A 56,510-nucleotide genomic window follows, 5' to 3' on the forward strand; every position below is an offset into this window, starting at 1 on the left:
CTTGCTAGGCTAAGCAGAATACCGAGACTGAAAAAATCATAAAACTAAATTCTGTCAAAAAATTATAATATGGCACAAAATATTACTGCCGCAGACAAAATTGCATTTTATGTCACAAAATATAATTTTAGGTTACATAATATCCCTATGACAAGGCCAGAGGGGAGGCAGGAAGTGTCCAACTTTTTAGGTTCCTTGTTTTGTCACTAGGTGGCAGTATTACATATCACTCAACTTTTTGGACAGATCCATATTATCAATGCATATCTATATACTTGAAGGGATTTTCCAGAATTTCCATATGGATAGGCCATGAAGATCAGATTGATGGGGGGATGGGTGACACCCCGCACCCCCTCTGTTTAGCTGTTGGGGACCGGTAACAGCGCTGTCTAATGTGTAGTGGACGTGGCTGGTTACTACAGCACTGCTCCTATTTGTTTCAAGGGAACTCAGCTGCAATACTAGACACAACCACTAGACAGAGGTGGCGCCATGTGTTTCTAATCCTGGATCACCCCTTTAACGAATTGTGTGGGAACACGCCGACAATAAACCGAGCCCCCACGTGTTCCCACAGAGCATTGTCTGGCATGTGAGACTCCATCAGTCTCCGGAGAAGATAAGGGGTTGTCTTAGGTGGGCAGTTCCTTTAAGGCCCCATTCACATGACCGTGGGGCCGCCGTGCACATAGTGCCGACAGCAAACTGCAGGTCTGTAAAACACGGGCACCTGCAGTGTGGACCCCACATCGCTGTGCGATTCGCAAGATACGGCAAAAGATAGGACATGTCTTATCTTTTGCGGAGCCACAGATTGGAAGAGCTTCCATGTGCATCCATGGGCTTCCTTATCATGCGCTATCTTTTGCCGTATCTTGCGATTGGCAGACCCATTCAAGTCAATGGGTCCGCGCTGTGATGCAAAGTTCACGGGGCCAGTGCCCGGGTTTTGCGGACCTGTGGTTTGTGGTCCGCAACACTGGGACGGCGGCCCCACCGTCCTGTGAATGGGGCCTAATACGCATCACTGCACCCCAAAACAACAGCCCTGGCCAAAAGCTATAGTTTTGGGGAGATTAATCAACGTTATCGCCCGATGCGTTGTTTTACAGGATGGCGGAAATTTAAAAAAATTGCGCCAAAAAGCGCACGTGGCATAATAACTGACTTATGTTTAATGTATACAAAAAAGTAGATGTTACGGATGCCATTTGTCACAATAGAGTTCCATTGTAAAAAAAAAAGAAAAAAGGATACTTTAACGTTTGCAGATTTTTTTTTTACTGCGCTTATGCGCCTTTTTGTTTTTCAAACATATACGTTAAACGTAGGGCAAATACGTGATGTGAACCCAGCCTAAGGCTACACGCGCACGACCGTTGTGTGTTTTGCGGTCCGCAAATCGCGGATCCGCAAAACACGGATGGCGTCCGTGTGCGTTCCGCAATTTGCGGAACGGCACGGACAGCCTTTATTATAACTGCCTATTCCTGTCCGCAAAGCGCAGAAAAGAATAGGACAGGTTATATATTTTTTTTGCGGACCACGGAACGGAGCACTCCGCGTGCTGTCCGCATCTTTTGCGGCCCCATTGAAGTGAATGGGTCCGCATCCGAGCCTCCAAAACTGCGGCTCGGATGCGGACCAAAGCAACGGCCGTGTGCATGAGGCCTAAATCTGACGTCACTCTCTAGGCATGTTACTTTATTACACCGCCTGATGGCTGGCATAACTTCTGCCGAAAAATTGCGCTTATGCTATGATTGCTTGTAACTAGCTCCTTTTTGTAGAAATTTGCTCCACTTTTGGCTACATGCACACAGCCGTGTTTTGCAGTCCGCAAATTGCCATCCGTTTTTTTTTTTTTGCGGGAACAATGCCTAAAACAGACAAGAATAGGACATGTTCTATTTTTTTATTTTATTTACGGGGCTACGGAACGGACATACTGATGTGGACAGCACACATTGAAATAAATGGGTCTGCATCCTATCCGCAAAAAAAAAAAACGGAACGGATACGGAAACAAACAACGTTCGTGTGCATGTAGCCTTTAGGTGAAATTTGCAACAGAATTTAGGAAGATTTAGCAAAGATTGGGGGCAGGGATTTCATTGGGAGTCCCCGTCGCCAATATTATATATATATATATGTTATTATATATGTATTATTTTATATATACACTATATATATATATATATATATATATATATATATATACACTATAGATAGCGTTACATCACAGTAGTCACACTCCCCCTGCAGAGGACACACAAGGCTGCTCTCCTGCCCCAGCCACAGAGGAGGGGTTTGAAGACAATACCTTTAAACAGTTGAGAATCCCAGCCATCTGATTGGCCAGTGGGGGCACAGGGTACCTGGCAACCGACAACCAATCAGATGTCAGAGTTCTGTTTAAAGGACTGAGCTCCCCGGGGAGGTAAGGTGGCAGAGCTAGCAGTTCAGCGTGCGGTGGGATCATCTATCAGGAAACATCAGCCCCAACCTGCTAATCCTTCCCCGAGGTGAGACTGTCTTATCTTTTTATATGTCTTTTTACTTTCATTTTTTTATCCTTTACAGTAACTTTTTAATTCCTATAGACATAGAGTGAAATGTACCTTGCTTCCTATTGCTGGGGTGGAACTACAAGTCTCAGCATGGCAGGTTAATAGGGCGTACTATGAATCATGGACAGTTATGCCAAGGAGAGTTAACATGATAAGCCACAAAGAGTTCAGTGACAAACTCAGCTCTGCTACATCTCCATCAAATAGGTAGTAAAGGATCTGGAAAGATAGGCAATAAAAAAAGAAAAAAAAGAAGGTAAACTGGGGGGCAGCACAGGTCCGGGGGGAGGTGGACACCTGTTTACTGCTATTATAGCTGCTTCATCCTGATCGAATTGCCAGGTGACTTGATCCTGTCACACACATCCCCGGGGACCGCCATCTCCTGCACTATCAGCTGTTACAGGGAAGACCAGATAATGCAGGACGCAGGTGGACGCCGATCTACCTGTATATAATCTGCATTGATCTTCATGTCAGGTTACATAATCCTTCATTTTCCACAATGGCAAAATACGTATTATTTTATATAGGATTTATATATGTAATGTTTTCTGTAGAGATATAGTGAGGTGTTCTCTAAACTTGGTTCAAATCATCTTGATCTGGAGATGTAATATTTGTGGCTGTACATAGGAGTGCTGGTAAATCATATTCTTGTCAGAGGTTGATTAAAATGACACATTCAGCTCTGCTACATCTGAGCTTTCTAATTATACTTCTCGTTACATTGACTGTAATACACAGCACAGTTGTATTGTATCCCATACTATCTTACCATCATATCCCGCTATCCCAATGTTGTAATATCTGATCATATCCTACTTTCATCATATCAAATGATTATATCCCACTATAGTTCATGTCTTCCTATCCTATCCCACTAGCACGTTATAATATCTTCCTATCATATCCTATTATCATGTTATATTATTGTACTATCATATCCCATTATCATGTTATATCATACTGTCATATCCCATTATCATGTTATCATATCTTTCAATTACATTACATTCAATTAAATCCCAATCTCATGTTATAATTTCATCCTATTATGTCCCATTATCATGCTATAAAATCTTCCTATCATATCCCAGTATCATGTTATATCATACGATTATATCATATTATTATATCCTATTATATCATACTGTCATGTCCCACTATCATGTTGTAATATCTTTCTATTACATTACATCCCAATCTCATGTTATAATTTCATCCTATCATGTCCCATTATCATGCTATAATATCTTCCTATCATATCCCACTATCATGTTATATCATACGATTATATCCCATTATATCATACTATCATGTTATAATATCTCACTATCCTGTTGTACCGTCATACTACAATCCTATCGTATCACCCTGCCTTGGTATCATACTGGTGTAGAGGGGCTGGCGGGGCTATGATACTGGTGAGGTTTGGGACACTACTATGATAAAGTTATAATAATGGGGATATATACCTTTGCATGATGTAGGGGAACAGGACTACAACCTGCAGAGGCAGGACAGGCTGGTGACCGGGTCACTGATTTACAAAGTCATATACGTTAGTATACAGGGATTTGAAGGTGTTCTTTTTTTTTTTTCTTTGGGATAAAAGACAGCCGAGTATCATCCCTACCATCATATCAGACTATAATTTATTATCCTATTATCATGTCTATCATACTACCATGCCAGTAGATCATATAGTAATATAACACAATCATACATCACATTGCTTCTCAAACTGTGAGGTATGCCTCCATGATGAGGCGCCATCCAGTTGTTGGTGAGGCACAGAAGTAATTGTAATATAATACTTTCCCTAATCTATAATAACGGTCACAACAGGATTAGATAGGAGATAGACTTGTCATATATGTAGTATGGTGGTACATATGGTGCATGTAGTATGTGTAAAATATCTATGCTATGTAGTGTATATGGTAGGTGTAGTATATGTAGTACTTGTGGTGTACATTATATCGTCTATGTCAGGCATACTCAACCTGCGGCCCTCCAGCTGTTGTAAAACTACAACTCCCACAATTTTCTGCTGTAGGCTGTTCAGGCATGATGGGAGTTGTAGTTTTGCAACAACTGGAGGGTCGCAGGTTGAGCATGCCTGATCTATGTAGTAGATGTGGTATATGCAGTATGTGTACTTTATTTTATGTAGTGTATATGGTAGTTATAATATATGTAGTGTTTGTGGTATATGTTATATAATCTGTGTAGTACATGATGTAGTATGTGTAGTTTATCTATTTTATGTAGTGTATATGGTCGGTGTAATATTTGTGGTATGTTATATAATCTGTGTAGTACATGATGTAGTATGTGTAGTTTATCTATTTTATGTATAGTATAGGGTAGGTGTAATATATGTAGTACTTGTAGTATACATTATATAATCCCTGTGGTATAACGAAAATGTATTTACCTGAAATTTCCTTTTCCTGTAGTCCGCAGGCAGCACAGTCACAAATGGGTTAAAGCCCCCGATAAGTAGTAATGATCAATTAATCAATCAATCAGGTGGCCCTAAAGCTGAGCAGGAGGAAGGAGCCAGTGTATTTTTATAGAGCAATATTGAGTTTATTAAAGGGAGGGAAAGCTGTGCTGCCTACTGACTACCGGAAATGAAGATTTCAGGTAAATAAACTATCCATTTTTCTGGAAGTCCTACGGCAGCACGGTCACGAATGGGAGCTACTAACCAGTGGGTAGGACAGAAGACTACATCCATGTATTCTATTATGAATAGAGGCCTACGGAGTGAGGTTGTCCAGCCTGTAATTCCTCATCAAGAGCGAAGGCATTGACCATGCGGCAGCGTTGCAAATTTGTTCCAGTCTTATGTGCCCCAGTTTAGCCCAGGGCATGGTAGTTGAGCAGGTAGAGTGACTGATGAAACGGGAAGCACTTCTCAGTAGATCCCCTGATTCGCCATGCTAGCGGTATTACGTGCTCTCTGGCCCTTATTGGGTCCTTGGGGCTGAAGAAACAGGGCCTTGGGAAAGTTACATACACCAGCATAGGCTTCAGCGAAGCACCGCACCCAAGGGGGTATACAGACAGGGTGCTAGGAAAGCTTATGTGGTATATGTAGCATATTCGGTAGTATATGATGTGGTATATATGGTATATGGAATATATAATAATACTAATAGCATATCATACAGATGATATAGGAATGAAGGTTTTCCTAAAGACTGTATGGAGGCTAGAATGTCCTCCACCATGGAGTACACCTGCCTTATGATCTTGTGTAAGGTGATTCCTCATTATAAGCGATGAAAGGGTTGCTGCTGTGTGAACATGTACGGACGCTCCCTGGGTGACCACGGCACGCGCACAGGTAGCAGGAACAAGCGCTATTTGTTCTCAGAACGTTAGAACAAACAGTCTCTGGGGTGAGGTCCTGGGGGAGGTGGCGCTGCTTAGCCTGCACCCACTGCGGGAAATTATCCGGCTATATTTACAGTCATTAGGGAAGAGGCAGCTAAATGAAGAGCAAAAGGCAAACAAGAGGTGGCAGGGGCGTGAGAGAGAAAGGCCCGCAACCTGCACCATATAGATGTCATCCTATAGATGAGTCTGATCTTGGAACCCATTCAAGAGCCAGTGTGACTGCTACCTCTGCACCCCTATAGCTATGCCTCTATAGTTCTTCATAACATATGAGAGAGTTGAGTTCATCAGTATCAAATCTCTGCTAGAAATAACCCCAACAAACAGAAGGATCACCCAAAAATAAGCTGCATAAATGTTCTTTGAAAGGGTGCCTACCAGCAGTATCAACTGTATTAAATCAGGTATACTGCCTGGTAGGGTGGATCGTGCTGATTACAGTGATACCTGTCTTGTGAAAATCGGTTGTGGCGTTCCCAATAAAAACGACTTTTGTTCCTTATGCATTTGAGGGCTTCAGTGCACTGAAGGGCGGGGCATAGCCCCTCCTGCACCTCAGCTTTTCCCCTGCTGACCACGCCCCTCAGTACACTGAAGCCCAAATTTGCATCAAGAATAAAGGTCTTTTTTCTCAGGAACGCCACAACCGATTTTCAAAAGACAGGTATCATTCTGATCAGCAGGGTCAACCCTATCAGGCAGTATGCCTGGTTTAATAGGGTTGAGCCTGATAATAAGTGCTCTTTAAAGGAAATTAAAGGAGCATCCAAGCATATGGACTGCATTCCAGTGGTCTAGCTGCCTGAGCATTAATGGAAGGAATCATCGTTAATTATATTCAGGTCTGTTATGGAAGTAAAGATGATGGGAGTTGCTGTGTCTCTTAAAGACATATTTCTCCTCTTGAGGAGAAACATATGATACTGTTTATCCTGGGCATCCTGGTTCATGCTGACAATCTGTAGATCTACTGTGCTTATTACACAAGAACATCAGTGCCAAAAAGAGCAAGGACCATAGATGGACATGGACTGTCATATGCTGTCAGCTATGTCTAATATTTTGTGATAACTTTATTTCAGATCTGCCCTTGGCCTTCCTTAAGGGACCATGCCAGTCCTTTCTTCCAGTCACCAGGCTTCTCACATGGAGAAGGACAGTATCCGAGAAGATGACAGCTTGACCAACCTTCAATGGCTACAAGACTTTTCCATTTGGAACTCAGACTTGTCTTCCTTTGCTATTTCCTGCCCTCCTGCAACTAACAAGACCCAGGGTCCATGCAGCCCCCCAGCCGGAGATACGGCCTCCTTCCAGGCTCCTCGTGCAGGGAGACAGAAGTCCACCATGGGATCCAATGCCTGGCCTTCATTGCCTTCATCTGTACCAAACCCTATGCAGGAGGTGGATTATAGAACAAATCCTAATGTTAAACCGCCATATTCCTATGCCACACTCATATGCATGGCTATGGAGGCCAGCCAGCAGAGGAAACTGACCCTCTCCGCCATATACAACTGGATCACCCAGAACTTCTGTTACTATAGGCACGCTGACCCGAGCTGGCAGGTAAGAATAGTTTGGTGCGCATGAGGCAAAGGGGATGATCGTTCCAGCCAGAAACATAACTCAAAGCTCTTGGGCCCCCATGTAAAATCTATAACCTACCATGTGACTACCGTATGTGGCCCCCTCAAGCACCAAGCCCCAGGGAAAACTGCTACCTCTGCACCTTCTATGATACACCTCTGGCTCATTAGCTCCTAATAAGATTGTCCAAATTGTGGTCATTAAAGGTGGAGTAAGCCGAGGACTGCTGGGACCAAGCACTGCTACGAATTCTGGAGCTGCCCTGTAGTCTCAAGTAGCCCCTGATGATCATTCATTGTAGCAGCTGAAACGTTTCGGTATCAAGGGTTGGGTGAGGTAGATGCATAGCTGTGGGCATGTGGCAGAGTACCAAAGGTTGAGGTGGTCATATACCTTTAGCTGGTGCTGGCCAAACACCCCCATATACGTAGTAACTCAGTTCGTCCAAGCTTGGATGTGTCCTCAGTGGGGGAGATGTTCAACAAGGTGAATCCTTTTGCACCTTGATGTGTGCCAAACGAACATTGGCCATACATCTAATACACATTAGATGATAGGCTGGTCCCACCAAAATTGATGGGTTTGGCTGACAAAGGTCTAATGTGTATGCCCAACTTTATTCAGGAAGGTGTCCCATGATGGAAGTAGTTTCATAACTGCTGTATAAGTCTCTTCTTGGTCATCTATAGTCCATGACTAGTTGTCAGCCCTACTAGTCTATAGCTCTAGAGAATCAACGTAGAGTTATGGGTGATGGTTTATGTGTGATTCTTCATGCCAATCCTCAAGATACACCAAAAAGTCCCTTGAGGACCTTCTATATTTGGATCACATGTGGTATTTACTGATTCAGGGACGCTAATTCCACCTGCAAAATCAAGGCATGAGATGTTCTGAGAAATTGAGGAGCAGAATTGAGAAACACTGGCCTATACTGTATATCTATATGTGCAGGTGTGTAACATATGAAACTGAGATTATTGTCGCCTAAGATTGAATTTATGGAGAAATGTCCTTTACTTTCTTTGCAGAAGACATGAGGTCTAGGATATTGGTGACCTTAAAGGGATTCTGTCACCTCCCCTAAGGCAAAAAACGATTTAAAACCAGCCATGCAGCACAGCTTACCTGGATTAGGCTGTGCTGTTCAATCTTGAAATCCGTCCAGCAGTTAGTTCAAAAAACGAGTTTGATCAATGAGGAAATGCGTCCTGAAGGTGCCCAGAGGGGCGTTTTTTTCTTCTGAGAGAGCCCAGTCCCGCCCCTTTTTCAGTGCCCAGCCCGCCTTCCTTTTACTTCCTAACTGCCGCCTCCAGCCTGCCACAGCCTCCCCTTCCTCTCCTCCCCCTCCCTCTTGCCGAACGAAGTCTCGCACAGGCGCAGTACCCACTGAGGGCTGCGCCTGTGCGATCATCAGGAGACTGAGGGCGGCAGCTTCATCTTCGTCACTGGGCATGCGCCGAGCCCAGTGACGTCCGATGCTCGCTCTTCCCTCAGCAGGGAAGAGCGAGCATCGGACGTCACTGGGCTCGGCGCATGCCCAGTGACGAAGATGAAGCTGCCGCCCTCAGTCTCCTGATGATCGCACAGGCGCAGCCCTCAGTGGGTACTGCGCCTGTGCGAGACTTCGTTCGGCAAGAGGGAGGGGGAGGAGAGGAAGGGGAGGCTGTGGCAGGCTGGAGGCGGCAGTTAGGAAGTAAAAGGAAGGCGGGCTGGGCACTGAAAAAGGGGCGGGACTGGGCTCTCTCAGAAGAAAAAAACGCCCCTCTGGGCACCTTCAGGACGCATTTCCTCATTGATCAAACTCGTTTTTTGAACTAACTGCTGGACGGATTTCAAGATTGAACAGCACAGCCTAATCCAGGTAAGCTGTGCTGCATGGCTGGTTTTAAATCGTTTTTTGCCTTAGGGGAGGTGACAGAATCCCTTTAAGTATCAAAATTTGGGAGGCAATAGCTATACCATAGCATCAACTAAGCACCAGAAGATGCTATGCAAAGTCTGTGGGTCATATCATTATACAGGGGCATGCATCTGCAGCCCCTTAAGATGTTGTTACAACCTCTCCAAATCAGATGGGTAGGCCCATGTCAAGATCTAATGAAGGTTTAAATGCAACCACTCCTTCCAGGTTTTGGGTTATACAGCAGCTATGTTTCTACCCTTACTTCACTATAGTACATAAAAGGATCTCAGTGTATTGGACATAAGAGGAGTTTTGTATGGGGGCATAACTGACCTGCACATGTTGAGGTGGGAATCTCCCTGTGTCTATGACACACTGCATTATTCATGACCAGCTTCATCTTTTGGTGAGGTCTGTGCCAGGTGTCTGTCCATAGTCATGTGAAGGCTACCTGCCTGCTCTCAGCGACAGCTGCATAATAGGGCACTTTGTCCTGGCTGTAAGGGACACCTGAGCAGGTAGAGAGTGGGGGAGGTCAGAGATGACGGGGTCATTCATCTACTTTTCACGTCATACTTCATTAACCAGGCCTGAGGTAGGCATTGCACCAAGTATAGGGGAACCACAACTATAGTGGCTTGCATAGACTTGTAGTACTACAACATCTGCCTCGGTACATTGTTTTAGACATGTCTATCCAGTTCAAATTTAATGATTTATTTTCCATTTTTAGAATTCCATCCGCCACAACCTCTCTCTGAATAAATGCTTCATGAAAGTCCCCAGAGGCAAGGATGAACCTGGGAAAGGTGGATTTTGGCAGATGGATCCTCGTTATGCTGATATGTTCGTCAATGGCGTACTGAGAAGGAGAAGGATGCCAGCGTCTCATCTTGACCCTCCAAGGTGCAATAACGTAGCCGTCCACCATCCCTACCAGTCATCTGTTCGACCAAATAACCGCCAAACCCCACATTCTTCTTGTAGCTACAAGCAGCATAGGAGGCAAGAGAAGCCCAGTCCTGTTTTGCCAGCCCTGAGAACACAGGAACGACATGCGGACAACTTCTTTTCTTCTGAAAATGATCATCTGCATGGAAGCAACTTTGATGATCTTGATCTGCAGACAGCCTTAATATCAATGTATTGGGAAGGAGACCTGGGACCTTCCGGGATCAATGCTTCAGTGGTGAACACTTCCAGTATGGAAGTGGCCCAACAGGAACCTGCCATAATGGATAGCCAATGGTTCCTGCCTCCAAACCACCACCCAACTTGGCAAGAGTTGAAAGAGGAACCTGTGGCAGATCAGTGGTACATAGACAGTGGTTATGTTGAAGATGTTCTTTACGAGTGCCCACCATGGGAACGGGTAGAGACATTATGACCGGATGCTGGAACATAAGTCCTAAAGAAACCAATGGTTGGATTTCACATTTTAATGACTGATGAGAAAACCAGAACTGAGGTACTTCTCAGGTTTTTTTGTCTCGACCTTTCACGGTTGGAGAGCTGCATTTGAGGTGAGTCTCAAGAGAACTCACATTGGTGAGGGCATGAGGTCAGATTGATCACCTATTTTGCAAAAACGAAGGGACTTTAGCCATAAGAGGACACACAGACCTCTACAATTTTTGCATTTTATGACCTGGGCCTGGCGTTTATGATTTGGATCTTCCCAGGAGAACCACCCTGGAAAACTGAGAAGTCACAGCCATTTTTTACATCAAGCAGAAATATATTTTTTACAAATCCTTTAATCTGATAGGTTATATATAAGAAGAGGTCTACGAGCAGATGACATATTAATGGATCTAATAGATTTTATGAGGACAGTACAAGGATTTCATATGTGAAGGATACGTGAATCTAGATGTAAGGCCTATGAAGAAGGCCTGTCTGACATATGCAAAATAAATGAGATGTAATAAAGCAGCGTCCTTTCGTTTTCTGAAGCTTTTAATGCCCATTATCCTTTACTATTATCATCAATGCTGCCCTACACCATCATCTAGAATAAAAAAAATATTAGAGGGGGGTGTCCCATAAAAAATATTCTAAATTTTTCAAACCAGCACCTGGATCTTAATACTTTTGTAATTGCATGTAATTAAACATTTATTATAGCTACTGAATTATTCAATGAAATCTATCTGTATAGTGCCACCTGCTGTTTGCTCTTTTTCTAATTTATCTGTTCTGCTCACTGAGGTGGACGCACATGCTCAGTTCCATCTTTCAACTGCCACCAACTGCAGCAGAAAGGACACATTCCCTGAAAAAAGACACCTCCTCCCCCTTCCCGAGCTGCCAGCTTTAAAAATAAATCTAACAGAGCAATTGGAGCAATGAATTAGGGAGATCTCTGGACCCATGTGAGGTACAGGGCTGGTTCTGGCTTTGTTAGAGATCATCATGTATTATATGATGTCCGATTTAGATTTTTTTTTATGTCATGGGATAACCCCTTTAAATCAAACAAGCCCTTTAATTGACTTTATTTCCTTGAAAGGAATTCTTTACTATGAATGATCTGCACTTGTTAGAAGAGGCCCTTGATGATAAGCTGATCACACTGAATCCTTCTGCTGGCACCCTCAGCGATCAGCTGTAATCTGTTTCTAAACAGAGTAGTATGTGTTCAATTTCCCTGCAGCGCCTCTAGAGGGGAGATTAGGAATTACACAGTATCCATTCAATAAATTGTCTGCAGGACATGGACAGGTCCTCCAGAGTGAAAGACGATCATTATAGTCGCTCTCCACTCTGGCCAAGAGATGAGGATCCTAAGCAGAGGACCCTCTACTGACTCTGAATCCACTAAGAAGGTATAAAAAAGGTGTTTTGTAAACTGGACAATCCCGTTAATAATGGGAGTATTAGCTTAAAGAAAAAGGTCTTTTTTTTTATTATTATTTTTTTTATCCTATGTCAGCTAAGCCCCATGTAAGTGAATTGTGCAATACCAGTTATAGCCTGTGGACAAGAGTGGCGCTGTTTCTGAAAAAAAAAAAAAACATTTATTTTTAATCTCGTACAACTTTATTTTTACCATTAAACTGGCCATAGACATTAGATGTGTATCAGCTGAACCTGCTGACTAATGGGTATGGTGGCCTACCCCCATGTCTGATGTCAGGGAGAATAAGGATTGGGCATGTTGGATTTCAGATGCCCCTTCCTTTTGCCCTCGGGAAATAAGCCACTGCCCAAGATATCTGGCGGTGGCTTTCTCCCTTCTCCCCAATCACAACATGTGCATTCTCAGCAAAACTGAGCATAAATATGTATGGGGAGGATCGGGAGAGATATAAATGACTAAATCTTTAGGGCAAAGGATGACCATTGAGGATGAATGTGGCTTAGCTCCTGGGAACCAGTGCATATCTGTAACATTGACCCCCTACCATGTGCTATTTAGAATACTGATGAGAAGATGGGCCCCCTCAGACACCAGGACCTACCAGGGTGCGACTGCTAGGTATGTTGAGGATAAGCAGCTTCCAGACATCTTTGGCTCTGCTTATCTCACCCTCTTTAACCAGAAACGGCGCGGGTCATGTCTGGTATTGCAGGATTCACTTCAATACGGCTGAGCTGCAATACCGGACACATCCTATAAACAAGAGTGGCGCTGTTTCTAACATTACGTACGAAGGAGGGCAGCATACCTTACTAAAATAATGTGCCTCCTTGTTTCTAACCATGAACATAGGGCCTGTAATATTGATTTGATATTGATGCTTCTCTCTACGTGGAAACCATTCAATAAAATAGTGCCGCAACGGAAAAAAACAACCGTCCCATGACCCATTGCAGCTCTGTGTTGAACATATGTGCCGGATTATCAGATTTTTCTGGATTAGGGAATGCCAGACTAAAGGAATTTCACTGTAAACTGATCAAAAGGAAATTGGTCAGCGACGGGGCCTATTTTTTCAGCGCAACTGTGGCGGGTCGCTAATGATTATCTCACGCACAGACCCCATCACTGGAGGACGCGGTTTGGGAACCTCCCCGGCCGGCGGTGCTGTTTTATCAGGTTCCCAGCGTAATCCTAGATGTGTGTGCGATTAGCTCTTCTCTCAGCAGATGACAGCTCATTATTTCCAGCAGGGGCTCAGTTTTCCATGGTATAATTAAACAGGGGAGGGGGAGGTATGGAGGTGTAGGAGCTGGATACAAGGCACCCTGTGACCCCTGCGACCTCACATTTAATGAGACTATGTGGGAGTCCGAGAGGGTTGTCAGATCCCCAAGTCACTGAACCTATGGGTTATCTGTAGTCTTTATCAGCGTCTCACTTCATGCACTTGTACGTATTCCCCATCAAAGACTCCCTTCATGGTCAGAAAGTCATGAAATTTATACTGATGTAAAGTAGAACTGGCTTAGTTGTCCATAGCAACCAATCAGATTGCAGCTTTCATTTTTCAGAGCTCCTTTGGAAAATGAAAGGTGGAATCTGATTGGTCGCTAGGGGCAACCAAACCAGTTTTCCTTTACACCAGTTTTGATAAATCCTGAATTCTATTCACAAAGGCAGATTTGGTATCTCTGGGGACACAAGCAAAGTTAGGTCGCAGGGGCCCCTCAGCTAAGCTCCACTCCCATCATCCCACTAAGCAATACTCCCATCATCCCACTAAGCAACACTCCCATGTTGCCTATTTGGCCATCAGTATCAGATCTGTGTGGGTCCAACACTGGGCACCTCTGCCAATCAGCTGACTCGCAGCTGACCCCATGTCACCACGAGGCCGCAGAATTTGAGCAGTTCCATTGACTTCTACGCAGTCCAGTGTTGGGCCTCATGCACACGACCGTTGTTCTGGTCCACATCCGAGCCGCAAGGGTGCGGACCCTTTCACTTCAATGGGGCCGCAAAAAATGCGGACAGCACTCCGTGTGCTGTCCGTATCCGTTGCTCCGTTCCGTAGCCCCGCAAAAAAAAATATAACATGTCCTATTCTTGTCCGTTTTGCAGATAGGCTACAATGGGCCACCGGTTCCGTTCCGCAAATTGCAGAAGGCACCCGGGCGGCTTCCGTTTTTTGCGGACCGCAAAAAAAGGAACGGTCGTGTGCATGAGGCCTAACAGACACATGCTCCCATACTCATCCGTGCTCCTCCATGCCTCTGTAGTCTTCTGGTTGAATGAAGTGGTTCCCAATTTAACTTACTCTGATGTAAGCGGGCAACGCTGGTGAAATGGATCCGAGGGGGGGCGTTCCCTAACACACAAGCTGTGAGCAAAGACGAGCTTGATAAATATTCTAAGACTGAGTGAATTATGGATGGGATCCCATCACCTGTCAGGGAGCCGTCACGCACCTGTCGGGCCCATGCTCATCCCTCCGCTCCGTCACGTGCTCCCGGCTCAACCATCCCGACTATACGGCCGCTAACGTAATGGATCCAGCTGCCGGGTGAATTATAGTTATAGCATGGGAATGGCGTGGGGTTAGGTGAAGCGGGTGGCAAATAGGTAGACCGCTGCCCCTGCCAATGGTGATGCTCTGCTAAGATACACCCCTGGCTGCAGGTATCTAATCAGACAGACATGCCAACAAAGACTGCAGAGAGACTGGCGCCATGTTCCACAGTATAGCGCCATCTTCACCATGGCGGGTGTGAGTTTTCGGGACTGGGCCAATACGTAAGGTCTATAAAGTATGGCACCCATATTACAGGTGGAGGTGCATGTAGTGATACAGGCAGGGAACAGAATACGGTCCAGGCAGACGGTAGCGTGTGGCGTGACCGGGCATCCGTAATTTCCTGTCCTCTTCCTTGTGTTACACGTAAAGAATAAAGTCCTGTAACCTCATCTTTTAGCAGCGTGCAGATCAAGTATCGGTGGCTTTAACCCTTTCACAAGTGAGCTGGGTGTAGCATTCGAGTAAAGGAAACCTTCATAGTAGAAGGACTTCTTGACAGGCAGGAGATGCTGGGGTTTGTAGTTCCACTGGATCTGGAGAGCTATTGTCTGTTCGTCCTGATCCTCTTTGTTCATGAATAGAATGCCAGAGCTGCCGTAAAGACTGACACGAGCGATTAAACATTTGAACGCAACTCTTTTCATGCGCCATTCAGGGTGCCTAAAAAGCCAGATAACAACCCCCAACAGATAGAAAGATAGCTGGCACAGATAAGAAATGGCAGCACATGATCCAATTAACCAGCTCCTGCCTGGTCGCCGGCATTCCACCACACTGGTAATCCAGGGCCGACACAGGGTTCGGCCATTCGAACAGGTCCGTCAAGATTTTTAACCCTTCGCAGTACCATCTAGGAATGTTCAGCATGAACAGACCTGCCCGGGGACTTGGGTGGCTGACATCCCCCCCCTCCCATTATACCTCCCAGGGCATTGTGACTGGCAGGGACACAAAGTGCACTATCACCCGGGCCTGCCGAAACATGTCCCCTTGTGTCACCACATGCATTCCTCCACTCATGGGCTTAACTGTTTGACGGCCGAGGAGGTTGAAACACATGGCAGTAACAGACTGAAATGTCCAGGCTCCATGGTGCAGTCTGATCTCATCTGGAAGGCTCTATAGGGGGGAACGCCGCTTTTAGAAAAAATAATAATAATAATGCACACTGCAGTCTAAGGTATAGGATATCCCATCACTTTACGATCAGTGGGGGGGGTCCCAGACATCCTGCATGAAGGGGCTAGGGCTCTGGTTTAGCACTGCATCCAGGACAACGGCGGCACAGTCACTGCATCCAGGCTCCGGAACAGCTCCATTCAAGTAAATAAGACCGCCTGCAGTACCCCACAGCGCCAGGTGACCGGGAGTTCTGCCGTTATTGTCTGCATTCAGAGAGTAAGATACCCAGGACCACAGCCTAGGAGAGCGGGGGGCGCCACAAGTCGCTTCGCTTGTGTTGGCAAAATCCTTGCACCGGCCCTTCTGCCGTTACACCGTGAAAGCTTACAACAGGGATCAGCAACCTCTGGCACGCCATGTGTTCTGAAACTACAACTCTCAGAATGCTCCATTCACTTCTATGGGAGTTAGTAGAAAAGCCAAGCATGTTTGCATGCTGGGAGTTGTAGTTTTACAGCAGCTGGAGTGCTGATCCCTGACTTAGAAGGAAGCCCAGCGCTAAATCAGCACTTCATTCTCAGAATCCCATACTTTATATGATGCAGATACCTTTGTTTAAGGAATAATGAATCACCAGATCGGTGGGAGTTGGACCCCCTGCTAATTAGCTGTTGGAAGGATGCATGCTCCAGCGAGTACATCGGCCTCTTCCTTGCCCATAGATGTCACGCGGCCCTGCTGCTGCTCAGTTCCATTCAAGTGAATGTGATGAGCTGCAGTACCAAGAACAGCCACTATGCAATTGATGGCGCCATCCTTGGTACTCTATGAAAACGCGTTAGCACTAGTTTTAGCACTGTGGTCCATAATAGTTGAGGATGCTGGGAGTCGGACTGTCCCCAATCTCCTATTGAAAGCCTGACAGCTCATCAATATTCCACACTCAGAATCAGAGAAACATTGCTGCTTTCTCAGAAAAAAACAGCGCCATTCCTGTGCACAGGATGGGTCTGGAATTGCAGCTTGTCTCCAGTGAAGTGAATGGGGATGAGCTGCGATTTGCCAATGTCTTCTTATAGGCTGCAGGTGAAGACTGAGCTTGCTCTGACAACCCAGCAGCACTGTCCCCCAGGTGCAGACACTGTACGCAATGGTTGTGGCTTAGTGGGGCGATAGCGTGGAACACCTTTGGCCTGGCAGTATTCAGGTAAGGGCTCATGCACATGGCAGTGTTTTTTGGTCCGCAAAACGCAGATGCTGGGCTACTGCATGCCGCCATTTTTTTTTAAACTTCTGTAGAATTGTCCGTTTTGCGAACAAGAATAGGACATGTTCTATTTTTTGTTTTTTTTGCGTGGCTATGGGGTGGATGCGGACAGCACATGGTTGAAATGAATGGATCCGCATCCAATTTGCAAAAAAAATAAAAAAAAGCGTTTCAGATGCGGACCAAACATACAGCCGTGTGCATAAGCCCCAAGTGAAACTAGGGCTTCATGACTATGTGCCGTGCGTGGCCTCTGTTCCGTGTGGCGTTTCGAGTAATACCCAAAAAGAACGCAGCAGGCAGCCTTCGGTTCTAGGGGATTTTATTATCTTACAACACATTTGTCATAAATAGAAAACATCCAAAAAGGTTTCACCACGACGACCGCTCCGGTGATGGCGCTAAACCCAAGAAAAAGAACGGAAAGATTGTGCACGCACGCTGGTTCGCACGCACGCGGTCTAATCTAACATACAAGACATACACATGTTCATGGACGACTAGGTGGAGGAAGTGTGTGAATATATACCATCTACATAATGACGACTGGTATGAGCCACGTATAATGTGTATGTGGAAGTGTGCAATAAATATACTACACACACAATCATATAATGGAGAAGAGGGGCAGAGGGGCATAGTCCGCACCCAGCGTATTCAGGATCTAGGCAATGCAGAACATATGGATAGGTCAAGGCATGGACTACTTAAAAAAATAAATAAAAAAAATGTCCTCTATGTGCTGTTAATGTCAGGAAGGGGGCCTACATCATAAGCTGGTCATAAACATTACATTTCCATCAGAGGAACTCGCCGATTTCGTCGGGATCTGGCCGACCATCTAATGCAGGCATCCTCAAACTGCGGCCCTCCAGCTGTTGCAAAACTACAACTCCCAGCATGCCCGAACAGCCTACAGGTATCAGCCTACAGCAGGGCATTGTGGGAGTTGTAGTGTTACAACAGCTGGAGGGCCGCAGTTTGATGATGCCTGGGATAGAGGGTTCAAATTTAACAAGAGTAAACCTTCTCTCCACCAACACCATCTTCGGGGTACACATCAGATGAATGTTGGCTGAACCCGCCAATTGTGTTGGGAATGGACAACCACCTCTGCACAAGGGGAAGGGGAAAGAAAGGTCAGCCATGTTGTATTTCAACAAGTCCAATCCTTTTGTTCTAAAGGAAGATAAGTTGTCACCAGGGGAGGCCGACAGCAGCTTATTCACCGCTCAACTTTGAGAGCACATGCATGCTCAGCCGAGCGTACAAGTGTATGGGGGCAGGATCAGCTGTCAATCACATGAGTATTCAACCAAAAGCTATCTAAAGTATATGGCCAGCTTAAGGCTGTAGTCACATAGCCATAACAAGATGTCCTCTTTAGTAAAATCTGGTTCACATCCAACAGGGAAGAAAGGTATAAAGGAAGGCTTGATTGTTTGGATCTGGTCCCAGTTTTGGCCCAAAAAAAAAAAAAAAATACCTGTGTGCGTACGGTATGTGACCACAGTCTTATCACCAGTGCCAGAGTCACGCCTACCCTCTTTATGCCAGTCTGAGATTTGCTATAAGTCAGTTTCTGGCATAACCCACGAGACAGAGAAATCTGCAGATTGCTCAGTACAGTACACGCATCATCATGGCTACCTACCCGGCAAATGTACGTCTGACAAATCTCACCGTCGTGCGTATACCCTTTCCATCGTCCGCCGTCTAAATATTTGTTTTAAAAGATTAAAAAAATGACAGAATGGAAGGGGTTAAAACCTGCCAATGATCTACCCAGACGGCACCTGCAAAGCTTCTCTGAAAAATAGATAAAAGCCGAAACACAGGCTGGAGAGAAGTGGGCATACATAGCCGAGAGGGCCCCTAAGCAAATATCAAAATGGGCCTCCTACTGTGCCTGTTTTTTGTACCCCCCCCCTGCGCTGGAGAGTCGCGTCCTGCATACGTTTTTCACCATCCAATTACAAAGGCCATGGGACCAATCAGGGCTGGGCCCCCTCTTTCTTTAAGGGCCCCAAAGGCCACCCTCCTAGGAAGCCGCTGGTGAGATAATAATACCAGTAATTGCATGTAACTTGATTGTGACACGGTATAGATCCTACACTTAGTATATGTACTTCTATGAGCAAATACGTGTATGTGAAAAAGTGCAAATTCAATTCTAAAAAAATAAAGAAAAAATTGGAGGAGCTGAAAGAGTCGCTCATTACATGCGGCAATTAACTGTAATAGTATAAAATGTACCCTGATGGATTACGTAAGAGGCAAGGCTAGATTACAGCGCTTCTTCATGGAAAAATCTGGGCTGAGACAAGATGAATATCTGACGGGTGCCGTTCTGCTTTTAGACGATGACAGTCCTGCTTTAAAATGAACAGTTCTGTCATGTCTGGTTGCTATGGACATGGTGCCTAACAGCACCAGCTGTCATGCAGCATGTCCTTAACAACTAGTCTGTTTTAGGCTATATTAAACATGGCCGATATTCCACAGAGTGCCATCTGGCGTTAAACCACGCCCCACTGTTTTCAACGGGAGTCCACAGCGCCGTTCATGTGGTTGCGCATTACGGGTGGCTTTCCAGACCATGCCAAGAATGGATATGGGAAACCACTGCAGCAGTCTGCTCGCAGTTTAGCGCCATTCAGTTTTTAAACCATAATCAGGTCCACAGCACTGAAATTGTAAAACCGAGATGGTTTTGGTTGCGGAATATGCAGCGGATTTTGACCGTTAAAATCTGCCATGTGAACACAGCCTTAGGTCTATGCCCTGCATGCAAATAAACTGGGCCGGAGAAAGGGCAAGGAAGCATGGCAGCTATCAAACCATAGCTTTCTCCGTCTTAATTAAATTTTTGTAAAGATAAGAAAGATATGGGTACAGTGAGGCTGCACTACAGTTGGAGAAGCACTAAAAATGGCTCCCACTCTTACCAATAGGGTAAAAAAAACAAAAAAAACATCTTGGCATCCGACTCCAAGGTCATTCATATGACCCGTCTCCGCCTTTTGTTCTTTCTGGATGTCATGTTAATAGGAACCCAATGTACATACGTCGCATCGGGACTGCTTCTCAGACCGTACAATCCTGCTGCCACACACACGACGCAAAAGGAAGACATCAAGGGGCAAGGTGATTCTGTCCTCTACATAGCAGAGGCCGCTGCATAGTTCTCTCCTCCACCCGTCACTTGCCATATAGGTGAAACTCTGCAACCGCGTGGACACCAAAGTCAACTGATTTATAAAGAAGAAAAAAAAATTGTATATAAAAAAAAAAAATTACAAATAAAAAAAAACGAAACATGCAGCTCCAGGCTACAAAAAAAGAGGGCAGAATGTAGGCTGCTTCCTGCGTCGCCGGAGAGAACGGGATCTCCTTTTAAAGTCTGTTAGGAAACGATGAGGGTTATAGCAGCCAGCCAGAACTAACAGTTACGGTAAAGAGATCCCATTAGAAGTTCCTGCGAATAAAAGTTGTGTGCAGGATAGATTGCGGCCTGCCGAGGGAGCAGAAGATGCAACGGACCCTGTATCCTATGATGGTGTCGCTCCTCGAGAAGCCAGAGTGCAGTCACGGAGAGGTGCAGCCAGGTGGCGGCTTAAATCTACAGGAAAAGGGGGGGATAAAAATAAATAAAATCAGTAAATGATAGCCCCCGTTCATCCATTACAATGTAGTCAGCTCACCCGCCTGTTCCTGTAACTCCCATAGACCAAACTCATCCAAACATTACTGCCAGGCGAGGAGCTCCTCTAAGTCCTCATACACACAGTGTCCCTATGGCTCCGTATGATGGAGACGCAGGCACTCTGTGTGCCACCCCATACGCCTACTTACCTGAGAAATCCAAAGGAACGTGCCACCATTTTTTATTCTCACCGATTCCGTATACCTCTATGAGATCAGAGGCAAACGGAGGCACAGTATATGACCAGGGTGCTGTATTACAGATCCAAATCTGTAGGGATAGGTCCCTTGTTTCAATGGAGAGAGAGCAATCTATGGGGTTATGTCAACCTAGGAGGGAGTCCAGCTTGTCACTCCTGATTAATGGGCCTCTATCAGATCAGATTTGTACCTATGACACTGGCTGACCGGTTACATGTGCACTTGGCAGCTGAAGACATCTGTGTTGGTCTCATGTTCATATGTGCCCGCATTGCTCAGAAAAAGGAGGTTTTAATATATGCAAATGAGCCTCGAGGAGCAACGGGGGCGTTATCATTACACCTAGAGGCTCTGCTGTCTCTGCAACTGCCGCGCCCCCTCCACTTTCGATAGGGCCAGGCAGCGTAAACATCATCCCACCTGGCCCTGTCAATCAAAGTGGAGGGGGCTCGGCAGATGTAGCGAGAGCAGAGCCTCTAGGAGTAAAGGCAACGCCCTCATTGCATATAATAAAACATTTTTCTCAGCAATGCGTGCACATATGTACATGGGACCAACACAGATGCCTTCAGCTGCCAAGCGCACATGTAACAGGTCAGCCAGTATCATAGGTACAAAACTGCTGACAGATGCCCTTTAAAGGGGTTTTTCCACGACACTAATAGGCCGATTACCAGCAACCCTAACGATCAGCTGACCAATGGGGCTGTGACACGTCCGTGAGCGCCATCCTCCTTTAGGCCTCCTGCACACGACCGTATGGCTTTTTCAGTATTTTGCAGTCCGTTTTTCCGTTTACTTAGTGTTTCCGATTCCGTTGCATGTTTGAATGGAACGCACATGGAGTACCTTCCGTTTTTTTGCTAATCCATTGAAATGAATGGTTCTGTATACAGTCCATATATGGAACGCGAAAAACTGAACGAAAAAAAAAAAAAAAAAACGTTGGTGAGCAGGAGGCCTTATTGTTTACTAAGCACAGCGCCATAGATGTATCAGTGAACCGGCCAGGTATTGCTCAGTCCTCATCATGGGTCTGAGCAGCAATGAGCTGTAATGCCAGGCACAGCCGCTGCTAAATGTACGGAGCCTGGTGAACACTGAAGAAGATGTCCGCAGCTCCTTCGCTTCACCGATTGGTGGGAGGTATCCCGGATAACCCTTGTAACATGTCGGCGTGGCCAGGTCTACGACAGTCACACACCCACAGAAATGTACTGAGCCGCGCACTATGTCAACTCATATCTTGCACGGTCAATATTGATTGAGCCCAGAAAATGGCTGCCACCTCATCTTCAAGCACGCGATGAGAAATCTAACTGCTATGTAAGTGGCAGCATTCTCCACCGTCGGTGTGACATACCTGTTGTCACATGGTGCGACTGTATTCAATGCCACTCTTGGCCGAGATGCCAGACCAGGGGAGTAAACTACGCAGCAGAGTGTGAGCCTGGCGGTAGATCCTCTGCGGGAGCGAGCACGGGCTGAGACCGGCCAGAGCAGAACCCAGGTGCTGCAGATAGTCAGTGAAGAAACGTTAAGGAAAGTGGAAGAAAATATGGCTGATAGGCGACAGCATGAGACTGATGGATACTGCCCCTCCTCCACGCCAGGCAGTCGACAGGATCCTCCAACTATTATCTAATTTTACGTCTTACTCTACAGCTGGTCATACACATTAGGCAGCGTTTGGCCGACAGCCCTCTCTCCCGACCCTGCCATACACATACATACTCAGCATGGCCGAGTGTGCATGTGTTTTCAATAGGGAGAGGGGAAAAAGCTGCTGCCAGACACAAGAACAAAGGATCAGGTGTTGGAATCCAACATACCCGACGCCTATTTGCCACAACAGCTGCCATCGAGGGAGAATTGGGACGCCCCCACAAAAATACCATGACATTAAAGAGGTTATCTGGCTTCAGGAAGAAAACAAGGAACCTCCGGGATCCACCTGAGGTAAGTACTTAATTGACAGATCTCACACTGCCACTGTTCTCCTGGCCGCAGCAGTAACGTCAAGTCGATAACATGGGACTGCTGCAGCCAGCACCTGGGTTCATCAGAGGCCAGCGAGTGGCTGCAGCTGCCATGTGTTGTCGATGTGACGTCATCGCTGCAGCTGGATAAACGCAGCCCAGGCTAGAGAACCGGAGCAGCCCCTGAGATCTGTCAAGTAACTACTTACCTGCTCTTTATTTCAGGCAGATCCTTTAAAGGATCCGTTTTGTGCCCTGGCCATAAGTCCCCATGGCATGAAAACCCCCTGGATAATCTGAGAAGACAGCCGCGAGGGGTGCCCTTTGAAGGATATATCACAGTCCAGGGTGGGTGCCCTCCGTTGAGGTATAGCACGTATGTGTAGGCATCTTGCAGCACCCCACGGATGGAGTAGTAGTACGGCAGATAGTGATGCTGATGGAAGTGTCGGTTCTCGTAAAAGCGGATGGCGTTGCTGTTGGTGGTCAGCACATGCAGGTACAGAGCTTTGCACAGGTCTTGGGCTGTGCTGGAGATGTGGCTCTTCAAGCTTTCCAGCAGCAGGGAACCTGATAAGAAAAGTCTGTTAACTAGAAGTCAAGACAACGACACCTTCCCCTTCTACAGTGCTTTATATTTAGGCAAATTGGCCTAAAAAAGACGGGTGGCCGCCCCTTCCCCGTGAATCTCAGACCACGCAAGACGTCTCACCAATTCCCTGTTTCCTGAAATCCTTCACCACGCCCAGACTCAGTATGTACGCCACTTGTGTGTCGCTGGAGAAGCAGGACGCCAAGATGTCCCCATCCTAGAAGCACAGAAGTCAAGGGTTACGCTACAGGATGACACCAAGAGGGGGAAGATAAAATGGTGGCAATCCATCAAACCCACCTCTTTGTGCACTTTGGTCCTGCTCTTTATTTCCGCTACAATCATGCCCACTATTTGCCCATTGCAGGTGGCTGCCAGGGAGAAGAATTTCTTGTTTGATGTGATGTCTCTGTACCAGGAATCCGGGTACCTGTGGGTGAACACGAAAAGGTAAGACTTCAATATGGTTTCGAGTTTGGCATGTTGCAACGTCACCCCCATCTCCCCCCCCCCTTCCAAGGAACATACTTACTCGATGGGGAACCAGTCGGCACATAGTTCCTTCACTGAGTCTATGTCATCATGGCACAGGAAGCGCAGGACCGTGTCAGCGAGAGCAGCGGGGGAGCCCTCCTCGCTCATTCACACCTGGCAAAGAGGGCAGAAAAGATCCCATTGAAAGAGGAGCTTTGACCCAAATTTCACAACTTCGAGGCCATCTTTAGCTTACACATTGATCGGGCACATACCTCCACTGCACATGGACATCCACCAGCCGGGCAGGCGGCGTTGCCTGGCAGCGAGACAAGCGAATACTTTCACCTGCCCTTGCGCATCACCTGGACTTCCAGGAAACCAGCGCGTGCGCTGTGCGTTTCAATGGAAGCTGCTGATGGTTGCACTGTGTCACATGACCCTCAGCGGTCTGCCATTTTCACGTGGGAGCAGGAGGAGACGAGGCTGCACGGTGCAATAAACAGACGCCTATTAGTAAGTCGGCCAACCCCTTAAGACCACACTCTCACAACCATATCGCTACCATGCCCGTGTTGCGGACAGCAAACAGGGGGTCCACAAAACATGGGCACCGGCTTTGTAAAGTCCCTAACTCCCTATCGTGGGGCAGACCCATTGACTTGAATGGGTCAGCGATTTGCAACATATGGCAAAAGAAAGGAGGCACGGATCAGAAGACCACGGAAAAACAGGGAAGCCCTTCCATGGGCTTCCGATTCGTGCCTCCGCCGTACCGCAAGATAGTCAATGGGTCTGCACTGGGATACGGACTTCACACGGCTGGTGCCCCTGTTTGCAGTCTGCAACACAGACACGGTGGCCATAGAGTCGTGTGAACGGGGCCTTATGGCCGTGTGCCAGACAACGGATTGAGCTTAAATGCGACAACCACTTTTCTGGACCAGAAATGCGCTCAATGCAGTTGTCGCTGCCTTTACCCACTCCTATCGGCATGCGTTTACAAAGTACAATGAACAGCAGGGGACGACAGCCTAAAGAATCGGTGCTGTATCCTGAGGCATGATGGGAATGCTGCTCCAGAAGAAGAATCTACGCCTCTGTATTAACTCATACAACGCCAACTGCCCCCAGTCCACCGTATCCTGCGCCCTAATATATTAGTCAGATCTACAAAACCTTATGAGGCTTCCTCGGGTGCATTAAAATACATTAAAAAAATCAAAAGGAAGTGAAATAGAGAGGAACGCTCCCGTACCCATCCCCCAGGCAGACGCTGCCATCTCCGGCCTCCTCCGCTGAGACACGCTGACTGGGTTATGCTTCCCAACGTAGCCTTTATCCGACCATTGTAACCCAAGAGCAGCCTCCTGTATCAGGTACCCAAACACTGCCAGTCACTGCAATCGCCCGCACGCCGTGCCAACGAGAGACGGCCGCCTTTGTCAACCCAGACACTAAATCTTTGAAGGGTGTACCCAGATACTGTGTGGACAGCTGTGATTGCCGAAGCTTGTGCCCTGGCACGTATGTGGCACAGCTACGGTTACAAATACACCCCCTGCCAGATAGAGGACGGACTATCGTACCCACAGCGCAGACATGGCGGATTAGAGGTTGGCAGGAAAGCAAACAGCCTCACCTTGTTTCTGGAGCAACGTGGCCTCAGATCGGCGTCTCCCGTCTGAGCCCTGAGCTCCTCCGCTAATTACAGAGACTCCATGATCTAAAGGTGACAACAGTGCAGGATTATATTCAGAGGTCGCCAACCTGGATACCCACACCCGGTGTTGTAGCCTTGCTCAAAGTGCTCCTTTAAAGAGGTTAAGTACTAAGGATAGATCACCGATATGAGATTGGTGGGGATCCGACTCCCAGATCGGCTGCCTAAATCAGTATATTATTGTATATCGAGGAGAGCACCATGCATTGTCTAGTGGCGGTGCTTGGTATTGCAGCTCAATCCCATTCATCTGAACTGGGTTGCAAAAAAGCCATCTGACCGATAAGCATGAGGAGGAGAAGGCCGCAGCACTCAGCTGAGCACCACAGCCCCTTCCAACAGCTTACTGGCACACTCTCTACTCGCTGCAGAAGATGGAATCGAGAAAGACCCATAGACGTCCATCTCGGCTAGAAGGAGAGAGTGTGCCATATGTGGGCGCTTTTCTCTCCTTGTTCTAGTGATCAGTGGGGGTCTCAGCACAGAAAGCTAGAACGAGGAGAGAGAGAAGCACACTCATATCTCACTCTCCTGGCTGCAAGAGACAGGCTCCTGTGAGCACCGCGGCCTTCTCCTTGCTCACCAATCACAGCGCCGTACATTGTACAGTGGTTGTTCCTGGTATCACAGCTCAGACCCATTCACTTCTATGGGGCTGAGTTGCGCCTAGGTCATGTGACCGATAAACGTGTGCCCCCTGCATTCTCAAACAGCTGATGTGTCGGACCCCTCACCGATCAGATATTGATGACCTATCTAGAGGAATGGTCATCAGTGGTAAGGTCTTGAAAAACCCGTTTTATCCATAAGGGGTTTTATCCATCTCCTATTCACAGGATAGATGTCTGATCAGCGGGGGTCCAACCACTGGGGCCCCCACCGATCACCATTATGGGGGTCTCCTAGTTCACACATTTGAATGAAACGGACGTCACAAATGTTCTCGCTTTCTCCCCTACTCCCAAAGAGTTGTGTGGAGCAACACAACTCCTATGGGGAAGGGGACAACCCCTTTAACATCGTTTTTATTTTTTAATTGTTTTAAAGGAGTCATCCTACACACATACATACATTATTGTGGGGACTCGCTCTGGTAGACAGGATAAGCGGACGCCGTATAGAGGCAACAAGTTCTTTGGATTAAACAGTTCAGTGTTTTATTCACAATTTAGGCAAGTGACAAAATCATAAGCAAAAAGTCACCTTGCGGTGTTGGTGGTAATTCACACCATGCGGCAATTCTGCCCCAAAGAGTCCTTGCTGATAGCAGCACTAACCTGTTTTTACGCCAAACAGGTAATAAGCCTTCATCCAGACACAAGTCTCCCAGATCCCAACACAGAGACCTCGCTTCTGAGCCCAGCTGCCTATTTAAGGCATTTAAAATTCGGTCCGGAATTTGACCTCACCTGGCTGTAAATCAGCCCAGCAGCACATGCTGGGAGGAATATACCTGTTTTCCCAGACCAAACCTCTCACTGTGTCACATACCCCCCACCTTTGTTCAACCCTGAGGGGGGTGAACACACGCCAGACAGTGTACCCGGGACAGGGCATCTGCGTTTCCCTGTAACCGGCCTGCACCGTGTTCCACCGAAAACCACCTTGAAGGGAGAGAAACCATCGGGTGACCCGGGCATTTCTGTCCTTGGCCTGGCTCATCCACTTGAGAGGGGAGTGGTCGGTCACCAGGCGGAATTTTCTCCCAAATAAATAATAGCGGAGAGATTCTAGTGCCCACTTGATGGCCAGGCACTCTCTCTCCACTATACTATACCGGGTCTCGGCTGTGGCGAGCTTACGGCTGAGGAAGACAACGGGATGCTCCTCCCCGATGACTTCCTGAGACAGTACAGCACCGAGGCCTACTTCAGAGGCTTCGGTCTGTACTATAAACTCCCTTTTGAAGTCTGGTGTCACCAAAATCGGGGACCCACACATGGCCAACTTCAAATCAGAGAAAGCCTCTTCCGGCCGATCATCCCAGCGAACCATCACAGACTTGTGTCCCTTCAAGAGTCCTGTCAAGGGCACGGCTAGAGTAGCAAAGTGGGGAACAAACCTCATGTAATAGCTCACCATTCCCAGGAATGACTATTTGCCTAGTGTTGACCGGTCGGGGCCAATTCCGTATCGCCTCTATTTTGTTCACTTGGGGGTTGATGACTCCGTGCCCAATGACATAACCCAGGTACTTAGTCTCCTCTAACCCTATCGCACATTTTTTGGGGTTTAGCGGTTAGGCTAGCTTTCCGAAGGGAGTCCCACTACAGCCTGCACTCTGGGTAGGTGACTTTCCCAGTCGGTACTGTGGATGACAATATCGTCCAGGTAAGCCGAAGCGTACCGACGATGTGGACGAAGCACAATGTCCATTAGTCACTGAAAAGTGGCAGCGGCGCCATGCAGACCAAAGGGTAAGACCTTATATTGATACAGCCCCTCAGGCGTGATGAAGGCAGTTTTCTCTTTGGCAGCCTCCGTTAAGGGTACCTGCCAGTACCCTTTTGTGAGGTCCAAAACAGAAAAATACCGGGCTTGTCCTAACCTCTCGATGAGCACAAGGGATACGCATCGAATTTGGAACCCTTGTTAGGTTTTCGAAAATCGTTACAAAACCGCAACGTCTCGTCCGGATTGGGTATCAATACTATAGGACTGGCCCACTCACTTTTTGACTCCTCAATGATGTCTAGCTGCAACATTAGCTGCACCTCCTCCGATATGGCTCGTCGCCGAGCCTCGGGTACCCGGTATGGTTTTAAAATTGGACTTTTGCCTGAGGCCCAGTGACAATGTCATGGATTATGGAAGTGCGTCCAGGGAGGTCCGAGAACACATCCGTGTTCTGACTAATGAACTCCCTGGCCCTGGTCTGTTTAGAGGAGAGGCTGTCAGCAACTTTTACAGCGGCAACCGCTTCCCTTGCATCAGACAGAAGGGCCGGTACCCCTTCCCCTAGAAAACCCGGCCGCGGGCTGTCTTCCGTAGAGGTCTCACAATCCTTCCATGGCTTAAGTAAATTAACATGGTAGATCTGTTCCGGCTTTCGCCGCCCTGGCTGGTGTACATTGTAGTTCACATCTCCAACTTTCTCGAGTACCTCGTAGGGCCCCTGCCACCTAGCCAGGAACTTACTGTCCACGGTCGGTACCAGAACCAAAACCCGATCACCCCGGTTAAAGATACAGTCCCGAGCCTGCCGATTATAGACCCGACTCTGGGCTCGCTGAGCTGCCTCCACATGCTCCCTAACAAGAGGCAATACTGTCTCCATCCGATCTTGCATCTGGGTAACGTACTCAATGACACTTTTATGTGGAGTGGGTTGTTGTTCCCATGCCCAAGAGACCGCGAGGGTGTCTGCCATATAGCAGTTCGAAGGGCGATAACCCAGTAGAGGCCTGGGGTACCTCTCGCACTGCAAACACGAGATAGGGCAGAAGGAGGTCCCAGTCCTTTAGACACTACCTTTATCAACATATTTTTTAATGTTTTAGTTAAACTGTTCTACCAGACCGTCTGTTTGCGGATGGTAAACGGACGTCCGTAACTGTTTTATGTGCAGCAACTTACAGAGTTCCCTCATCACCTTGTACATGGGTTTCTGGTCTCCCACCTGAGCCAGGCCACTCTGCTAGGGTTACCCCTGTCTCATGGGTATCTGTCACTCTCATACTAGGCCACAGTGCCGGGAAGTCTCTCCCTATTATGAGTTCCTAATGTAGATTTGTGGTGACAGCCACCTCGAGGGTCCATCTACCGGCCACCGTGGTTAGAGACACCAGCGCGATGGGATAGTCTTTTAAGTCTCCATGGATGCACATCACCCCGACTTTCCGGCCAGTATATTCAGTAGATCGCAGCAGGGTAGCCCTTACTAGGGTCACCAGACTCCCCGAGTCCAGCCTCCACCAGAGTGTCTCCCACTTCCACCTGGCACAAGTGATCTAGAGACTCTGGGGTACCTGTTGCACACAGCCACCTGGCATATAGCGACTGACGGTAGCCATAGTTAGTGTCCATGGGCTACCCGATGGGGACAGTCAGCCCTTATATGGCCAGGCTCCTGACACCGCCAGCAGACTATCGGAGCCAGGTCCGCCGTGGGTACATCCCGGGAGGGTTTTATCAGCTCAAACCTCTGAGCCTGGGGTGGAGATTTCCAGGGTTTGCCAGGGTTCTGCAAAGCCATCACGTATTGTAGCAGCAACTGGTTAGTCTCCTGCTGCTGCTTATTAGCCTCGCGTTACTGCAGATTTGTCTCCATGAGGGCCTTCACAACAGCCTCCATTTTGTCGTGGGGCACTGGTTGTAATACAGCTGGTTTAATGTACAACATACAACCGTGCCCGAAAAATGCAGAAACCTAGAATATCGGCGTTCACGTCAGCATCACTGCTTTTGCACGCATCCTCCACCAATTGTGGGGACTCGCTCTGGTAGACAGGATTAGCGGACGCCGTACAGAGGCAACAATAAGTTCAGTGTTTTATTCACACTTTAGGCAAGTGACAAAACAAGCAAAATGTCACCTTGCAGTGTTGGTGGCAATTCACACCATGCAGCAATTCTGCCCCAAAGAGTCCTTGACCATAGCAGCACCAACCTGTTTTCACGCCAAACAGGTAGCAAACCTTCATCCAGACACACAGACTCCCAGATCCCAACACAGAGACATGGCTTCTGAGCCCAGCTGCTTATTTAAGGACAGCCAGGTGCTGCCAAAACCCGGAACGGCACTGATAATCCGGTCCGGTATTTGACCTCACCTGGCTGTAGATCAGCCCAGCAGCACATGCTAGGGGGAAAATACCTGTTTTCCCAGACCAGACCTCTCACTGTGTCACTATATATACATACATTACATATACACACACACAATCCCTGATGCAGGGGTCTCTAGTATCACTTAGATTTAGTCCAGAGCTCTATAAAGGCACAGTACAGACATTCTATGGGAACCGACCTATAGCTATGCCTGCTAGTGATCCCTTTAATTTAGGAGTAGCCCTTTAAATAAGGCTGAGCTATGACTCATGCTATAGCAGGTAATGGAGCAGATTATATAATGCAGGACTACTCTGCAGTCTGGGGCCCCTCACGTCCCGTGCCCTCCATATCAGCGTCTGTACCCGTGTACGCTCCTCGTCGTGCCGTCTCCGCCGCCCTGGGCTCCCCTTCCTCCCGGTACTTCCGGCGCCGCTTCTCCTCCAGTTGTTTTTTTTTTTTTTTTTGCTGTCACCAGTACAGGAACAGGAAGGCGATTTCCTTGTCCGCGGGCGCGAGCGTTCCAGCTCCTGGGCGCGTCCACGCCGCGATCTCCATAGCAACAACAGCCTGTGCGCGGCTCCTCCGCGCATGCGCGACTGTGTCACCCGCCAGCTCTGAGGCGCGTGTGTGACGTATGAATTGACACGGCCTCTGGGGGGTTTTTGCTTCCTACGAATTCACACCCCAACCAGATGATGTGTAAACTGTATCAGATAAAGAGGCACACAGGGCCTATACTAGGAGCTCACCACCTCGGGGTACACAGCTAACTATAACTGAGGCTTACAGGCCTCATACAAGAAAATCAGGGCTGCCAGCGCCACACCTGTCTACAGGTTGTGTGTGGATCTACAGCTCAGCCTCATTTACTTCAGTGGGGTTGCAGTTGCAATACCTGCCACAACCTGTTGACAGGTGTGGCGCCATTTCTGGAAGTAAGCAGCTGTGTTTTGTGCTAACTCTAATGAGCGTATGTTGTGTGCGCTCACGTCCAGCACCCACGGTCAGGGAAGGAGGGAGTTCCTAAACCACCCCCCAAAATAAGGCTGAAAACCTCTAAGGCCTCACGCACATAGCCGTATGTAATTTGCAGTCTGCAAAATACAGATACCATCCATGTTGCAGCTATCATTTTTGCACACCCACTGAGTTCAATGGGTCCGCGCAGACATATGGATGCGGATCATCCGTGTGCTCTCCGCATCTGTTATGCAAAAGGATAGAATGTGTCTGCAAAAAATAAATAAATGCAGACTGGCACACGGACCGCACGGGGGTGTGCATGAGGCCTAAGGCTGTTACTTGGTAGCACAGCCGTACAACAACTGAACTTGGATCACAATTGGGAAGGGGAGCAGAACACAGATGTTAAAGGGTACCTATCATTTTAAATTGGTGGTGGTTCAGGGGCAGAGACCCCCCTCCCTCCTATCACTAAAAAGAAGGGGCAGAAGCGGTCATCTGAGGGCTGTGCCCTTCCGTTTTTTGGTCAGGGCCAGTGTACAGATTATAAGAAGGCGCGCTTGGATTTCTGAGGACAGCTGAGCAGTAGCCAAGGGAACAGCACTCATAGGCCCCGCTCCTGGGGGGGGTCACAGTGACAAGTCAGATGCTAGTATATATGATAGACACCCACTGCGCACAGCATGCGTGTTATGGTTGCAAGTTCCGCCTGGACCGTGGCTCTAATGACCCCCGACCATTAAGTCCCATTAGTTTGGGTAATAAAACACATGATGGAGGTGGTAGTCGTAATGTGGCCACCTTGCACTTGTAGACCTGCACAGATGGATAACGGCCCGATCAGAAAGAGCAGTGGCAGCAGCCAGGGGGGTCCTGTTCTGGGACACCTGATAAGTATCATTTTATTGCTTTACTAAAAAAAAACAAATGAACAGAAACTGTAAGGAAGATCATTTATCCCAGCGACCACTTGCTCTTTCCTAGGTCGGCTCCAACATAACAACCGAAAGCTGGATACAGAGGAAGATAACTCAAAAGTCCGATCCCATACGATGTTAAAAAAAAAAAAAGTGGCTGCACCCAGACCGGGTACCGCTATAAGGGCTCATGCACACTAACATTTTCTTTCTGTGTCTGTTCCGTTCACTTTAATGGGTTGGCAAAGGAAAAAATAAAAAAAGCAGAAATTAGTCCGTGTGCCTTGTTTCTTTATGTCCATTCCGCCCAAAATTTTTTTTTAAAAAATGTCCTACTCTTGTCCATTTTGCAGACAAGAATAGGCATGGTTACAAAGGATCCACAAAAAAAAGAAAAAGCGTACGTCATTCGTATTTTTTGGGGCGGATCCGTGTTTTGCAGATCGCAAAATGCATACGTTCATGTGCATGAGTCCTAAGGCTGGATTCAAACATAGCATTTCATGGCTTTTTTAAGCTCTTTTGCATTTTTAGTGGCATTTTTTTGTGGTAGTTTTTGCCCAAAAAAACAAAAACAAAACAGCTCCAGATATTAGCTGGAAGTCTATGTCACGGAAGATCAACCTGCAGCCCTCCAGCTGTTGTAAAACTACAACTCCCAGCATGCCTGGACAACCTGCAGGCATGTCCAAAGTGCAGCCCTCCAGCTGTTGCAAAACTACAACTCCCAGCATGCCTGGATAGCTTACAGCTATTAGGGCATGCTGGGAGTTGTAGTTTTGCAACAGCTGAAGGGCCGCAGGTTGGGCATCCCTGGTCTATTGGAATTAGGAAATGCAAGACGTGCAAGTTATTTTTTTGGCTGGCGGCTTTTCTGGCATTTTTTGCACACAGTGGGGGGACATTTATTAAAGCTTTTATACCACTGCTGTGGCGTTGTCACAGCTTCCTGCAACTTCTCTGCAGAGCTGAGAAAGGGTTGGGGCCTGGAAAGAGGGGGCACAGCTTCCCACCTCCAGCCAGCATTTGCCTACCAGTAAATTAGGCGCATCTTACTCCGGGGGGAAGGGGGGGGGGGTTTCAACACTGGCGTATGGGAACACCAGTATGTCTTAGGCCTCATGCACACGACCGTGCCGTTTTTTGCAGTCCACAAACCACGGATCCGCAAAAAACTAAAGCCGCCCGTGTGCCTTCCGCAATTTGCGGAACAGGCGGCCCATTGTAGAAATGCCTATTCTTGGCCGCAAAACGGACAAGAATAGGACATGCTTCAATGGGGCTGTCCTTGCAGCCCCATTGAAGTGAATGGGTCTGCACCCGAGCCGCAAAAACTGCAGGTCGGATGCGGAACCGAAAAACAGTTGTGTGCGTGAGGCCTTACCGCTACTTTTTCTTCATGGCATTTTTTCCCCTATAGAGAAGGTGACTTGAAAACAAACTGCGTTAATGAAAAGAAGTAAAAAAGACAAGAAAAAAAAAAAGGACCACCTTTAAATTAAAAAGCTTGTGTGTCCACAGGGAAAAAAACGTGAAGATAAAGCTAGTGGTAAGTCACACTGTGTAGAAAAAAAACGCCAGAATAACCACTAGCCCCAAAAAAAAAAAAATGTCCAGCATTTCCTAATTCCTCTAGGCCAGGGAGGGCCAACCTGTGGCTCTCCAGCTGTTGCAAAACTACAACTCCCAGCATGCCCAGACACCCTACAGCAGGGCATGTTGGGAACAGTAGTTTTACAACAGCTGCAGAGCCACAGGTTGGCCAGCCCTGCCATAGGCCTTCAGCCAACATCTGGAACTTGCGTTTTTACAGCAAAAAACAAAACAACAAAAAAGCCAGAAAAACACCAGCAAAAGCCTGTGTGCGAAAGCAGCCTAACGCCATATTCTGGCAGTGTGTGTAAAGACGTGGCTGATGGAACAAATGCTTCTTTGAGAGGCTGATTAGCAACCTGTGGCTCCACAGCAGTTGTAAAACTACAACTCTCAGCATGCCCTGAAAGGAGAGCTGCCACTACTCTCCTCCTTTTCCCCCTTGTATACAAAAATAAGAATATTGGCCCTGCCATTACAGTCCATACAGTGAGGATGTGAGCTATGCAGCGGAATCATGTCTGTCCCTGGCCTGATGTCACCAGGCAGCCGGGAGGTCCTCTGTGTGTGATGCCATCGTCCTGGAACATCTAAAAAGGTCGCCTCATCCCTGAAGCATCGCCACGCGGGCCTGTGCTCCGTGAGTCCGTCTCCGGAATAGTGCAGAGGCAATCAACGCATTGGTCGAAAAGGAAAGGTCATGCCGGGCATGAATGTCTGCACAGGATGCCCTGGTAGTGCGGGGTGTGTTGGCAGGGCTGCATGGGTGGGGAGTGCTGTGTGAGCGGGCAACGCTGCATGAGCAGGTAGAGTAGTATGAGCAGGAAGGGCAGCATGAGCGGGCAATGCTGTGTGTGCTGGTAATGCTCCATGGGCGGGGAGCGTGGGGTAACCCAGAGGTGGTGTATGAATGTGAGGGTAGTAGGCAGGGGTCAGAGTCGGATGAGAAGGCTGCGGCTGCACTGGACCGGACACCACCAACTGCATTAAGCTGGAAAGGAAAAAAAAAAAAAAAAAGGTTAGATTACCATCATACCGTTCCCTTAAAATACAGAAAATAAATATATATATATATATATATATATATATATATATATATATTTATATATATATATATATATATTTATATATATATAATTATATAATTAGTAGGAACATATACAAATACGAGTGTGAGCCAGCTCCCTCCCTGCAGTACAAGGGTTATGGGTCCATTCTGACAGGCAGAATGAATCTGTAGGCTGATGAAAGTCTGGGAAAGTCGTTATTGGTGGTCACCCACCTTTCCCAGGGACAGATTGTCATTCTTATATTTACAGGGGATTCACGTCTGAGAGTCTGAGCTGAGGTGTGATGAAAAAAATATTTTTTTATTTTTAATTATTTTCCAAGGTGTGTCTTATAGAGCGAAAAATATGCTAATACCATATTCAATAGCCGACCTGATATTTTCATTAGTCGCCCTACAGGAAACTGTCCATTTTAGTCTAAAACAACCCAACCTGTGGCTCTCCAGCTGTTGCAAAACTACAACCCCCAATGTGCCCTGCTGGCCGCAGCCTGAGATGGCATGCTGGAAGTTGTAGTTTGGAGAGCCACACGTTGGGATGCTAGTCTTTATAAAAAATAAATTGCTAGTCAACAAAGGACACCCTGAGGTACTCACTTGTTATGGGGAAGTCTTGCGCAGAGGGTTCTCAGGTCATCTGCAAGGAAAAGTAAAGTTAAGAACTAAGGTCGCATGTATAATCCTGTAGTCCCCTGTGCATACACTGGGTCACATCATATTTCAAGTGTCTTATGACTTCCAGTGAGCAGGAAGGTCATGTGAAGCTCATACACCTGATAGAATTTGGCTGCTTGCCCCTGACCTTCTGTAGTATTAGGCCTCCAGCACACGATTGTGTGCGCCCAGTTGCCGTATTGCAGACCGCAATACACGGGTGCCGTTCCGTGGGCATTCCGCATCACGGATGCGGACCCATTCACTTCAACGGGTCCGCATATCCAGAGATGCGGAACGGAACCCTACGGAGTGCTTCCGTGGGGGTTTCGTCCCGTACTTCGGTTCCACAAAAAGATAGAACATGTCCTATCTTTTTGCGGAACGGCCAGATCGCGGACCCATTAAAGTGATTTGGTTCGCCATCCGCTGCGGCTGCCCGCAATGCGCGGTGTTCGCGCATTGCGGTCTGCATTTTGCGGGCCGCAGCACGACCAAGGGGCACACACGTTCGTGTGCAGGAGGCCTTAGGCAGAGTTTGGTAAAAGAGGACCTGTCCCCTCTCCTGACATGTCTGGTTTAGTAACTAATTGCATTCTCTGTGTAATAACAATTCTGAAGCATCTATGCTTATGACTACCTTGTGCCTTTCCTCTATTATTCCTACTAGAAGTTTATGTATGAATTACCAGCAGTCTGCAATAAAGGTTCATTTGGATGTTACCAGCTGGGAGATGTCTCTGCACGGCCTGGCAGTGAGACAAGTCACCCCTTAGAACAAGGGCAGCTATAAACTGGTACTGACGTGCACTTAAACCCTCCCGGAGCTAAGATTTCCTTTACAGAAGCAGAGACCGCGTGGCTCGGCATTACTATCTGGCAGACCGCTGCAGCTTGGCACAAGAGTCTATCGTTTTGGATGTGAATGCCACCTGGGCAGCTACATGGTGCCACCACTGCAGCGTCAATTCCAACATTCCCTACCATGCAGTTCATGTCTCATTAGGGCTCAGATATAGCTGTTCCAGAACGTACCCCGGGTGCAAAGTAGCGCTCCTGTCGCCATGGAGACTTGTAACGCTTGTGCCAGCCGATCCAACGCCAGTTCCATCTCTTGCTCCGCGTTCAGTGGGTTAAGCTCCTCGCAGAGTTGCCCCAGCTCCTCCACCAGAGGCACAAGCTGCTCAAACAGGATAAGCGCTAAGCGCCCATACAGACTCTTCTCCGTCAGGTGCGTCTGAAGGACCATGAGGCCTTGCAGCACACTCAAATGTAACTTGGAGTAAAGGTTTTGGTCTTCCACAATAGGCCCACCACCCGCCGCCTTTTTTTTGCGTCTGTAGGCCAGAGGGGCTATCACACACCACCGCACTAAACCCATCAAGGGGGAGAATTCCAAGAATCCGAGAGGCAGGTTGGCCGAAATAGGGGTGTTGAGGAACGTGATCAGAATGAGACGAGGGTCCTCGAAAATCCAAGATACAATCATTTCCAGGAGGTCGTGAGGGGGGATGAGCTCCTCTGAAAAGACAATGGGGGGAGCAAGGTCTTAGTCATCGTTTTGGGTGAACTGTACACTTGCCCGCATGGGGTGCGTCCTCTTACCTGTGGACATATCATACAGGGCGGCGACTGCCGTGATGAACTGGCAACAGAAGCGCGGGCTGACGTTAAAGATCTGCTTAAGGGTCTGGATGGAGCCTGGAACTAGACCACAGTAGTCGCCCACCAGAGCCTTGGCCAGGCGTACGCAATACACGGCAGGGGTGCGCTGCGTTGGAAAGAAACAACAGAACAGAATTGTAAGCTAAGGCAACTTTCTCTTCTCGCTGTTCCCATTCACTGCCAGCAAGCAGAGATATGGAAAACTAGGAGCTTTAGATCTGGATGACCGCAAGTTTCTGCAATAGTTTTAAAGGCGTGTAACTTATTATACCCATTGTCACCGGAGAGAATATACTGCCTCTCTACCAAGACTATATGTTAAAGGGGAACTCTAGGCTAATAAGCTTTTCATTTACTCCTCACAAATAAAGCAAGCAGCTGATTTGTACCTGGAGCCACGAGGCAGCACATTCCAGCACGGGCACCCTGCATACTGCCACGGCCATGGAAGTCAGCTTCCCCAGGAGAGCCATACGCTGCTCGTCCGCTTTGTTACCCTGCGGGCTGAACAGCGAGGAGAAGATGACCTGGCGGACCGCATCCTTGGTTTGGTCTTGGAAGTAGTTGCAAAGAATCTCCAGCAGCTGCAATTCTTGCATGGCAGTGAGACGCTGAGAGGAAAAGCAGGGGGTCAAAGTCAATCATCCTATACGTTTTTTAATAGGTAGTCATATGTATGCAGAATTGTAGGGGACACACAGATTACCCCAGGGCTGGAAAATGTTGTTTCTGACATCTAGCTTTATAAAGGAGTTTCTGAACAGCTGATTGGTGGAGGTGCCAGCAATTTAACCTGAATACCGAGGGGGTGTGGCTTAACAGAGGCCCCAGTAAAATCAATGCTGCCTTTGGTGCCCCCCGGTATTTATAAATGTCCCGGTAGTGGCCCCCCAGTATTTATAAATGTCCCGGTAGTGGCCCCCCAGTATTTATAAATGTCCCGGTAGTGGCCCCCCAGTATTTATAAATGTCCCGGTAGTGGCCCCCCAGTATTTATAAATGTCCCGGTAGTGGCCCCCCAGTATTTATAAGGCCCCCCATCAGTGGCCCCCAGTATTTATAAGGCCCCCCCATCAGTGGCCCCCAGTATTTATAAGGCCCCCAGTATTTATAATGCCCCATTAGTGTCATAATGTTCCATTAGTGGCCCCCAGTAAAATTCATGCCCCCATTAGTGCTCCCCTAGTGGCTCTCGGTATTAATAATGCAATATCTCACTGCTCACTGGATGCACAGGACAGGACCTGCGCTCCAGCGTGATGACGCTCCGCAGGTCCTGCTGTTTCCAGTCAATGCTGCGAAACGTCAATCACTCTGGAGCGCCGGTCCTGTCCTATGCATCCAGTGAGCAGCGAGTGTTCCCCCACGGTGCGATCAAATTAATAAGGACCGTTTTTTTAAGGCTACTTTCACACTAGCGTTTTTGCCGGCAGGGTTCAGCAAAAACGCTTCCGTTACTGATTATACAACCATCTGCATCCATTATGAACGGATCCGTCATGAACTCCATTGAAAATCAATGGGGGACGGATCAGTTTTCTATTATGTCAGATTGAGTCAGAGAAAACATATCCGTCCCCATTGACTTGCATTGTGGGTCATGACGGATCAGTTTTGCTCTGCATCCCAGGACTGAAAGAAAACCACAGCATGCGGAGGTTTGCTCTCTGATATGAGAACGCAACCAAACGGAACATAATGCTTTTTGGAGCACTTCCGTTCTGTTCAGTTACTTTTTGTCCCCATTGACAATGAATGGGGACAAACGGAAGTGTTTTTCTCCAGTATTGAGATCCTATGACGGATCTCAATACTGGAAAATAGAAACACTAGTGTGAAGGTAGCCTTACACAAGCAGAAGAAAGAAGGGGCAAAGGCTGTACTAATGAGAGCGTCAGAATGGTAATTAGTAATAGTGCACAGGTGGCAACCCTATGCACTGCCCACACAGAGCTGAGTGCCCCCTCCGGCATGCACGCCACCAATGTGATAAGCCATCACTTGTGAGGGAACGAACAAACTCTTAAAATCCCATTTGAATTGTTTTCTACGGAAGCTTATTATTACCTGTCCACCAAGGGTAAAGCCTTACTAGCGTCTAATATGGGACCAAAGACTGTGCCACACACTGATTGGGTCCGTTTTTAATTAAAGAGTTAATCATTGCACTGTTTTAAAAAAGGTAAGACTGCTGTTCATCTGCCCTAAAAAATAAAATAAAGCAGCCATTCTATTCATTTATAGCTGCTGGTTGGCACAAAATCTGCCAGCATTGGGCAGCTCTGTGCCGATATTCCCTAAAAGGAATTCCAGTGTTTTTTTTTAAAAAAAGCTGCAATACCAGCCCATGAACTAGTGCTACCCCAGTATGGCTGAGGTACGTCCCAGTTTCAAAAGGATCTGCATCCTGAGGACACTGGATACAGATGAATGCAATGGTGAAGTAGCTTCCTGCTTCACCAGTCCCCACCTGGGAGTCTGCCCCCTGCTCAGCAGATGCAATGACGTCACTACTGAAGAAAGCATGTCCTCCATTCATCAGGGGAATGGGGCAAGGTGAGGATTACATTTTTTTTTAATTTTATTAACACTAATGGGGCTTCACTAATGAAAGGGGGTAAAAAGGGGACAGCACTACTGTGTGGGGGCACTAAAGTAGGGTTGCACCTGGGATCGAAGTATTGATACCCAAATCGATACTTTTAGACCCGGATCGATACAGGGTTTTACTATTTACCAATACTAGGCTGCGCTGGGGAGATAGCAGGGAGGAGGATGGAAGGGACTGTGGCCATTGTGCCACCAGCGATACTAATACTGGGGGGCGCACTGCGCAACCAATGAATGTAATTAACACATTAATCTACGTATAGGCAGCGGGTGTCGGAGGCGGTATCACAGACCCGGCCTCAATAACAGGGCACAGCGATCCCGTGAAACACCTGAGGGGTTAATTGCAGCAGTTCAGTGGATAACATGCCCTGTTATTGAGGCCGGGTGCCGGGTCTGTGATACCTTGTTCCAGAAAATGTTGATCGCGCTGCCTTATGAGTGTAGAGTTCAAATCTCAGACCCTTCTTTCCAACGTTCAGGTTAATCCACCTTGTAGCCAAACAATCGGTAACCAGAGGCTGGTGCACTCACGTACAGCAGCACCCTAGAGGGAAGTTATAGCACAAATAGTGAAGTTCCACAACCAACAGGTTTTATTGTACTGACAAAATATCATAAAATTCAAGCCTAAAATCAAATTGCTTTCATCAGAGATCCACCCAACCCGGGTTTCGCCAGTCCAGCTTCTTCAGGGGCGATAGTGTGCACCTTCACAGGTGCAGTATTTATTGAGCCATGGTCTCTTCCAAAGACCGCCCATTAATTCAACCTTTTTTTTTTTGGATGTTCAACAGAACTCAATCAATAAAAATACTGAACATGATTCCTAAAGCCCACAAGGGCCAGCGGTATTAAAACAAAATAAAAAAATACATTAACTCATCTGAGCATATAATTCACATACACTACTATCCCCCTATTCTCCATTCATGAAACAAACACATATCAGCGTTCCGATCACATGACCTCCCAGAGCCTATAACGGCTCGCTATATACAATTCATTCATAATACACAAGGCATCCAAGAACAGCGGCGACAAACCACCCCCCACCCTCAACTTAACCCCTTATACCTTGACAATGCCTCAAAGAAATCCACCCACTACCCTTGCTTCAGGTGTTTGGTGGAATAAAGAGAAATTGCTAGGGGTTGTGTCGCTATTGACCCATTTAGATTACTACGCAAGGGTAGTGGGTGGATTTATTTGAGGCATTGTCAAGGTATAAGGGGTTAAGTTGGGGGGGGGGTGGTTGTCGCCGCTGTTCTTGGATGTCTTGTATATTATGAATGAATTGTAATATAGCGAGCCTGTTATAGGCTCTGGGAGGTCATGTGATCGGAACGCTGATATGTGTTTTTTTCATGAATGGGGATAGTAGTGTATGTGAATTATATGCTCAGATGAGTTAATGTATTTTTCTATTTTGTTTTAATACCGCTGGCCCTTGTGGGCTTTAGGAATCATGTTCAGTATTTTTATTGCTTAAAGGGAACCTGTCACCGGGATTTTGGGTATAGAGCTGAGGACATAGGTTGCTAGATGGCCACTAGCACATCCGCAATACCCAGTCCCCATAGCTCTGTGTGCTTTCATTGTGTAAAAAAAACGATTTGATACATATGCAAATTAACCTGAGATGAGTCCTGTACGTGAGATGAGTCAGGGACAGGACTCATCTCAGGTTAATTTGCATATGTATCAAATCGTTTTTTTTACACAATGAAAGCACACAGAGCTATGGGGACTGGGTATTGCGGATGTGCTAGCGGCCATCTAGCAGCCCATGTCCTCAGCTCTATGCCCAAAATCCCGGTGACAGGTTCCCTTTAAGTTCTGTTGAACATCCCAAAAAAAAAAAAAAAAAAAAGGTTGAATTATTGGGCGGTCTTTGGAAGAGACCATGGCTCAATAAATACTGCACCTGTGAAGGTGCACACTATCGCCCCTGAAGAAGCTGGACTGGCGAAACCCGGGTTGGGTGGATCTCTGATGAAAGCAATTTGATTTTAGGCTTGAATTTTATGATATTTTGTAAGTAAAATAAAACCTGTTGGTTGCGGAACTACCAGGTGGAACTTCACTATTTGTGCCATAACTTCCCTCTAGGGTGCTGTTGTACGTGAGTGCACCAGCCTCTGGTTACCGATTGTTTGGCTACAAGGTGGATTAACCTGAACATTGGAAAGAAGGGTCTGAGATTGGGACTCTACACTCATAAGGCAGCGCGATCAACATTTTCTGGAACTTTGACTGTGAAGCGAACTTTACCCACGACGCTTGGTGGATCTGCAGCACCGCTAAGTAACCACAAAGACTAGAGACTGCTTATTTTTTATATTTAAGGGTCTGTGATACCGCCGCCAACACCCGCTGCCTATACTTAAATTAATGTGTTAATTACATTCATTGGTGGCGCAGTGCGCCCCCCACCCCCCAGTATTAGTATCGCTGTTGGCGCAGTGGCCACAGGCGCACCCCCCTCCCCCCCATTGTTATATTTATTGGTGGGTCCTCTCCCCTCCTCTTCATTGGTGGCAGTGGCAGTTCCGATCAGAGCCGCAGCAGTGTAATAGCGGACCTCCGATCGGTTACCATGGCAGCCAGGATGCTACTGAAGCCTTGGCTGCCATTGTAAGCTCCTTGCTGCTGTGTGTACTATGCACAGGGCAGCAGGGAGAGTGTGAAGTCCTACTCACCCTAATAGATCTTTATTAGGCCGTGTGCTGCCTGTGGGCCAGCCACATGTGGATCGCAACCCCATTCACTTGAATGGGGTCCGCGATCCGTCCGTTCCGCAAAAAGATAGGACAAGTTCATGGAACGGACCACCACAGAAGCACTCCGTAGTGCTTCCGTTCCATACCGCATCCCCGGATTTGCAGAACCATTGAAGTGAACGGGTCCGCATCTGTGATGCGGAATGCACAACGTCGTACGGTCGTGTGCAAGAGGCCTTAGGGTGACTAGGACATAATAAATAATAAATAATAACTATGAAAAAATAATAAACAAAAAAATTCAAAAAGTTTAAATCGTCCCCTTTCCCAATTTTACATATAAAATTTACAAACAATAAAAAATAAACATATTACATATTGCCCCGCCAGAAAGTGTGAACTATTAAAATATTTCCTATGCGGTGAACGCCGCAACAGAAAAAACAATAAAAACACGCGATTTGCAATTTTTTGTCACCTTGTCCCCCCAAAACATAGGATAGGACTGTTCTATTATGGGCCGGATGTTACATAAAATATGGAACGCACAAGTCTTTTTCGGTGCTTTATTTTTTTCACGTGGTATCGAATATAGCAATACTTTTTTAGGGTATAGAAATTTAATCAAAATTTTGGTATCGTGACAACTCTACACTAAAGAGGCTGCTTTGTGGAGCACTAAGGGGGCAGCACTACAAGGACATAACTATGCTGCTGCTATTGTCCCTCCTTGAGCCTTTCACACATTGGGGGGTATGTTGATACATTGTGACCAACAGAACTGACAGAAACAAAGTTGCAGTCACCTTGTTGTGGGATCCTCGATCCTTGGGAACTTGGAAGATAAACTCTTCGAGTAACTCGATGGGCCCCTTCTCCACCATTGGCACGGGGGCACTCTGCAGCTGGCTGCTAAAATAGATATCTAGGTGGTAGAGCACCTCCTTGGCTGCACTGAGGGCATCGCGCCGCAGGAGAGAATGGCGTATGTCACTCATCGCGCCCTGCGGAGGAAAAAAAATAATGAGACTTTCACTTTAATAACTGCTTAGCAACAAGCCCTGAGCTATTGTACTACAAGTCTCAGTGTACACTGTCAGGCAGCCTGATAGGCCTTGTAGTCCACAGCTGCTAATGTGTTACAGGCTGCTCCCTCCCATATAATATGAAACATATGCCACTATTTATCAGTGCAGACATATTATCACTACAGGCTTGCTCCTGGTCCTGACATGGCAACCACCTTGGAGTTAGGTTACCCACCCTCTGCACTCCGGTATATCTTTATATACGTCTTTTCAGTGACCCGCCCTGAAGCCTTAGCTAACCTCCCGCCGCTCACCACGCTCTGCTTTTTACCGTTTCCCTTACAGGAACCAAACGCGGATTGCAACGGGGGCCGCAAAGGCCCAAACCATAGCCTTCTCGGCTACCGTAGCTGAGCTGGGCGTGACTAAAACCAAGCCTCGATTCAGCAGAGCCATCGAACAGCGTGTTTTTTTTTTCCTGATTCAATACAACGATAACTTTATTGAAACGTACACTGCTAAGCAGTGTGTCGTCGAGTGAATATTAGAATCTGAATTAAATTCAAATGACACATTTTACAGCGGATTTCAGAAAATTCACCAATAAAATGAATATAGTCCATGCTGTGCCATCCTTTATCCATTATTGTATGTGTTTCTGGGAAAGCTGGGTGGTTGTGCAGTATGAACACCTTGCTCCCCCCAGGACAGGTCTCTCAGGTTTCCAAGGCAATTTGGTTAGAAATGCCATGCTGTATGCCTCCATAAGATTTTGTTCATAGGTCCCTGTCTATGAATACATCCGTGACAAGATATCTGAGAAGGATCCGTGTTGGATCCGTGGTTTTCAGGGACACAGTCTATAATGTGCCTGAGGGATCCGTAATCATGGACACCAGCTTAATGACGCACGGGCACTGGCCGTATGCACTCCATGATGCGGATGCGTTGACTTAAATGGGTCTGTAATCCGCAACATATGGCCAAAGATAGAATGTGTTCTATCTTTTTGCGGTGCGGAGGCACGGACCCGAAATCCCACAGAAGCGCTTTCCCGCCAAAGACAAGTGAAGTCCTATCTTAGGTCATATGTTGCAGATTGTGGACCTTTTAAGTCAATGGGTCGTTTACATTTATGGTCCGCAATACGGAAACTCAGCCCTTACATTCATGGGTATGAGCCCTAAGGCCTCGTTCACATTTCCATTTTTTACTGACGTGTGCTGTCCACATTTTCCACTGACAGCAAATGTACCCATTTATCTCAATGTGTCTGTTCACACATCAGTATTTTTTACTGACCGTGGATCAGTGAAAAAATCACAGAGACTTAACTTTTAATATCTCTTAAATAAAAATAAATTTTGGTAGTGTACCGACATAACAATTGTGTTTTAAAATTTTCAGTGTCACTGGCCTTTATTGATCACTTAAATATCTAGACACACTGTTGCCATAGCAGGCTACGCGTTTGCCTGGCTTTATTATCGGCACTGTATCTAGGGTTCATTTGTATACTATGACTCCAGTGATTGCTGTTTAAAATTAGAGCCTCACGCTGCCCCCCGACATGTTTCACCGAATCACGGCATCCTCAGGGGTTTGGGCAGTGTGTGACACACTGCCCGAACCCCTGAGGACGCTGTGATTCGGCGAAACATGTCGGGGGGCAGCGTGAGGCTCTAATTTTAAACAGCAATCACTGGAGTCATAGTATACAAATGAACCCTAGATACAGTGCCGATAATAAAGCCAGGCAAACGCGTAGCCTGCTATGGCAACAGTGTGTCTAGATATTTAAGTGATCAATAAAGGCCAGTGACACTGCAAATTTTAAAACACAATTGTTATGTCGGTACACTACCAAAATTTATTTTTATTTAAGAGATATTAAAAGTTAAGTCTTAGACAATTGGTAGGTGCAGGGAAAAATAGGTAAAAAAAAGTCCTAAAGGACATTAGGTAGTAGATAGTTGTTAGCCCAACTTACCTTATCCCAGCACTTAAAGGGAAAACGTAGAATGTTAAAATCACAGAGACACGCACAACTTTGGTCCGTATGCGGACCAGACACGTCCATTGAAAATCACAGACACAACACAGAGAAAATTTTTGGATGCCCACCACCACCACCATCCTCACCGGGCAACGTCCCCACAACCACCCACGCACTGACCATACAACCCCTACTACTGCGGGCACCAGAGCAGCCATTACAGCTAGGTAATTCCACCCCTGCACAGTGCTGTCTCCAGCAGTCCCAGCATAGAGATGAATGTGTCCATGCTTGACCATCTACAGGGGCATAGCTATAGGGGAAGTGGCTGCTTTGGGGCCCTAACTCAGAAGAGGCTAGGGTGGCCAGACGTCCGGTTTTAGGCCAGACAGTCCAGTTTTTAGACTCCTGGTCCTCCATTCGGCGACAGAAGTCCTCCTTTTTAAGGAGGCAGGGCCCGGCAGAACGCTTGGATCTGCGCGCCAGATGCCTGGAGCTGCATCGGCCAATTCTGGTTTGTGCACTGTGGAGGCGGGAACTGGAACTTAAGTTGGGAACAGAGGAGCGGGACGGGACCCACGGGTCTGCTGCGGTCCTGCGGCGGTGCCAGTCACAGCAGCACTACTAGTCTGCCACTGCCCAGCTCTATACAGTGCCACTCTCAGGCTCACCCCATCGCCCTGCCTGAGTGCCAGTCGCCTCGCTCTCTCTCTTCCAGCCAAGCCACTGAAGCCATTAACTAGCGCACCGCCCACAGCCAGTGAGCCCAGTCAGCCTCAGTCAGCGTTCAGGACAGGTTGTGTGCCAGATTGTGCCACACTGCCTTGCCAAGTCGATTCAGCAGCAGCAATCTCAGCCTGAGCCAGCCAGCGAGATGAGCCCACTAGGCCCAGGTACTACTAGTTACGATCTGGCCTTAGTAACATTATTATATATGAGCTGGCCCAGTCTTAGTTGGGATCATCCCCTCTTCTACTGGAGTTGAAAACTTGGTCAGGACTCTACCCTCTAAAGGAACAACTTTTAGTAAATGAAGCAGTGGAAAAATGCCCCAAGGGTCATTGAAAAGGGTTTGTGTGTTTGTATGTGTGTGTGTGTGGGGGGGGCTGGTTTGATCCTTGCTATGGGGCCCTTACTTCTCTATGTACGCCCCTGTTCACAGGAGATACCCAGGTTATATCATCAGCATGGTCCATATCACTATATACTGTACAAGAAGATATTATACCGTATTATACCCAGGCTAGTATAGCCTGGGTATCTCCGGTATATAATTATATATTTACGCTGGTATAAGTTATACATTTGTTTGTATATAGTGTTATGGATCATGCCGGTATAACCTGGGTATCTCCTGTATATAATTAGATATTTACATTTGGTATAAGTTATACATTTTATTGTATATAGTGTATGGACCATGCCGGTATAACCTAGGCATCTCCTGTATATAATTATATATGTACATCTGGTCGAAGTTATATATTTTCTTGTATATAGTGATATGGAGCATGCTGGTATAACCTGGGCATCTTCTGTATATAATTATATATGTACATCTGGTCGAAGTTATATATTTTCTTGTATATAGTGATATGGAGCATGCTGGTATAACCTGGGCATCTTCTGTATATAATTATATATGTACAGTACAGACCAAAAGTTTGGACACACCTTCTCATTCAAAGAGTTTTCTTTATTTTCATGACTATGAAGGCATCAAAACTATGAATTAACACATGTGGAATTATATATATAACAAACAAGTGTGAAACAACTGAAAATATGTCATATTCTAGGTTTTTCAAAGTAGCCACCTTTTGCTTTGATTACTGCTTTACACACTCTTGGCATTCTCCTGATGACCTTCAAGAGGTAGTCCCCTGAAATGGTCTTCCAACAGTCTTGAAGGAGTTCCCAGAGATGCTTAGCATTTGTTGGCCCTTTTGCCTTCACTCTGCGGTCCAGCTCACCCCAAACCATCTCGATTGGGTTCAGGTTCGGTGACTGTGGAGGCCAGGTCATCTGGCGCAGCACCCCATCACTCTCCTTCATGGTCAAATAGCCCTTACTTTCAAAGTTTTCCCAATTTTTCAGACTGACTGACCTTCATTTCTTAAAGTAATGATGGCCACTCGTTTTTCTTTACTTAGCTGCTTTTTTCTTGCCATAATACAAATTCTAACAGTCTATTCAGTAGGACTATCAGCTGTGTATCCACCTGACTTCTCCACAACGCAACTGATGGTCCCAACCCCATTTATAAGGCAAGAAATCCCACTTATTAAACCTGACAGGGCACACCTGTGAAGTGAAGACCATTTCAGGTGACTACCTCTTGAAGCTCATCAAGAGAATGCCAAGAGTGTGCAAAGCAGTAATCAAAGCAAAAGGTGGCTACTTTGGTGGCTACACTTTTTTGTTATGTATATAATTCCACATGTGTTAATTCATAGTTTTGATGCCTTCAGTGTGAATCTACAATTTTCATAGTCATGAAAATAAAGAAAACTCTTTGAATGAGAAGGTGTGTCCAAACTTTTGGTCTGTACTGTACATATTGTATATATATGGTATAAGTTATACATCTTCTGGTATATTATATACCAGCATGGTCCATCTCACTATATACAAGAAGATGTATAACTTATACCAGCTGTACATATATAGTTATATACAGCCTCAGCTCTTCTCTCTCTCTCACATTGCAGCCACAGAGATGTCGCAGAAGGCCCTACATTCTAGTTGGCCAATCACAGAGCCAGCCGAAATCCTGCTTGTCCTCTCTTAATTGACAAACATATCCTCTGCTCCTCAGCTACTTGGTGTATCACAGGACAGCCATTGCTAAGTATACAACAAGTTTTGCGGACAAGAATAGGCATCTCTATAATGGGCCTCCTGTTCCGTTCCGCAAATTGCGGAAGGCACGCGGGCGACATCAGTTTTTTGCGGATCCGCAATTTGCAGACCGCAAAAAAAAGGCACGGTCGTGTGCATGAGCCCTTAGTCTGAGGTGCCCCTCATAAGTCTGAAGGTTGTCAGTGCTTATGTATTCTCCATCCCATGCAGAGCGTGTGTTTTCTATGATGTCTTCAGCGTGGAGAAAGGAGAGAAACCGTCTGGAGGTGGACAGCGTAAAGGCAGAGCTTCAGATGTGTGAGAACCTTGTAGAAGAATGTACAGAAATGTATAGGAAATTCCTGGCCAATGGCAAACTCTTGGAGGCAGCGAGGAAAGGAGTGAAATATCGAAAGTAGAAGCTAGGTTTGGTAAGTACAACATTTCTTACTGATTTCTTGTTTTATTTAGCTGATACTGTAATATAGATTAATGTTTACATTCAGTTCATAGTAGTATCTGTATAATGTAGTATCTGTGAGCTCATACTTATAATTCTAACTGATTTGGAGCCACACAAAAGAAGAAGTGTGTCGTAGAATTTGCGACAACAGTAGTATCTTGCATGGTGTAGTATTGAACTACTGTGCGTCACTGTCCCCGGTACGATGTCCTCCTTTTTGGGGTTCTGGAAGTGGCCAACCTAGAAGGAACCCACCCAGGAGGAGAAATTAAAGATTTTATTGTCAGTATTGTACAGTGACATTATATACAGTGACATGACACAGGGATGCTCAACGTGCGGCCCTCCAGCTGTTGTAAAGCTACAACTTGTACCATGCCCTGCTGTAGGCTGATAGCTCTTCTAGGCTGTCCGGGCATGCTGGTAGTTGTAGTTTTGCAACAGCTGGAAAGCCACAGGTTGGGCATCCCTGACGTAGAGTATATACAAGTAGGAAACCGACAGGGCGGCTGCTGGGTCTCATCTGAGAGCGCGATCTTGACTAGCCACAGGAGTGGGTGTTTGAAAATTTGCTGTAGGGCCCAGTCATTTTTACTTACACCACTGACCATCACGCTATTCATGTTTGGTGGAGGTCTTAGCAGTCGCAACCTATAATAGGAAGGTGTCAGATCACACAGGCCATCGCTATGGACTGGTTATAGTGTCCATGCTGACCCGTGTCCACCGCCAGATGCACCTACAACGAACGAACACATGAGCATCAGAACTGGACCACGAAGCAATGGAAGAAGGTGGCCATGAATCACACCCTATTTTACATAATGTGGATGGCCAGGTTGCTTACCTGGGGAAGTGACACACATGGCACCAGGACTCAGAAGGTATGCCAGTGGAGGCATGATGTTCTGAGCAATGTTCTGCTGGCATCTTGTGAATGTGACACTTATCACCTTCTTAAATACAGTACAGACAAGTACCCTCTTGTTGGCAGTGGCCTCTTTCAGCAGCGTAATGCCCTAACGACTCTACAAGCTTTGTCCAGGAGTGGTCTGAGCCACATGACAAAGAGTTCAAGGTACACGTAGACCCACACGGGGTCAGACTACAGTACAGCCTGAAGAAGGGCACTCAAAAAGGGCCCGAAACATTGCACTAATGTACTAATCATATACCACTGGTGTTGAAATACAATTAATAAAAAAATAGGCATTTTCAAAATACGTCGTTGGCGTGGTGTCTCAAATACTCCAGTAAAGAGTTCAAGGTAATAACTTATCTTCAAATTCACCAGATCCCAGTCTGATTGTCATCTGTGGGACGTGCTGGGAAAAAAAAAAAAAAAAGTCAGATCCATGGAGGCTGCACCGAGCCCCTTACACAATCTGCTGCTAACGTTTTGTACCAGACACCACAGGACAGAGGTCTCGTGGAGTCCATGGCCCAGATTTATCATAGCCTGGTGGTAAATGCCGGACTATTATAACCAGGCGTACGCCTCGTCATAAATTAAACGCAGCATCTGGCTGTCCTTGCGCCTGAACTGAAATAGACTCTGGCCCCAGTCTTCTTCTTTACGGCAAAAAACTGTTGTAGAAGATAAATAATGCGTCCCCTTCCTTTGCCATGACCCCTATTAGGAAAGTGGCGTGGTCGGCGGACTAACCGCACTTGCGCAACAATTTTTAAATTCGGCCCTGTGAGTTGATGGGTCAGAGCTGTTTTGGGAGCACGAGGGCGACCTACACATTATTAGGCGGGTGGTTTTTATGTGATATATTATACAATATTATATTAACTATAGAAATCTACCACATTGCTGAGCAGTCCCCTTTATTGATTCCACTTCTGTTGACATAGTGTGGAATTCATGTGACGTCATTACCTCGAAAGTGTCTTCCCTGGAAAGCAAAATGCCACGGAAAGGAGTGATCACCTACCCGTACATTCAGCGCTCTGATGGGTGAGTACCATGAAAAATAGATTTATGTCATATATCATATTATGCTCTTACAATACCACACCTTCAGCTATGTGTTTTTGTACAGGTTTTACAGATGGACCTTTCCCTTTAGCCCAACTAGACTCTGCTGCCCATAGGCTCAAATATTCATACCTGTCCCTTAGGAAAAATTAAAAACCCAGTATCCTGCGTCTCCTTCTCACACCAGGGGTCCCTGTTACAGCCTGAGGTCCACCCGCTGGGGTGGGCAAGTTCTTTTATACATGTTTTACATTGTTAAAAAAATAAAGACAAGTTCTACAGGGGAAACTCAGAAAAATTTGAATATCGCGCAAAAGTCTATTTATTTCAATAATGCAAATTTAAAAGTAATTTCATTAATGCAGCTTAAAATTAGAATTTTCTGCAAAGGTTCAATATTCTAGGCTCAAAGTGTCACCCTCTAGTCAGCTAATTCATCCCTACCCCCCGAGCAAAGGGGACCCGAGATTGTGACTTTCGGGTTTCATAAGCTGTAAACCATAATCATCCAAATTATAACAAATAAAGGCTTGGAATATCTCGCTTTGCCTGTAATGAGTCTCATGTGTTAGTTTCACCTTTTAAGTTGCATTACTGAAATAAAAGAACTTTGCACGATATTAAAAATTTTTGAGTTTCACCTGTATTCAGGTTGATTAGATTAACCTACCAGTGAATAATATACCTAGGTATCAGTTTTTTCCAATGGCAGGGTGTTACAGACCCCCCACTGCAAACACGAATTCCCTATATTTAAGGGTTGTATTACACCAACAGATTATCTGACAGATTTCTGACCCATCGCTGGTCAGATGGCCTCTTACACACACAGATCTTTTGTTATCCACACCAACTATTGGTCTGATTGGACAGATATTGGTCAGATAATCTGTTGGCGTAATACAACCCTAAAGGGTTATTAGACAACCCGATCACACAGACGATTGTCTGCGTCCCTCCCGGCAATCGCCTGCTCACTTGCCGCAGAGACTGCTGCTATTATATGCGGTGATCTCCTCAGCAACATGGGGAGGAGCGATCGCTATGCCATCTCTCGTCCCCATGTTCTACCGTGGGGGATTAGACCTAGATCTACCGCCGGCAAATCCTGATCTTTCAGTGTGCTGACAGATCTGGATTGCCCGGTGAACGACCAATCGTGCAATCAGCGGCAGTATTAGACTGCCAGATGATCGCTAACGCTTATCTACTTGTCTAATATACCCTTTAGTCACTTCTTGTGAGGTGACCTTCTTCTACCAAATACAGCAAGCTCAGCTCTTGGATCTGGTTGATCCTAGTGTCTACTGTCATACTAGTAGAGTACATCACATCACGGCTCTGATCGTAACAATCCCATTTGGTGCTGTTTAATCAGTGGTTTGTATTGTTAGCTTTGGGGGCCCATGAAAAGAAGGGGGCCCATCTTTGGATTGTCCTATCCCGTCACGTGAGATTTGTAGAAACACTATAGAAATGGTCATATGGTCCTGCTCCCAATCTGTCCTACAAGGAATGGGACAGCTGCTGAGAAGGTGTTGTATGGCGTGGAACAGCAAGGGGCCACATTTTGATTCTGCTGCTATGTATGCTCTTGGTTACTTCAAGATCCTCAGTTATGATTAGGGCTCATGCACACGACCGTCTGCATTTTGCATTTTGTAATCCGCAAAAAAACGGATCTGCAAAAAATATGGATGACGTCCGCGTGCATTCCGTATTTTGCGGAACGGAACAGCTGGTCCCTAATAGAACAGTCCTATCCTTGTCCATAATGCGGACAATAATAGGACATGGTTTTGCAGAACGGACATACGAAAACGGAATGCACACGGAGTGACTTGCGTTTTTTTGCGGACCCGTTAGAATGAATGGTTCCACATATGGTCTACAAAAAAACACGGAAAGGAAATACGTTCGTGTGTGCATGAGCCCTTATTATTATTTATTGTTAAAATGCCATTAATTCCATGGCGCTTTACATATGAAAATACATGATACAAAACAAACATACATAATAGAAAACAACTGTACTTAAGCATGTTAAAAATTGATGCAAAAGGTGAGAGGACCCTGCCCGCGAGGGCTTCCAATCTACAAGGGATGGGGGAGGGATACAGTAGGTGAGGTAACTTTTTTGTCAAAACCAGGGACGAGACCTAGATGACATTTGCATGGATATCCTCTAAAAATAAGAAAGGGGATTATGAGAGTGATGGATTGCTGTCTTCCCCCCTCCCTAGTCTCTTATGACTAAGCAGTGGAGGGGCGATGCTACCCGGATTCCTGACGTCATTAGGGCCGTGAGAGCATACAAACACGTGTCACTTGTCACACTAGTCGAATCTGTTTGTCTGCAGGTGCATTGTCCCATACAGGTGTGCCCCGAACCACCGAGCTGTCTGGGGTTGTGTATGGGGACAATGATTAATAGCTTAGGACTGTTGTTGTGATCTAATGCTGATTATCTCACCCTGTTATGTGTATAGATACGATCTGCCATGTGTGTATAGGTATGATAAGTGGCAGGAAGTCATTTCCGTAATAATAGGGTAGTAGCTCTCTAGGATATTTACATGGATATTTTGATGCATGCATGAATAAATATCATGGGCACACTATGGCTTCTGCTCTAGACTATTATTATTAACCTGTTTGTGACAGCACAATACTCGGTTAGGAATGTCAGATAGGTTTGGGTCCCAGAAGTGCACCTATCTCTAGAATGGAGCCCCCAAAGGGAACAAAGATGCGTCCAGCCAGCGGGGCCACCCTCCATTCACTTCTATGGGAGTGCTGAAAATAACTGAGCACCTGCTTGGCTATTTCTGGAACACCCATGGAGGTGAATGGAGAGGTAACCGCACTTGCATTCTCCTTCACTTTGGGGGCCCCGTTCCAGAAGTGGGACCCGCACCCTAGTGGTATATCCTAGCGATATGCCATCAATGTGTGAGATGGGCCGACCTCTTCTGGATAAGAAAAACATTTCTAATCCCTTATTAAAGAACTTTTAGATAGTGGGGGTATTCTCTCAGCACCGTCATTGATTAGACAGATGGAGGAGCATCTCTTGCTTTGGGGGACCCAGCAAGTCCTGGCCTTACACAGACAACCTATTATTATCAATGGAAAATGTGTAATGCTTCATTTCTCAGTTTATGACGTAGCACGCCATGTGATCAGATTATTGTCTGGGCAGCGTACTGACAAAGGGATTGGCCAACCCCTTTTGAAGATACATATTTTATGGAGGACACTCACTATAGATTCAGAATGCCCTAATCATATAAATAAAAAAATCCCTTTTTTAATACTCCACAATCCAGATTATATGCAAAGCAGTGCACCCTCTTGGCAGAGTAATCGAGAGGGTGCTCAGATTCTTCTTGACCAGTTCACCTAGAAACTTTCCTCTATGCATAGAGTATGCACCAACACTGTCTGGACCCCTAATCAAGACTCTGGAGGAGCGGGTATCCAGTAGGTGCTATCAGGAGTAGACTGGGAGCTTAAAGTGGCCCTGGAAAAAATCTAAAAAGTGGCCCCCTTTTGTAGTTGGGTCCAAATTGATGGAAGGGAGGGCCAGCAATACCATATTATGGCACATTATACCACCCCAACAAAGCCAAATACCACAGTCCATCACAAAATACATCCCAAAAACTTCCACTGGCCACCCCCCTCGGCCTACCGGGAAATTTCCCTGTAAGGTCTATAGCCAATCCGCCTCTGGGTACTATGTTTTGAGCACCTAACAGAGGCTTTTATTTAAAGTGGTCCATCTTAATGGCAGGTCCTCTTTAAAGGGAACCTGTCACCTGGATTTTGTGTATAGAGCTGAGGACATGGGTTGCTAGATCACTGCTAGCAAATCTGTAATATCCAGTCCCCATAGCTCTGTGTGCTTTTATTGTGTTACATATGCAAATTAACCTGAGATGAGTCAGAGCTTGAAAATATGACTCTTCTCTGGTCACACAAGTAAGATATGACTCTTTTATGTTAATTTGCATATGTATCAAATAGTTTTTTTTACACAATAAAAGCACACAGAGCTATGGGGACTGGGTATTGCGGATGTGCTAGAGGCCATCTAGCAACCCATATCCTCAGCTCTATACCCAAAAACCAGGTGACAGGTTCCCTTTAAAAGATTCCACTATTGCCTAATGAAGAGCTATTCAGTTTTCTTCCCGTGGTTTCCCCAAACGTTCTCCTTCCTCCACACCTTGCTTAGGATTGCCAATGTCATCTGCTGACATACAGATGTTTATGTGTTCTTCTGGTTTTTATACAACTCGGATATTTTACAAGAGTTACTAAGCTTTATAATTATCCTTTCATCATCCTTTTCTTTACGAAACTTGTATATTGGTATGTTTTTATACTGAGTGATGAAAGCAAAGGTTCATTCTGGGATTTCCTGACATTCCAAATTCTATTAGTTGATCCTCACTTGCTCCTCCAGACTTCCACTTCCCTTTTATTTCTAGCAGTATGTAGTTGCTAAGGAGCAATTGATGGTTGACTGACAGAATTTGAAATGTCGTGCAGACAGATCCTACTCTTCATATTACTTAAAGGGATTTTCCAGAACCCAGGGGCTCCTACAAACCCACCTTAATTACACAGAACATGCCTGTAGGAGAAAGTATGTATTATACTTACAGTTTCAAAGTTGCATGGATCAGCCTCTCAGGAACCCAGTCATGTAATGCTCCTCTTCTGAAAATCCAGCTTCTGCCGACGTCACGTCTTTTACCAGGTTTCCAGCCTGGGCTATGGACGAGAAATCACTTCCTCTGTGGATGAGACCCGACCTAATCCTCTACCTGGCGCATGCGCAGATGAGGTGGATTCAGGAGTTTGCACATGCACCAGGGAGAAGAAAAGTGCTCACCCCTTCCACACTTGAAGTGATGTCCCATCCATTACCCAGGCCGGACGTGACGTAGGCAGATGCTAGTTTTTCAGAAGAGGAGCGTTACATGACTGGGTTCCTGAGAGGCTTATTCTTCCAACTTCGGAACGGTAAGTATACTACAATGTTTTTTCTACAGACGAGTTTCCTGTAATTAGTCCCGGAAACCCCTTTAAATTAAATAATGTTTTAATTACTCTAATGTACTCTTCTGGCATTTCCCCCCAACATCCCTAATATTTCTTACACTGAGAGTTTACTACAATTGTATCTACTTTAGTCTATCCTCTGCAGGCAAAACAGTCTGCACTCCGGGCTGA

At 46.5% G+C, this 56,510-nt stretch overlaps 3 protein-coding genes across 6 annotated transcripts; 1 reads left to right on the forward strand and 2 right to left on the reverse strand.

Moving 5' to 3' along the window:
• The first annotated feature begins 2,437 nt into the window (after positions 1-2,437).
• On the forward strand, positions 2,438-11,564 carry LOC122945689 (forkhead box protein J1.2-like). The gene is made up of 3 exons (XM_044304835.1): positions 2,438-2,528; positions 7,070-7,556; positions 10,217-11,564. The coding sequence occupies exons 2-3, from the start codon at positions 7,098-7,100 to the stop codon at positions 10,868-10,870; spliced, it is 1,113 nt and encodes a 370-aa protein (XP_044160770.1). The 5' UTR covers positions 2,438-2,528; positions 7,070-7,097; the 3' UTR covers positions 10,871-11,564.
• A 6,054-nt stretch (positions 11,565-17,618) lies between these two features.
• Positions 17,619-31,278, reverse strand: NAA60 (N-alpha-acetyltransferase 60, NatF catalytic subunit). Of its 2 annotated transcripts, XM_044303763.1 has the most exons (8): positions 31,123-31,270; positions 25,907-25,990; positions 24,323-24,438; positions 24,091-24,220; positions 23,911-24,007; positions 23,534-23,768; positions 22,583-22,745; positions 17,619-20,935 (listed from the first exon to the last, which is right to left on the reverse strand). In XM_044303763.1, exons 3-7 carry the CDS (start codon positions 24,430-24,432, stop codon positions 22,589-22,591), a joined length of 729 nt encoding a protein of 242 aa, XP_044159698.1. In that variant the 5' UTR covers positions 24,433-24,438; positions 25,907-25,990; positions 31,123-31,270; the 3' UTR covers positions 17,619-20,935; positions 22,583-22,588. The 2 variants fall into 2 exon arrangements, with proteins under 2 accessions (XP_044159698.1, XP_044159699.1); XM_044303764.1 differs by lacking the exon at positions 25,907-25,990 and having other exon boundaries at positions 31,123-31,278.
• Positions 31,279-32,653: 1,375 nt separating this feature from the next.
• Positions 32,654-44,358, reverse strand: C8H7orf26 (chromosome 8 C7orf26 homolog). Of its 3 annotated transcripts, none has more exons than XM_044303795.1 (7): positions 44,314-44,358; positions 43,761-43,958; positions 38,011-38,232; positions 37,562-37,727; positions 36,992-37,477; positions 35,900-35,939; positions 32,654-35,224 (listed from the first exon to the last, which is right to left on the reverse strand). In XM_044303795.1, the coding sequence occupies exons 2-7, from the start codon at positions 43,950-43,952 to the stop codon at positions 34,906-34,908; spliced, it is 1,425 nt and encodes a 474-aa protein (XP_044159730.1). In that variant the 5' UTR covers positions 43,953-43,958; positions 44,314-44,358; the 3' UTR covers positions 32,654-34,905. The 3 variants fall into 3 exon arrangements, with proteins under 3 accessions (XP_044159730.1, XP_044159729.1, XP_044159728.1); XM_044303794.1 differs by having other exon boundaries at positions 44,297-44,356; XM_044303793.1 differs by having other exon boundaries at positions 44,218-44,351.
• Between the last annotated feature and the right edge of the window lie 12,152 nt (positions 44,359-56,510).

Source organism: Bufo gargarizans, chromosome 8, assembly GCF_014858855.1.
Source record: "Bufo gargarizans isolate SCDJY-AF-19 chromosome 8, ASM1485885v1, whole genome shotgun sequence".
NCBI classification, from domain to species: Eukaryota; Metazoa; Chordata; class Amphibia; order Anura; family Bufonidae; genus Bufo; species Bufo gargarizans.

What these genes read in the sequence shown, in the direction of transcription:
- LOC122945689 (XM_044304835.1), top strand. Translation starts at nt 7,098, where the DNA reads ATGCCAGTCCTTTCTTCCAGTCACCAGGCTTCTCACATGGAGAAGGAC. An exon ending in ACGCTGACCCGAGCTGGCAG is followed by an intron (nt 7,557 to 10,216) that starts GTAAGAATAGTT and finishes TTCCATTTTTAG; the next exon opens with AATTCCATCCGCCACAACCT.
- C8H7orf26 (XM_044303795.1), bottom strand. Translation starts at nt 43,952, where the DNA reads ATGAGTGACATACGCCATTCTCTCCTGCGGCGCGATGCCCTCAGTGCA. An exon ending in GTGCTGCCTCGTGGCTCCAG is followed by an intron (nt 37,728 to 38,010) that starts GTACAAATCAGC and finishes TTTCCAACGCAG; the next exon opens with CGCACCCCTGCCGTGTATTG. An exon ending in CCTGTATGATATGTCCACAG is followed by an intron (nt 37,478 to 37,561) that starts GTAAGAGGACGC and finishes TTGTCTTTTCAG; the next exon opens with AGGAGCTCATCCCCCCTCAC.
- NAA60 (XM_044303764.1), bottom strand. Translation starts at nt 24,432, where the DNA reads ATGAGCGAGGAGGGCTCCCCCGCTGCTCTCGCTGACACGGTCCTGCGC. An exon ending in GGACCAAAGTGCACAAAGAG is followed by an intron (nt 24,008 to 24,090) that starts GTGGGTTTGATG and finishes CTGTGCTTCTAG; the next exon opens with GATGGGGACATCTTGGCGTC. An exon ending in CACCCACCCTGGACTGTGAT is followed by an intron (nt 22,746 to 23,533) that starts ATATCCTTCAAA and finishes ACGTTTCTTCAC; the next exon opens with TGACTATCTGCAGCACCTGG.